We start from the raw sequence: 72,089 nt of genomic DNA, 5'->3' as shown, positions 1-72,089 counted from the left end.
CCGCGGGTACCGCCGGAGACATTGTACGCGCCCGAACGATTCCGTCGTCCTCTCGCTGCGCCCTCTGCACCTAGAGCATCGCCAGGACAAAGCCTACAAGATGCCGTCCTTCATTTGCCCCTTCGATCGCTAGAAGCACCGCGCCATGGACGCTCCTCCACAGCACACCACGGCCACCTCCGCCCGCTATAAATAGAGGAGCTCCGGGCACCATTTCTTCACAACATCTCCTCCCCTCTCACCACTGGTTCTCCTCGCAACAATAGCTAGTCTGATTACCCCTCCACCGCCGGAATTTCAAGATCGGAGCCGCCGGAGGCCGCAGCTCACCGTCGACGATAGACGCCACCCCGAGCCTCGCCACTGCTACCAGACGCTTCCTCACCGTCGACAACATCACCTCGCCACCACCAGAACCCCGCGGGAACGCCGGTAAGGCCGTCGACCCCCTAGGATCGCCGCCAGATCGTCGGCTTCTCGCCGGAGACGACGACCGTCGTGAGCCATCGATCGCCCATCTAATCTGACGCTCCACGTTCGCCATACCATTTTGCCGTTTAAAAGTCACTGACGGGTGGAGCCCGCACCGTCAGGCGGCCCGCGTGTGCTAGTCACACTGCTGGGCCGGCCCAAGTCTTTTCGCCCGTTTAGCCCATTTTGCGTTCCCGCCAAGCCCACTAAATTCAAAAAAATCGAATTTCTGTTAATTCCAATTTCCCTGCTGATGCTGAATTTAAATTTGAATAGTTTAAAATATACTACACCAAATTTGACAAATTTTATATATTTGGAAAGCCCATGAAATTGTCTAAATAATGCCACTGGCCTCATGTACAAATTCGTAATTAAATTCAAATGATAAAAATAACAAGGCAGGGCCTTTTCTAACTTCAAATAAATATTAAAAATTATCTATAAATGATTTTGAGTTGATTCCAACTCTAATAAACCACATTTGACATAATATAATTGTTTATGCAAAAATATAGCATAGTTGTTTTGCATGATCATGGACTAGATCCAAATAATGACTATGGAGCCATTTCTAGTACATTTAACACATACCCATAAACTTATTTAAATAGTATGGGAGCTTCTCTCTCATTTAAAATTGTGATCCTAAGTAATTCAAATAGAAGTGCTGACCTTGGTCTAATAAGCCTCATGCTTGGTTACTTAGAGACATTAAATCATTTCCATGCTAGTATTAAAATGCATGAGGTATAGCACCTCCTTTAAATTTCCACTCTCAAATAATAAATATGAGTGTTGACCTTGGTCAACCTATACTCATATCTTATTATTAGTTGAAGAGATTAAATCCTAATAAGATTCAATGAGAGGAAATTATTTCCTCCAAAGCATTAAAGAGCTACACCAATAAATAATTATAATGAAAGGAAATTATTTTTCTTTAAAATAGAACAAAGTAAATCACCATGCTAATAAGATATGATGCTAGCATAGGCTTGTGTGAATCTCTCGGTGTGTTTAGTCTAGCATGCAAGTTTTGTGTGGTGATTGTATCCTCGTATTCGTTTATAGACGCTAGTACCGAAGGCTACGAAGGGGACGACGAAAACAGCTACGGAGAAGAAGGAGGAACATTTTGATCAATACACCAACCAAGGCAAGCTAATATTCTTGCTAAGTGCAAAGCTCTACCAGAGCAAGGCACCAACACATTTTACTTTAGGCTTATTGATCCCATTCCAAGTTTTACTTTACAAGCTTTACTTGATTTTATTTATCAAAGTTACTTTTTGACTCATGATTCACCTAGTTTAAGTTATGGAGTAGTGCAAGAGTATCAAACTTAGCCTAGAGCAATCCAAGATACTTAGCATCCCTCATAAGTAGTTGCGAGTGCTAAACTAAAATTGACTACTAGAGATGGGAACTTGTGAAAACCAATGACTTTGAAAACCTTGGAATGATGATTCATTCTATTGAAAGATTTTGATGGTGAATATGACTTGTGAATGACATGGTGAACTTTACAAAAACTGATGGTTGGGTTCGGATGCGATACCATTCCAATTTACAAGTACCCCCACAATACCTGATTATGGGTAGGGCTTAACCGGAAGTTTATGTGTCTTAGTATGGGTTCCCTCTAAACAAGCGTCATCGGGGTTATGCCAAAAGCTGCCTCCACAACACAAAAGAAACGACGTTAAAGATGAGGTGAATGTCCGGCCCAAGCCTCGTGCGGTTCCCAGTGACAGTCTGTCTTCACTGGGAGGCCAAGCTCATGGGGAGAGGTGCCCATACTAGGATATGTAAGTGAAAGGTTATGGTTGATGATCCGCGTACTGAGTTACGATTATTCAGGGTTACCCCTGACGGATGTAATCAAAAGTTGTGGCACAAAGTGTACAACCTCTGCAGAGTGTAAACCTATTCGAATAGCCGCGTCCACGGTTAAGGACGGTTGGAAAGGTCATACTGTTCCGTCATCAGACCATTTTCAAAAATGTGACATATGACTTGTGTTTTAAATTTGGAAAGGTGAATGGTGAATTGGAATTAAAACACAACCGTGTTGTAGGAATGACACTAATGTTCCCACTTGAGTTAGTCTAGTGACTCAAGCATCTTTACTAAATGTTTATGAAATAAACTTGGCTTTATGCAAATAAACCTAGAGCTTAGTATCCCCTTACTAGAATTGATAGTTCTTACACTAGTATTAGTTTGCGAGTACTTTAAAGTACTCATGGTTTTGTCCCTGGCTATTCAAATGGCCAGACTTTGAAGGAGAACAACACTACGAGGAAGATGGACAACAGGACGTCTACGACAACTAGGACTGCTCCTGACGTCAAGCGTTGGCCTGTGGATTAGATAGCCACTACTACTTCGCTTCCACTATTTGTGATGTTCGTTGATCAATAGATCAACTACTATTGTAATATTGGATCATGAGATCTACCCTTGTAAGACGATTATGTGTTGTAATAAATGATGACTCTATGATATTCAACTATTATGTCTCGCAACAACAATATTCCTGGGATTGCGATGTAGGGCATAATAGGCATCTGGACTTAAAAATCCGGATGTTGACACCTTGCTGGCTTTGCCATTTTGGAGCGCAACAAGAAGGCTGAAATCCCTCTATCGAAGTATCCGATATGTCCCTCTTAGCGAGCTCGTACTTGTCTCTTATTTGGAGTAATAATTTTGTTGTTGCGCTACTCATAATATTGTAGTAGAGTTTGAGAATACCATGAAGGTGAATCAACATATTGTTGTTAGCTAGATGTACTGCATTACAATTCGATTAAATTTAAGTAAACCTAAGAAGTTCTATGAAGCTAAGGTGTGTGACAAGCAATGACAGAACTTCAAGAAACCCAATGAGTTCAATCTGGTCGAGGACGGCAGAAGACCTACTATTGGTGGCATCAAGGACGTGATGATGGGGACACAAGAATGATCTCCACTTTGTTGATCACGGTCTCTTTGTTGTGGTCGTAGGTCTGTGCTACATATCATGCCCTAGCTTCAAGAGCTATGTGCGATCCTAGCTTTGTATTTCTCGGTGGAACATATGAAGATAGACTTGCAGTCTACCTCGTGTGTGGGACCTAATTTGTATCCATCATGGGAGTAGTTGGATTACCTTAAGTGGTTTTCGACCAATCCACCCCCGTCAGCACATAATCCGAACGATCTCTTCGCAAAAGAGGTTTGAGACTTGCTGAACAGTTAGAAGGCAACTAGGCCGTGGATCGGCAAGGGTGTATGCTTGCCTCCTAAGAGAAAAGACAATTATGGGGAAATCAATAAGGTGGGTGATTTCCCCGGGCCAACATCCCGAAGAAAATGATTAGTCATGTGCAAAGACAGAAAGAGGGGTGCCATAGGAAAGGCACTTCAGCTTGATGGATGATCCTCAGTCTCTCGGCTCGTCCTCACAGTTTAGGCAGTTTATTTGGTTTTTGCGTTGCCCATTTCATTTTGTTGAGGTGTTCACATTGAGAGTCTTGTTGCATTGTATAAGTGCGAGGGGTAGTGATTGTTGTATGTCGGAAGGTATGTCAGGATACCTATGCGATCGTATAGGATTCGATGCTTTATGATTAGTGAGCTTATGGTTTGTTTATATCAGTATTTGCCCGGTTATTCATAAACTAACTAGGTATTTTTCGTTTTCTTAATTGATGAGGGCAAAATATTTTCCCCATTTCTGAAAGCATTGCTCATTTGCGCTATTTTTTGTCTATTCAATTGAATGCATAGACTGATAAAATAGATAATTCTAAAGTACCTATTGTTGTGGAAGGAGGAAAGTAATTAAACCCTCCGAAGATTCGTCAATAGGTTTGCCCCCCAAAAAAGATCGTCCAACTTTTGTGCGATTTTAAACCCCCTAAAACACCGTATTACTATTTATGTGTGAATGTATACACTATAGGAAATGAACAAGGGCCCGATGGCCATATCCTGTGCCGACGGCTTTTTGTCAGGGCCATCGGCACAGGACTCGTTCCTCGCAGGCCACTGGAACGGCCATCGGCACACGATTGTCGTCGGCATAGGGATTCTTGTGCCGTCTGCCACCGTCGGCATAGATTAGCCATTGGCACAACCAGGGATGTGTGGAACCTGGTGTTTTTGTCGTGAAGGCGAGCAAACATCGTCTTCTCTGCAGCTTAGCCATCGGCACAACTTTTTTTTTCTTTTTTGCTCCAGGCACCCCTTGGGAATGGCCTTTTTTAGTTTTTGAAAAATATAATTTTTTTAATTTTTTTTGAAAAATAAAATCTTTTGAGATGACCGTCAAAATGTTGAAAATATAAAATCCTTCTCAAAAAAGGAAAATTAACGAACATCAATTTTGATATATTATGCAAAATGGTGTCATGTTTCGGTAAAATTAATTTTCTGGTTGCATACGATTTCCGATGAAAACATTTTTATATGAAAATGTATCTACAGAAAAAGTTACACCCGATTTCAATGGCCGAACGCGGTTTACAGATTTTAAGATTCCTCAAAATGAAAAAGGAAATAGTACTTGTTTCAGGTTTTAGGTTTTGATCAGAGAATTAAAAATTAAAATTTAATTTATTGTTTCAAGATTTATTATTAATAAACAATACTCCCATTAACAAATAATTGTTTAAAATTCAAATAATAAAGATGTGTGATTTCATGGCCCATGAGTTAATAGGATTGATAGGGTACTATTATTAACAAAGAAAAACTTTTCTCCCGAAAACTCATCTAGAAGAACGAAGAAGTTAAACGTGCTAGGATGGGAACAGTTTCACATTGAATGACAGCGTGAAAAGTTTAACTATTAATAAGTAATTCGACCTAATATTGTCATGTTTCGAGATTAAAATTGTTAAACAATTTAAAAATTTACTTTGAAAAATAATTTTTTTAAAAAGTTGAAAATTGATCCAGCCTGGACCATTAGGCCCACCTAGAGGCTGTGCTCATGGCGAAATGGTATGTGCCAAGAGAAAATGCCGACCACATTTCTAGTTGTGCTAACGGAATCATCGGGGGCCCTTCACTAGTTCCGGTAGTGATATACCTCGATATATTCGAATCACAAATAAAAAGTACCCGAAAGAGGCAGAACTAGGTTTATGCGAAAGCAAAAAAGATAGCCGCCGCCGTCTCCACTTTAGCCTCCTCCATAGATCGGTTCCCCCTCCTTCGATCAGCTTCGTCGGCGTCAGGAGGAGTGGGGAACTTGATCTATGCATGGAGTTTCCAATAAAAGTAGCGTTTTCAGTAGATTATGTTAGGATTCTGGTAGTCTTCTTCTTGTTGGTTTCTTCTCAATGGAGATGGCATCGTCTACAATAAGTGATCTTCGAACTTTCGTTCGACGATGAGATCTCCTTCCCGACGTTAATGGTGGTGTTGAAAGATTACAATCAGCTAGGTATGGACCTTCAGATCTTGCTTCGCCAGATCGATTTTGGATCTTTTGTCATTGTTGCCGCGAGGAGGATTATTCTCGCAGTTTTTGTCCTAGCTGCTACGTCCTCGACAATGGTGATTCGTACTCTCGGCTCTCCATCGGCGACGACAAAACTAGTCGGTTGTTATTCCCGGACATACTGGTGTTGGTACTCTTGCCGATGTTGAATGACTGCTTTAATGGTTGCGTCATTGCGTGCGTGCATGCAGCCTTGGTATTGTGGCTCAGAAAATTATGGGACAACTTTCGTCGGTATTTACATGTTTATGGTTCGTTATCTATCTTTGGATGCCTTCAGAAGAGTACAAGATTGGATTTTGGAAGAAGAAAGAATTTAAAGACCTCGATTTTTTTTACTATTTTTTAGACTTTATTTTGTAATCGTTGGAGTCACTTCATGTATCTCTACCATGTACTATTTGTTGCTATGAATTCATAGCAACAAATAGTACATGGTAGAGATACATGAAGTGACTCCAACGATTACAAAATAAAGTCTAAAAGATAGTAACAAATCTTCGAGGTCTTCAATTTCTTTCTTCTTCCATAACACAATCTTGTACTCTTCTAAAGGCAACCAAAGATAGATAATGAACCATAGACCTGTAGATACCGACGAAAGTTCTCCCATAATTTTTTGAGCCGCAATACCAAGGCTACGTGCACGCACGCAACCATTAAAGTAGTCATACAACATCGGCAAGAGTACCAACACCAGTATGTCAGAGAATAATAACCAACTAGTTTTATCATCGTCGATGGAGAGCCGAGAGTACGAATCACCATTGTCGACGACGTAGCAGCCGGGACAAAAACCGCGAGGATAATTCTCCTCGCGGCAACAACGACAAAAGATCCAAAATCGATCTAGCGAAGCAAGATCGGAAGATCCATACCTAAAAAATTGTGATTGTTCAACACCACCATTGGCGCCGGGAAGATCTTGTCACCGAACGAAAGGCCGAAGATCACTTATTGCAGACGATCATCTCCATTGATGAGGGGAAACCAATAAGAAAGCGGCTACCAAAATCCTAACATAATCTAATGAAAACAATACTTTTATTCGAAATTCAACGCATAGACCGGGTTTCCCACTCCTCCCGACGCTGGCGAAGCCGATCGGAGGAGGATGAATCAATCTATAGAGGAGAATGAATTGGAGATGGCTAGGATTGAGGCGGCGGCTGAGAGGACAGGCGGCGGCTAGCTACTGTTAATATATGTGGTATTGATTAAAAAAAAGTATCTGAATGTGTGGCATGCAGCTCTATCCAGTGCGGTGCAATCAAGGCTCTAAATTTCTAGCTAGTGTCAAGGAGCACATGCGTAGCAGTGAATTGAGGAGGCCCGCAAGGTCAGAAAGAAGACTATAAAAAAGGAACGCGAACTCGCTATTTCAACGCCTAGAAGTTCTGGAAAGATAAGAAGAAGTGATCTGGCACATACACGCATGCTCGGACCTATACGTGTCGAAGTTTGGGCCTGGCCGGTGACTTTCGTGCCCAGCATTTTCTTTCAGCTTTGCATTTTCCTTCCATTTTATTATGTTTGCTCTGCTCATTCGTTGTCTACCCGTAGGATGATAGGAAAGAATCCCGATATGCGGAAATCCCCATCATAGACCGAGCTACATGTAGCTGGGTTTCTAAAAATTTCAAAATTAACAGTTTAAAGTTGTAAAAACATCTGAAAATAAATCTAGATGCTTACAATGTTGTGTTCTACAACTTTGTAAAATTTCAACTCAGAATACCCTATAGTTGGGGCTATGCAAAAATGAAAAAATCTTTTTTTTTTAGAAAATTCTACCGATTAGTAGTACAAACTGACCCAAAAGTAATAAAAATTATAAGTAGGTCTTTCGATCACCTAGCGACGACTACAAACAATGACTTGAGCCGAGGGCACGTCGCTGTCCTCGCCCCTCCATCACCGGAGACGGACAAAGCTTGTCGTAGTAGAGCTTGTTGTAGTAGACAAACGAGAAGTCGTCGTGCTAAGATTCCAAAGGACCAGCGCACCAGAGCAGCAACCGTCGCCAAAGATGACAACTGTAGATCGGAAGAGACTGACCTGAAACCACACCAACGAACACGAAAACCGATCGGATCCCGCGAGATCTGCCGGGCACATGACTCCACGCAACCTCCGCCGATGCTAGACGCACCACCAGAGCGAAGATAGAGTGGGGAGGACCTTATTCTGATATCAAGATGGAGCCGCCGCCTCACCATCCCGAAGAAGACACTGAAAATAACCTAACAAAGAACGAAAATCCTCCCGCCGGTGAGAGGCCGTGGTCCGCCACACTGATACGTCCAATTTGCATCACTATTTTATATCATAATTTGCTGTTATTCATTGATATATTTCATATTGGGACACAATACTTATGTTATTTCATCTATTTTGCATGTTTCATGATTATTTGGAGATCGCGCACCGGAGCCAGGATTCTGCTGGAAAAAGCACCGTCAGGATGCAATATTTCGGAAGATCAACTGTGGAAGGAAATTTCACCAAAAATCCTATTTTTCCAGATGACGGAGAAGGCCAGAAGGGGGAGCTGAGAGGACCCAAGGTGGGGCCAGACCACAGGCCGGCGCGGCCCATGGCCTGGCCGCGCCACCTTGTGGTGTGGGGGCCCCACAGCCCCTTTCGCATCCTTTTCTTCGTGAAACCCTTCGTCCCGAAGACCTAAGCCACAGAGGGATCCCCACGAAGGGTTACAGCCGCCTCTGCGGGGCGGAGAACACCAGAGAGAAAAGAGCTCTCCGGCGGGCAGGAATCCGCCGGGGAAATTCCCTCCCGGAGGGGGAAATCGACGCCATCGTCACCGCCATCGAGCTGGACATCATCTCCATCACCATCATCATCATCTCCACCATCATCACCGCCATCTCCACCGCTGGACATCGTCACCGCCGTAGCAATTTGGGTTTGATCTTGATTGTTTGATAGGGGAAACTCTCCCGGTATTGATTTCTACTTGTTATTGATGCTATTGAGTGAAACCATTGAACCAAGGTTTATGTTCAGATTGTTATTCACCATCATATCACCTCTGATCATGTTCCATATGATGTCTCGTGAGTAGTTCGTTTAGTTCTTGAGGACATGGGTGAAGTCTAAATGTTAGTAGTGAATTATGGTTGAGTAATATTCAATGTTATGATATTCAAGTTGTGGTGTCATTCTTCTAGTGGTGTCGTGTGAACGTCGACTACACGATACTTCACCATTTATGGGCCTAGGGGAATGCATCTTGTACTCGTTTGCCAATTGCGGGGTTGCCGGAGTGACAGAAACCTAAGCCCCCGTTGGTATATCGATGCAGGAGGGATCGCAGGATCTCAGAGTTTAAGGTTGTGGTTAGATTTACTTAATTACTTTCTTGTAGTTGCGGATGCTTGCAAGGGGTATAATCACAAGTATGTATTAGTCCTAGAAAGGGCGAGACATTAGCATAGGTTCACCCACACAACACTTATCAAAACAATGAAGATTAATCAGCTGTATGTAGCGAAAGCACTGGACTAAAATCCCGTGTGTCCTCGAGAACGTTTGGTCATTATAAGTAAACAAACCGGCTTGTCCTTTGTGCTAAAAAGGATTGGGCCACTCGCTGCAATTATTTCTCTCGCATTTTACTTACTCGTACTTTATTCATCTGTTACATCAAAACCCCCCTGAATACTTGTCTGTGAGCATTTGCAATCCTTCATCGAAACTGCTTGTCAACACCTTCTGCTCCTCGTTGGGATCGACATTCTTACTTATCGAAGATACTACGATACACCCCCTATACTTGTGGGTCATCACACACCTCCAAGGCCCTAAGGCCACCGGAGGCGGAACGGACCAGCAGCGTCACCGGCGAGGGGATGGAACCCTAGATGGGTTTTTTCAACCGCCTCCCGCTTCTCCTGGGAGTCCCGATGTACCGTTTCAATTTGCCAAAAATGACAAAATCTGACATCCATAATAGTGAGCAGTGCTAGATTTCAAAATATCAAGATCTGCTAGATCTTGTCACTTTTGAGCGGCTTTGAATATTAGGCATTTCGAGTTAAAATTTTGCACGTAAATAGATCACAACATTGTCTACATCAAAATTGTTTTTTCAGATATTTTGGAACCTTAAAATGTCGTTTTCGATTTTTTTCAAAAAAAATGAGCTATGTGTAGCTCGTGCTACAAAAATCCACACTCATATGCGTAAATCCCGATATGTTCTTTGTTGACTATGTAGCCAAAGAACTGAGTAGATAAGAGCATCCCCTGATGTCTTCCTTTGTAATCGGTCGATTGGAGAACGCTGCCACATGGTCTTGTCTTTGGGTGTGTTTGTTTTCCCGCCTCTTCACCCTTTGCTTCGCTGCATTGCCACCAATGTGGTTGGAACTTCCCTGCAACATCCTTTACCCGTGCTCGCCTTAGGTGGTACTGTTCTTTGCAGACAGCAGCCACATCGCGTGTCCGAGCGTTTAGTTCGAGGATTCTCTGCTGCTCGGTCGCCATGAGGAGGCGTCCAACCTCCTCTATTGGTGTGTGCTCGACGGAGATCCTGGTGATGAGGAGAGGGATCGCCTCGCTGACCTCCTCTCGGTTACGGGTGGCGTCCCTAAGCTGCCGCGGCTTCTGGTACGACACAAGGATGACCACCTGCTCCAGTTTATCGGCTCCCACCCGTCGTCCCACTGTGCCTACTCCTCCGATGCCTCGCGCTCCGAATCCACCATGAACGCCCCGCCCATCTCGGTGAACTCGTCGGAGTCATCGTCTGAAGGGACGGGCTGGAGTTGTGACGACATAGGCTAGGGTTGTGAAGTCTTTGGCTAGAAGATGGGAGGAGGGTGTGAGGTTCTTCGTGCGGCGGCGTGGCTTTTTATAGCCATAGACTATACGGGAAACGACGGGAGGAGGAGAAAGGTCGAGAAGGACGGTATCCATCATTGGGAAGGCACAACGCCAGGGAGACGTATCCCATGCATCCGCATAGGAAACCGTCACCGTCATTATAAAAAGCTACCCCTATGTGGTTGTGTGTATGACCGAGATAGCCCGCCACTCGTTACATTGTCATCGCGTTTCGTCCGGTGTACCCGCAAGGAGTCCTGTGAGCGGGATGGCCTCGGGGCACCGCATGGTATTGAGCCGCGCAAGATAAAAAAACTTTTAAGACATGCAACTTGACGCGGTTTTCTATCTGGCACACCTCAGATGTATTTGACGGTATAGACCTGAGATGCTCTAACATCCTGTCCTATGGAGAAGAAAAGGAACCCACTTTGAAGAAAAATACCTCTCTTTATCACAATGTTGCCATCGAGAATAACATAGCGTGAAACGTAGGTTGTTTTTTTTTTTGAACTTAAACCATTTCATTAAGCAAACAGCAGGCCGCCTCATTAAAAACCTTCCAGTCCCCTTAGGTACCCTGGAAGGAAAAGAGTGCGTCTGAAACCCGCTGCCGCAATCAAAGTATCGTTACATCATCTAACAGAGGTTGGAGGAGGAAGCTAGGGGGTTCATCGACCCAAGTACAATCAGATTTAACATCAAAACAAAACCTAGCTAGTGAATGCGCAACCTCATTAGATTCTCTAGGGCAATGAGTAAAGCTAATAGAATCAAGGTTGATAGCAGCATCAACACAGTCGGCAAAGATCGTTTTGGTTGTTAGGGCATCTCCAACCGCGCGACCCAAACGGACGCGCTGAGCCGTCCGTTTTGGGCCGTTTGGGTCGCCGCCCGGACACGCGGACAGCGCCCCGCGTCCGCGTGTCCGTTTGGGTCGCGCGCTGCGCCCAACGCGCGGACGCATCGCATATTTGGAGAAACACGAAAACAAAATGAAAATGGCAAATTTAAACGCTATTTGATTAAACATATGCCCTATTTTGGGCAAATTTGTACATAGCCCTATTTTGGGCAAATAACTAACAAAAGAAGCCCCTATATGGGCTTTTAAATATAAACTAAAAACTCTCTATTAGGGTTTGGTCGGCGGCGCGGTGGCCGCCGGTGCGCCGCCTAGCTCCTGTGGGCGTCGTCGGCGACGTTGTCGTCGTGGACGACGTCCCCGGGCGGCGAGGCGCTGTTGTGGCTCGACCGCGCCGGGGACTCCGGCCACGGAGACCACAGGGCCTCCTCCCACGGCGAGTGGGGGTCCGGAGCCACCCGAGGCTGCGGCGGCGCACGGAGCGGCGCCTCCTCCACGAGGCGCCGCCGCCTCTCCGCCGAGCGCGGCGCTCGGCCTCCCGGCGCCGCCGCTCGCGCCGCGCGGCGCTCGGCCTCCGCCGCCGCCGCTCCTCGCGGCGCTCCTCGTCGGCGCGGCGCCCGGCCTCCTCCGGCCGCGCCGCCTCCTCCTCCTCCCGTCGCGCCCGGCGGGCCCGGGCGTAGAGCTCCCAGCCCTCCGCCTCCTCGACCTCCCCGCCGGGCCGCCTCTTCCATCTCGGAGGTGCGAATGGCCGCATGGAGGTGCGGCCATTTCGCCTCCTCCTCCGCCGCCGAGATCATCGGCGCGGCGCGGAGGTCCGGGTCCTCCTCCGAGGACTCGGGCTTCGGCTTCGAGCGGGAGAGGCGGCGGTTGCGGCAATGCCGCACCGCCGCGGGCGGCCTCTCCGATGTGGAGGCCGCCTCGGTTTCTTCCGCGGCGCCGGCGGGCGACGGCGGCTGCTGCTCGCCTCGTCGTCGTTGGCGGAAGCGAACCGTCGCTTGGCCATGGCGACGGTTTCGCTGCGGGGAGTGGAGTGGAGGGCCAGATCCCCTCCAGTCCCCATTTAATAGACTCCCTGGTCACCGACAGGTGGGCCCCAGGGAGACGAGGCGACCAGCCCCCGGACGCGAGCGGACGACGCGTGCCATCCGCGGCCACGCAAACCTAGCCCAGATTTGGGCCGGGTTTGCGTCGTTCCGGACGCCGCAGCCGTCCGCTTTTGCGGTGCGTCCCCGCGCTGGACCGCGTTTTTGTCCGGCTCGACCAAACGGACGCGCGGGCGCGGTTTGGGTCGCGTGGTTGGAGATGCCCTTAACCCTTGCGAGTTTGCGGAAAACGAACGTGCTGTCGGCGGACGTGCCAGACCAGACGATGCAGGACGCCTACAGCCCTGCTCCTTCCGGTCGCGTGCCCCGTCCAAGCTTCCACCGCATCGCCTGTCCCTGCACAATAATATCGGCGACGAGTCGTGTCCTCCCCCAATATCGGGCCAGCCCAATCTCCTCCGCTATAAATCCCGACCCGGATCCATGGAGGTTTCGAAATATCGAGTCCTGGGATCGGTTGCTGCCCTGCTCTTACTGCTCGCCATCGTCTTACCGTTTACTCAGACCCAGACCGAGGAGGCGGGCATGGCTGACGGGGCGCTGGTCGGCGGCATCAAGGACTCGCCGGCGGGGCAGGACAACGACCTCCACATCGTCGACCTCGCCCGCTACGCCGTCAACGAGCACAACAACAAGGCCGTAAGCCCCCTCGAACCCTCCTGCTGGACCTTCTCCCCTCTCCTCTCTCTAGTGAACTGAATCTGTGTTCAACAGCCTGATGCCTCGATCGACACATCTTTGGTCAACGATCCTCTCTAGCTTTGCAAGTAACACATCAATCTAAGTTAATTTTGGTGTTGGAGATCAAAGTTAGTATACTATTAAATTCGACTTTCCCTTTTGCGAAGAACATCAATTTTTAGTTCTTTAAATCACACGAATCTGTCCAATTAGATGTGTAACCGTGACCATATAGCGTAGCAATCAAAGTCGCTCCTCCTAGATTTACCGGATTGGTACTTTTCCCCATGTCAACGGAGCATTTTAGTTGAACTAATTATCTTGGTGGCGCTGCCCTGTGCAGAATGCTCTGCTGGAGTTCGAGAATGTGGTGAAGGTTAAGCAGCAGGTTGTTGCTGGCACGATGTATCACATTACGGTTCAGGTCAACGAAGGAGGGGCCAAGAAGCTCTATGAGGCTAAGGTGTGGGAGAAGCAATGGGAGAACTTTAAGGAGCTTAAGGAGTTCAAGCCTGTCGAGGGCGGTGCAGGCGCCTAAGGTAAAGACTGCCCTCTGTTTGATTTTGTATATATACCATCCAATGAAATAGACTGTCCTCTGTTAGACGTTGAATCCCATCAATCAAAATTAATATCTCTTTCAATTAGAAAGATGTTATAAGTTTTTCTAAATTAATGAATTTAGATGTATCTAGACAATTTTAGTGTATAGATACGTCCGAATTTAGATAAATCTCCGACATCCTTTTATGGACGAAGAAAGTATGCGTGTTCCGCTTACCGGAGCATTAAGATTGTGCCTTGTTTCGAAAGAACATACCATGTGCGATGTTTTCGATCATTAACAACCTTGTGATGTAGACACACAAAGATGCTCACCACTCCCTTGGTCCCCCCAGTTCTTGCACAACTAATTTTGTTATCAGTTAGATGATGTTATCCAAGTTTAGTTGTAACTAATGTTGCAACTCATGGTTACATGCAAATTGAATGGTGTAAGACTTGATTGAGCACGAAATTAGTTCTCAGCTAGCTGAGAACTAGCAAATTCCTAATTAGATAATTGTTCATCGTGCATTTCTTGAGACTGGACAAATGTTCTTCACAGCCTTGTTTCGTCATTTGTTTGTAGGGAGCTGATAAATTTCAATCTGCTAATTTCAGGGACGTCCCAACTGTGCAAGCTTATGCAGATATGGTGTGGATATTGCTGACAGTCGGACATGCTTCCACTTGTTCTGTTGAGTATATTATCAAGAATAAATCTGCTTCTTGCAAGTTGTTCTAAATACAGCTCTGAATAAAATTATCTGAATCGTACTAGTATTGTGCAAGGCCTTCTGTTTGACTCATTTTACCTTTCGATAGCAACGCTTTTAGGCATATATTTTTACATAAACCTGCCAGCGTTGGCTTGAGCCTATATGAAAAATAGTTTGGATGCACCTGATCGATCTTTTTGTAAATTATTGGCCCAATATGTCAAGGTTGGTTAACTGTTCTGTCTTACAACTACATCACCCAGCCCCACTTGGAACGGATGTAAAATTAGTGTGCCCATTGGTATTTAGTTTGAACTTTCAGCTAAATACCCGTGGGCACACCAATTTCAGTCCCTAAGTGTTTCTTGTTTGTTATATGCTGCGCATAAAATCCTAAACCCTAAACCTGAATTTCTTGAACCCGATCCTGAATTTCCCAAACATGAAAAACCCAAGTATCGCATCGTGAAGCACTTCTGAATACCTGAATTTAATTCAGGTAATTCGGGTTAGAAGTCCGAACTAAACACGAGAGCCCAATAAATGTCTCGCAGAAACCTGTGGCCCAGCCCAATATATCCCCGCAAAGTGCAAACTCTACCGTGTGTGTGTGCCCCACTCTCGTCCTGACCCATCTCCTCGCTCCTGGTCTTACAGCATCTCCAGCCGCGTCCCCAAAGCGTCCCCCAAAAAACCGTTTCAGCCGCGTCCTCCAAAACCCATTTTTGTCCGGCGCGCTCCGATACGGTGTCCGGCGTCCCGAGCCCGTCCCCGTCCCACAGGGGACGCACCGGGGACGCCGGACACACCGAAAAGCGAGGCGGGGAGTGGCGGGGCCGACTCGTCAGCGGCTCAATAAATTTTAACCTAACCGTCGCCTACCTCACGACGGAAGTTATTGGCGCGCAGCGACGGTGCAGTTCCCGCAGAGCCGCAGCGACGCGTCCCGTCGCGCCTAGCTCTGCGTGCCGTTGTTAATGAGCGCCACCGCTCCTCCGCCTCCCTCCGGCCTATAAAAGGGACGCCTCTCATCGTCCCTCTCACACACAAACCCTAGCGCCTTTCTCCCAAATCCTAGCCGCCACCATCTCAAAAAGACTCGACGCTATGTCTGGTAGAGGCGGAGGCCGACCTCGCGGCCGTGGTCGTGGTCGTGGTCGTGGCCGCGGCAGAGGTGAATGCTCGCCGTTGCCTCCCACGCCGTCGTCTTCATCGTCGGAGATGGACGTGGAGCCGGACGTGCTGTTCGAGTTCGTCCTCGTCCTCAAGGGCGATCTGCGCGGCATCCAGAGGCTGCCGGACTCCTTCGCCGACTACGTCGCCGGCGACGACCGCCCGCGCACGATGCATCTGCGGGAGGCTGCGTGCGGCTACTACCGGTGGATCGTCGACGTGATCTACGACGCTCGCGGCAAGATGTACCTCAACATCGGCTGGGAGAAGTTCGCGCGGCACCACAGCCTCGAAGCCGGCTTCATCCTCCTGTTCTCCTACTTCGGCGACAGGGACATGAGCGTCAAGGTCTTTGACGAGACGCGCTGCCGCTGGAACTACCACGGCGATAGCACCGACGAGGAGGACGACTGAGTGTTGTTTCTTCGCAGCGAACACGTGCACGGAAGTTTCTGGATGTTCGCCTCATCGGTAGAACCAACAAGGGTACCATCCTCCCGCTGGATTTTCCAGTTTAGGTGACTGAGTGTGCCCTCGAGTGTTCTTTCTTAGCAGCGAACAAAGGAAACCTTCGATGCACGGCCTAGTTAGGTTTAGTTTCTTTACAAAATTTTATATTTGTGTCCATGACAGTTCAAACTATGTATTAGTTTGTGGAAAACCATGTTCCAAACTGTGTATTCGTGTAAACCACGTTCCAAATTATGTATTAGTTTGTGGAAATTGAAATAAAAATATCAAAAAAAGTATTTTAAATGTTTGGGGGAGGCGTTTGGGGGACACGGCTGGGGAGCGACGTCCCCCAAAGGCGGCACGAACAAAACACGTCCCTCAAACGATCAATTCGGCGCGGTTCGGGGACGCTTTGGGGAACGCGGCTGGAGATGCTCTTAGTGGCCCTCGCTCCCAGTCTCAGTTGCCACTGCCCCACAACACCACGGCCGCATCGATCCATCGCCGTCTGATGCGGCTACCGATCGCTGTTGAGGCCGCCGGCTCTCCCACCCTCCCCTCCCAGGCCCCATCGCATCGTCGTGCTGCCGTCCTTACCTTCTGCCTCATGGCCTGCAACAGGTCGCTGCTCATCTTCTCGACGCGATGAGACGACATCTCTAACTTCCCTAATGTCGCGTCTCCTGAAATGGTTGCACTAGAATGATCGTGGAGGGGCAAGCTGCAATTCCGGTTGACCGTGGAGGGGGCAAGCTGCGGTGCCTTTTGCTGGCAATTTTTTTCTCGGTTCTTTGTAATTCGGGCATTTTGGGATTACCTGAAGCTAAACCCGAATTTCCGAGTACCCGAATTGCCGGGTAGCAAATTTTCTACACAAATTCCAGGTGTCAAATTTGGAAACTCAAAATTATTTTATCCCAAATTACCTGATCCAAAATTTTGGAAAACCTAGAACGCCAAGCCTGATTGAGTGTATTCTTTAGGTGCGACCAGGACATCCTTGTTACCAATACTCCTAATATATCCCCTTTTACATGCAAAAAATTATTTTGGTTGTTTCATTTAACTTTACCACTTTAGTTCGTGCACTGGAGGCAAAACAGAAACAAGCGCCTCTAAACCTGTGCGGGCACGTCGGGACGCATCGGGCAGCCACCTCCTCCTCTCCTCTAGTCCACACACGCACGCCACGGTTGCCGCGAACACCGCCAGGCAAAGCCCTAGTGGCGCGGTGACGACGGTTCTTCCTTGGCCAAGATCTGGATAGAGACAGCGGCGTCCATCCGTTCTTCTTCAACGACGGTGCTACGGGCTGGCACGTTTCATTGAGCTGCAGTGGTGGGTGGTGCAGGTGGCCAGCTGCTAGCGATGGAGGTGCGAGCCGGCCTGTGTTGATCCTAGATGGGTTTGGACAGACCAAACCCTAAACTCTGATGTCCCCTGCAACAACTTGTTGTCTCCGACGTCAGCACACATAGATGATATGGGTTCATCCCCATAACATGAGGAAGGCTTGAGCGTCGGCCCCGGGCATGGTGGTGGCGGCCTGCTCCTCCGCCAGAGGTGGTCGGCCAACTGAACAAAAGCGGCGGTCCTATGATTCCTCTTGCGCCAAGACAAAGATTTGCTTGATGGTTGTTCGCATTAACCTGGCCAAATTATCGAGTTCCGAAAGGCTCTGCCGGTGAACTCGACTGGCAACTCATGCCTGCAAATTGTCGGATCGGATGGGATTCGGTCACGCGCAACCGTGTTTTCGGACCATTTGGTTTCAGAGGGACCGATGTGAAGCTCTGCAACTTGTTACTATCTATGACATGTCTTTAGTTCCATGGTGAAGTCAGTGCTAGAGAATGACATGAACGCAAAATCTGAGGACTAGTAATGGTGGTTCTAGCCCTTGTGGCAATGAGGAATTGGCTTGGTAATTTTCGATTTGGAGCGCGGCATTGGCAAGTGGAGGCGACAACACATGAGAAGTTCACAGTCTAATCTTCAGGGTGAAAATCCAAGGTGTGACTTAATTGGTTGCGCCTGATAATAGCCTAGTTGAAGGCATTGTTTTTGAGAGTGTGGACTTTCTCCTGGGTGAAAACCTATGATCACTAATTAGGGCGACGACAATGCTTATGCACCGTTTCCTTATTAGAGGCATTGATTTCGAAGATGATGGATTTCTAGTGATGTCTTGGTGGTGTTTGGCGTACTGCTACATGAAATAGATTGCTGCAGCGAAACTTTTATTTTTTATAATTCTTCTTTATTTTTTGGCAATGTGCTTCTATATTGTCATTAGGGCATTGCGTCATCGTAGAGGCTTGGTGTAATTAATATCTTCATGATATTAATATATTTTTCTTATCAAAAAATCTCTTTCTTTGGCCTGGCATATTATATCATCCCGTTTGATCTTGAATTATATAGAAAATCGACCTAGTCATGGCAGATTTGCAGCTGAAGATTGAACCATGGGAGTAACAACTTAGAACCTTCCTTAATCCTTATCAAGTGGGTCGTGTGTGAAAAACTGATTTTCTGTGTCTATGTACCGATATCCTTAATAAATTTGGCCAACATTATATTGGGATTTGCTAGAACTAAGTTCGTGCTCAGTCAAGTCCTACACCGTTTGATTCGTGCATATGAGTTACAAGTTTAGTTGCAATTGAGCTTTTTTAGTGGCAAGTGGAGTTGCAAATGCTCTAGACCGCTAGATTTTCTTCGTGATCCGTGCTAGTCATCAGTTGCAACTGAGATTTGATCATGTGAGTGAGAATGGAGTTATTTCTCAGTCAACTGACAAATACTCACCTCCAATAAAAAAATTGGGCTTGGCAACACTGTAGAGCTCTTGCCAAATTTAACTCTGATGCCAAATTTTGCTATGTTTCAGATTTGGCATCTTGGGCACCCACAATGCGTAACCAAATGTTACAAATTGACTATTTAACTTTTGGAACTAACTCCCAATTTGTCAGGGGAAATTCCAAATGGCCAATACTGGAAACCGGGGCAACATCTTGCTTCGATGCCAAATTTGTAATTTTATCTTTTATTCTGAAATATAATATGCGAGGGTAGTTCATACATTGTTGCCTGAGGTAGGGAAAGATATGATCCTTTTTGTCATATTTTAGTCGGTGTGGCACACAATACAGAAATTTGGCCTTGGCGATATTGTAGAGCTTTTGCCAAATTTAACTCGGATTCCAAATTATGCTATGCTTCAGATTTGGCAGTGGCAACATTGTGAAGCTCTTGCCGAATTATCAAAAAAAGAAGTCCCTTGATAGATTGATACTTATTCGTTCAATAAGAGTAAGTAGCATTTTTATTTGCTGGTATTCTTGTTGATCCTTCATTTACTCATATGATTTACTCGTATCCTTCATTAGTAATTTGATTTGATTTGGTACTGTATTAGTACATTCCAGCAAACAAACGGAATTGATATAGTGTAATTAAGGAGGATCGTATATCAGAAGGATTTTCTCGATCCCGTGTAGCGTCCATATACATGTGAGTTGCCCTGCGCTAGCTGCACCAACATAAGAAGCGCAAAACTGCATACCAGCACCATGGCGAGGGCAGCGACGATGTCCGTGGCTATGGTTCTCGTCGTGCTCGCCGCCGTGTTCACCGCCCACGCTGACCCTGGCTTCATCTCCAGCACATGCAAGAAGACCAAAAACCCATCCCAATGCGTGGCCGTGCTGAGAGCCGACCCACGGAGCGCCAAGGCATCCACCGAGCACGACCTCGCCAGCATCGCGCTGCAGATCGCCACCGACACCGCCGAGCACAACGGCGAGGTCATCGCGGAAGCGGCCAAGAATAGCCGGGGTACTCCCGTGGGAGATGCGCTGCTCGGCGTCTGCCTCGGGGCCTACGAGAAAGCCGCCAGTGACCTTGCCATCGACGCTCGCCCATGGTTCGACTCTGGGGCCTACACCGGCGCGTGGAAGCTCATCTCGGGCGCTAAGGATGCCGGCGATGTGTGCGAGAATGCATTCAAGGGGATCAGCAAAAGGTCCCCCGTCACCGATATCGATCGCCAGATGACGGAGCGTTGCGATGTCGCCTGCGATCTCGTCCGCCTGCTTATCCCCAAGTAATCTTGCGCGTGTCCTTCTTTGTTAGGGTAATTTTTTTTGAGGTTGTGCATATTGCTCTCAATAATTATAGTTACTCGGTTGTCTTGTAACATTTCAAAGCCGTATATGAATCAACCAGTTACTTCGATACGCCGCGCTTGTGTTGTTATTACTTTTTGCATGTATAGTAGTTTAGTTGCCTTTGAATGTATAACTGATGATCTGAAGAGCGCTGAGTTAAGCCCGTATCGGTAATCAGCGTAAGTACCAGATGTGGTTCTCTTTTCTGGGCGCCACTTTGATGCTCATTGCATATCAGTAGTCCTGCAAAAGGTCGGAACAACAATAATCAGTTCATGATCTGTTGGTACCTATTCTATTCTGACATCTGCTGCATGTCAGCCGCCTTGTATAAAACAGAAGCAACAACAGTCTAGTTTATCACATAGAAAAACTGCAGTGGTGTATTCAATTATTTTACAACACGCGTAACAGGATATACAGGTAGTGGTACTATATATGTTATTTGGCGACTGAACTTAGTGGATTAAAAGTTCCGCGCAAGATGTCTATTTCGTTTGCTTAGCTTCTCCCTTGTCTTCTGTTCTCAAGTTAGGGAGGCACCCTCGGAGGGAGAAAAACGGTTGCTGGCCTTCCATGTATCCTCGCACACGATCTGCAGTGACCCCGTTCTGGGCAGATCCGATGGAAGCAAGCTCATTCATCTTCCACCCCTGGATGATGAACACCACATGTCACTGCAGCTTCATGTTATTTTCCGCTGACACCGCTTCTGTTTTTATGATCTGCATACAGAGGAGAGGGAGACATGGGGGAGAAGCAACTTAATGGTTTGTTACCGGGAGGGGACAGGTCTTGCCCGATCTAGTCAGCGCAGTCGCGGTGGGAGGAACAAGTGAAAGTTTGCATCAACCATCTAGAAGCCCTTTTTATTAGCAAAGGAAAAGAAGTGTGAGAATGCTTAGTGAAACAGAGACAATAGAATATAATATTTCTTCAAGGCAGTCTGAAGAGCGATATCTTAAAGAAAAGTAGTATAAGATTTTGCATAAAGAATATATCAACTATACTCCATTGTGAATTTAATTGCACAATAGCCCCCAAGAAGTAAAGGAATTGTGTCCACTATGAAACATAAATATACAGCGGGCCAAAGATTAGAGCAGATCATCTCCAATGTTTCTCCATAAATTAGCAGCTAATAAATAACAGAAATCCCTCACAAATATTGTTCTTGGTATTGAACCATTGTTCATAATGCATCTATATTGGAAAATAGAAACCTATGTCATCTAATCATGTTTAAACATGTAGGTTTCAAGAAGTTTTAATCTTTGAATTGGCACCAATTACCTATTTGAGGGGATGCAAATCGCTTATAATTTTGTATGCACAGACTGTGATATCCTAGTTGGCTCAACAGGATTGATAGGATATTCATATCAACAAGTGCAACTTTTTCCCCAGAAGCTCATCTCCAAATAACTCTAGATTAAGTGTGCTTGGTCCGGAGCGATTTGAGGAAAGGTGATCGACCGGAAAGTCCTTTCGGGCTGTGCATAAGTGAGCATAAAGGGCGCAGAAAAAACATGTGTTGGTCTGTGAGGCTAGTCTAGAGAATTGCCAGGAGAAACAGGCCTGGCCGGGGAGGGGAGGGGGGGGGGTGGGTGGGTGGCCGGGGTGTTACACGAAATGGTCATGGTTGTATGCTAGCTATTGTGTATCTAAAAAAACGTGAAGCAACAACAAGAGCTCAAGATAAATAATCAGCATGTATGACCTTGTAACGAAGTTTACAAATTATCTGACCAGTTATATCATATCACAGCATGTACATTGTCTACAGTTCTAGAGTTTTCCTAATCAATCAATGTATAAAAGAGCACATATCTTAGCTTAACGAAGTTTGCAAATTGTCTAAACAACTAGATCACATCAGAGCATCTACATGACCTACAGTTCCAGATTTTTCCTAATCAATGTATAAAAGAGCATAAATCTTAGATGTATAAAAGGAACCGACTATATGAAGTCTATCTCAAAGGTCCGAGTTCAAATTGTTTATCTAGCTGGACAGAAAGGCATCAATGTCACACTGAAAAGAAAAAAAAACTATGCAGCATGGGCACACACAGGAATTACATTGCTAAGGTCAAACTAAATAGTAGACGACACAAAAGATGATATGTCAAATTAAGAGATATATCAAGAATCGAGCGCAAGATCATAAGACCAGGGAGTCTAGTCAACGTTTTCTGAAAGTGATCATTAAAATAAAACAGGAAGGCAGACATGCACTATCATCCAAAATATCAGTGATACTATTATGTCCTATATTGACCAAATTACATCCCACTCTTAATACTAAGAGTCAACGAAGAAACTTATTGTTGCAGACAAAACCAGCAAAAAGATTTTATCATCTAAAAGAATACCATCAACACATTTGAAGGTAAAATTGTTACTGCCATGAAGTTGTTCTTTGCAACTATCTGATGGACACAGGATGGGTAGTGAACACACCTGAAAAAACGCAATATCTACAACTTTCAGTGATGCAGCATATATAAACTAAGTTGCACATATCGAACTCCGCTAAGGAATCTTGACTTTACCTTCAGTGAAAGTTATTATGAGAGAGGAAAATATGGTTGTAGAAATTTTCATGTTACTAAAACACCTCTCTTTTTGCTGAAAATCTTGAAGCTGCACTTGTTTTATCTTTCTATGCTTGTTGCATTATGCTTCATGAATTTGTTTATTTACAAGATTCCTATGCATAGGAAGCATGTTAGACTTAAATTTGTTTTGAATTTGCTTCTTGATGCTCTCTTTTGCTTCAACTACTATTTCTTGCGAGTGCATCATTAAAACTGCTGAGCCCATCTTAATGGCTATAAAGAAAGAATTTCTTGGGAGATAACCCATGTGTTTATTTTGCTACAGTACCTCTATTTTATATTTGTGTCTTGGAAGTTGTTACTACTGTAGCAACCTCTCTCTGGGAATGGTGTTTTGGAACATGGGAGCATATGCTCCCTATATTTTGAAATGCATCTTACACATATTTTAAATTTCAAAAAATTGAAACAAAAAATTTGCACGTACATCTTCACGTGCTAAGCGCTCACAAAGTTGTTTCATAAAAACTAAACTTATCATGTGACGTGTGTAAAAAAGACAAAATTCAGTGCTAAAAACAATGCTTTTCACAGGATAAGTTTTCTCTTTTTTACATAGACCACAAAAAATATTATTTTTTCATGAAACTTGACGCACACACATATATTATGAACATGTAAATGTAGAATTTTTTGTCAAAATTTTTCCACACTTCAAAATATGTTTTCTTGGTAGAGGGAGCATACGCACCCGGGAGCCGAATTGAATTTCCACCTCTCCTTATCTTATTTTATTGCATTGTTGTGCCAAGTAAAGTCTTTGATAGTAAGGTTCATACTAGATTTGAATTACTGCGCAGAAACAGATTTCTTTGCTGTCACGAATCTGGGCCTAATTCTCTGTAGGTAACTCAGAAAATTATGACAATTTACGTGAGTGATCCTCAGATATGTACGCAACTTTCATTCAATTTGAGCATTTTCATCTGAGCAAGTCTGGTGCCTCAATAAAATTCGTCTTTACGGACTGTTCTGTTTTGACAGATTCTGCATTTTATTTCGCATTGCCTCTTTTGCTATGTTGGATGAATTTCTTTGATCCATTAATGTCCAGTAGCTTTATGCAATGTCCAGAAGTGTTAAGAATGATTGTGTCACCTCTGAACATGTTAATTTTTATTGTCCACTAACCCTCTAATGAGTTGTTTCGAGTTTGGTGTGGAGGAAGTTTTCAAGGATCAAGAGAGGAGTATGATACAATATGATCAAGGAGAGTGAAAGCTCTAAGCTTGGGGATGCCCCGTGGTTCATTCCTGCATATTTTAAGAAGACCCAAGCATCTAAGCTTGGGGATGCCCAAGGCATCCCCTTCTTCATCGACAACTTATCAGGTTCCTTCTCTTGAAACTATATTTTTATTCGGTCACATCTTATGTACTTTACTTGGAGCGTACTGTTTGTTTTTGTTTTTGTTTTTGTTTGAATAAATGCTTGTGTGGGAGAGAGACACGCTCCGCTGGTTCATATGAACACATGTGTTCTTAGCTTTTAATGTTCATGGCGAAGGTTGAAACTCGCTTCGTTAATTGTTATATGGTTGGAATCGGGAAATGCTACATGTAGTAATTCTAAAATGTCTTGAATAATTTGATACTTGGCAATTGTTGTGCTCATGTTTAAGCTCTTGCATCATATACTTTGCACCTATTAATGAAGAAACACCTAGAGCTTGCTAAATTTGGTTTGCATATTTGGTCTCTCTAAAGTCTAGATAATTTCTAGTATTGAGTTTGAACAACAAGGAAGACGGTGTAGAGTCTTATAATGTTTACAATATGTCTTTTATGTGAGTTTTGCTGCACCGGTTCATCCTTGTGTTTGTTTCAAATAACCTTGCTAGCCTAAACCTTGTATCGAGAGGGAATACTTCTCATGCATCCAAATCCTTGAGCCAACCACTATGCCATTTGTGTCCACCATACCTACCTACTACATGGTATTTCTCCGCCATTCCAAAGTAAATTGCTTGAGTGCTACCTTTAAATAATTCAAAATTTATCACCTCTTATTTGTGTCAATGTTTTATAGCTCATGAGGAAGTATGTGGTGTTTTATCTTTCAATCTTGTCATTTACTTTTGACAGACTTTCACAATGGACTAGTGGCACATCCGCTTATCCAATAATTTTGCAAAAAGAGCTGGCAATGGGGTTCCCAGCCCCAATTAATTAACTTTCATTAATAATTCTCTTCACATGTTTTGCTCTGATTCATCAGTAAGCAACTTAATTTTGCAAATAGACACTCCTTCATGGTATGTGATTGTTGGAAAGCACCCGAGGATTCGGTTAGCGATGGCTTGTGTAAGCAAAAGGTTGGGAGGAGTGTCATCCATAAATAATGAAACTAAAGTACATGTGTAAACAAAAGAGAAGAGGGATGATCTACCTCGCTGGTAGAGATAACGTCCTTCATGGGAGCCGCTCTTGAAAGTCTGGTTGATAAGGTAGTTAGAGTGCCCACTACCATTCGTTGACAACAACAAACACCTCTCAAAACTTTACTTTTATGCTCTCTTTATGTTTCAAAACCAAAGCTCTAGCACAAATATAGCAATCGATGCTTTCCTCTTTGAAGGACCTTTCTTTTACTTTTATGTTGAGTCAGTTCACCTATCTCTCTCCACCTCAAGAAGCAAACACTTGTGTGAACTGTGCATTGATTCCTACATACTTGCATATTGCACTTGTTATATTACTCTATGTTGACAATATCCATGAGATATACATGTTACAAGTTGAAAGCAACCGCTAAAACTTAATCTTCCTTTGTGTTGCTTCAATACCTTTACTTTGATTTATTGCTTTATGAGTTAACTCTTATGCAAGACTTATTGATGCTTGTCTTGAAGTGCTATTCATGAAAAGTCTTTGCTTTATGATTCATTTGTTTACTCATGTCATTACCATTGTTTTGATCGCTGCATTCATTACATGTGTTTACAATAGTATGATCAAGGTTATGATGGCATGTCACTCCAGAAATTATCTTTGTTATCGTTTACCTGCTCGGGACGAGCAGGAACTAAGCTTGGGGATGCTGATACGTCTCCGACGTATCGATAATTTCTTATGTTCCATGCCACATTATTAATGATATCTACATGTTTTATGCATACTTTATGTCATATTTATGCGTTTTCCGGAACTAACCTATTGACGAGATGCCGAAGGGCCGCTTCGTTGTTCTACGCTGTTTTTGGTTTCAGAAATCCTAGTAAGGAAATATTCTCGGAATCGGACGAAATCAACGCCCAGGCATCCTATTTTTCCACGAAGCTTCCGGAACACCCGAGAGCCACCGGAGGGAGCCCCGGTGGGCCCGGATGATAGGGCGGCGCGGCCGGGGCCTCGGGTCGCGCCCCCTATTGTGTCACCGCCTCGTCGCCCCTCCGACTCCGCCTCTTCGCCTATTTAAAGGTCCCCGACCTAAAACCTCGAGACGGAAAAGCCACGGTACGAGAAACCTTCCGGAGCCGCCGCCATCGCGAAGCCAAGATCTGGGGGACAAGAGTCTCTATTCCGGCACGCCGCCGGGACGGGGAAGTGCCCAGAAGGCTCCTCCATCGACACCACCGCCATCTTCATCAACGCTGCTGTCTCCCATGAGGAGGGAGTAGTTCTCCATCGAGGCTCGGGGCTGTACCGGTAGCTATGTGGTTAATCTCTCTCCTATGTGCTTCAATACAATAATCTCATGAGCTGCCTTACATGATTGAGATTCATATGATGATGCTTGTAATCTAGATGTCATTATGCTAGTCAAGTGGGTTTTACTTATGTGATCTCCGGAGACTCCTTGTCCCACGTGTGTAAAGGTGACGAGTGTGTGCACCGTGTGGGTCTCTTAGGCTATATTTCACGGAATACTTATTCACTGTTATGAATGGCATAGTGAAGTGCTTATTTATATCTCTTTATGATTGCAATGTGTTTTGTATCACAATTTATCTATGTGCTACTCTAGTGATGTTATTAAAGTAGTTTTATTCCTCCCGCACGGTGTAATGGTGACAAGTGTGTGCATCCGTGTTAGTACTTGGCGTAGGCTATGATTGTGATCTCTTGTAGATTATGAAGTTAACTATTGCTATGATGGTATTGATGTGATCTATTCCTCCTACATAGTGTGAAGGTGACAGTGTGCATGCTATGTTAGTACTTGGTTTAGTTGTGTTGATCTGTCATGCACTCTAAGGTTATTTAAATATGAACATTGAATATTGTGGAGCTTGTTAACTCCGGCATTGAGGGTTCGTGTAATCCTACGCAATTAGTGGTGTTCATCATCCAACAAGAGAGTGTAGAGTATGCATTTATCTATTCCGTTATGTGATCAAAGTTGAGAGTGTCCACTAGTGAAAGTATAATCCCTAGGCCTTGTTCCTAAATATCGCTATCGCTGCTTGTTTACTCGTTTCTACCGCGTTACTACTGCTGCGTTACTACTGCTTGTTTACTCGTCCCGGGCAAAACACTTTTCCGGTGCCGTTGCCACTGCTCATACTTATTTATACCACCTGTATTTCACTATCTCTTCGCCGAACTAGTGCACTTATTAGGTGTGTTGGGGACACAAGAGACTTCTTGCTTTGTGGTTGCAGGGTTGCTTAAGAGGGATATCTTTGACCTCTTCCTCCCTGAGATCGATAAACCTTGGGTGATCCACTTAAGGGAAACTTGCTGCTGTTCTACAAACCTCTGCTCTTGGAGGCCCAACACTGTCTACAAGAATAGAAGCTCCCGTAGACATCATAGGTTCACCGCCGAGATACGCGCCGGTGGCTTCCGCCTCACCCTCGGCACGTACAACACGCCGGAGCTGGCGGCGCGCGCTTACGACGCGGCGGCGTGGCGCTTTCGGCTGCCAGGGCGCGACATGAACTTCCCGGATGTTGAATCGCTAGAGGAGGCGGAGTTCCTCGCGCCACCGCCGTGCCTCGTCGACGACGAGGACCGTCGCCGGCACCGCCGGTTGCAGCGCAGGAGCGCCATCGCCGAGCGCGACGAGCGGTTGATGCGCCGGTGGAGGGCGCAGCTTCCCCAACGATGTCGACAACACCGACGCGTTCTTTGCTAACCTTAGGGCACAACGCAGGTCCAACAGGCGCCACCATCGGGCCGTCGCCGCCTTCGAGCTCGAGAATCGGAATACAACTTGGACCGAAAACGACCCTCGGTGGGATGACATTTGGACGGAGACAACCTCCGACGACGAGTAGAGACTAGACTAGTAATTTATCTATTTTATTGTAATTTCAATAAAGTCGTTGTCGGTTCTATCAGTTTAAATTTAGTTTATAAAGTTGTTGTCGGTTGTTTTTGTTCAATAAAGTGGTTCCGTCTTTCCGGCGCGGATACATGGCCGGATTCGAAGGAGGAGGCTCTGTCTTCCGGCGCCGGCCCCCTCTTTCCGCCTCTGTCTTTCCGTCGGCCCCTCTTCCCGCCTCTGTCTTTCAGCCGGCCCCCTCTTCCCGCCTCTGTCTTTCCGCCGACCCGCTCTTCCCGCCAATTTCTTCCCGCCTCCTGTCTTCCCGCCTCTTTCTTCCCGCCACTTTCTTCCCGCCTCCTGTCTTCCCGCTCCCATTTTTCCCGCCTCTTTCTTCCCGCCACTTTCTTCCCGCCTCCTGTCTTCCCGCCTCTTTCTTCCCGCCACTTTCTTCCCGCCTCCTGTCTTCCCGCTCCCATTTTTCCCGCCTCTTTTTTCCCGCCACTTTCTTCCCGCCTCCTGTCTTCCCGCCTCTTTCTTCCCGCCACTTTCTTCCCGCCTCCTGTCTTCCCGCTCCCATTTTTCCCGCCATTTGTCACTACATATATGTAGCCCGGCTTGGCCAGCATTATCACATCTCTACAATCTCTCATCACTCTCTCATGGCTTCCACCGCACCCACTCTAACCTACCGGCGAGTGGAGGAGCTTTGCGCCTCGAACTACCCTTGCCCACCGGGCTACCGCGTCCCCGCGCGGCTGGAGCCTAGCGCCGGCGGCGTGCCGGTCCCTCCCTCCCTCGGAGTGCTGCGCGCCGGGCGGCCATCACGAACCACTACTACCTCGACCTCACGCCGGAGCAGCGGATGAATCCCCGCCGGCATCCCGATAACCAGCATACTTGGGACGCCTTCTTCATCAATCGGCGTGAGAGGGCGCTCGCCGGAGTATGAGGAGGACGGTCTGCCTCCCGGGAACTTCCACGAGGCCGGCCGTCGGCTATGGTGGTACGGCCGGACTCGCGGAGCGTCATGGACTACATCACGGCCGGCGATATCCCCGCCTGCGCTACCCTCGGTTCGAGCCACGAGCGCCGCCCGACGACGGCGACGACAGCGGCGACGACGACGGCGGCAACTTAGAAGGCGACGACTACCAGGTACAACGGCGGCGACTATGAAGACTACGAGTATGCATATTATACGCCTAGGCAGGAGTATGACTAAATCACTCCAAATTTCATGTATCATCGGTGCTATCTCGAATCAATCGAATCATTCGAAAATGGACACCGGAACACATCACGGATAATATAATTCACATGATCCATTCAACAAAGTTTGGTACAATAAATTATTACACATCATTTCTTCCCTTGTGTCCCTGCTTGCTTACGATTGGACCGTATCCATGGAGCATCCTCATCATTTAACTTAATGCTTGGGTCGGTGTTCACTTTGAAGGGCGGAATTTCACCAAACATATTATAATCTTCTGACATGTCTGTCTTGTCCTCCACTCCCACGATGTTTCTTTTCCCTGAAAGAACAATGTGGCGCTTTGGATCATCGCATGATGTACTGATCGTTTTCTTATCTTTCCGTTTCCTCGGTTTGCTACTCATATCCTTCACATAGAAAACCTGAGCGACATCTTTCGCTAGGACGAATGGTTCGTCAAGGTAACCAAGATTGTTGAAATCCACCATTGTCATTCCGTATTGCTGGTCCACCTTTACCCCACCTCCTGTTAGCTTGAACCATTTGCACTGGAACAAAGGGACCTTAAAGGAGGGTCCATAGTCAAGTTCCCATATCTCCTCTATGTAACCATAATATGTGACCTTTTGCCCATTCTCGGTGGCTGCATCAAAGCGGACACCGCTGTTTTGGTTGGTGCTCTTTTTATCTTGGGCGATCGTGTAAAATGTATTCCCATTTATCTCGTACCCTTGGAAAGTCGTTATAGTCGAAGATGGTGTCTTGGCCAACATGTACAGCTGATCTACAACCTTATTGTCATTCATTAAATGTTTTCTCAACCAACCGTCGAAAGTCTCCATGTGGGCCTTCCTAATCCGAGATTCGGGCTTCCCGGGTTGTCCGAGCGTAAAATATTCTTGTGTTTCTCAAAGTACGGAGCCACCAAGCTGGAATTGGTCGGAGCTGTGTGGTGTGCTTCGGTCGAGAGAATGGCCGTCCATACATATCGTTGATTTCCTTCCGATCGTGCCTTTTCCACTTAGTCTCCCCTCGTGCCGCGATCGAGGAAGACCAATCGGCTTAAGGTCGGGAACAAAGTCAACACAAAACTCAATTACCTCCTCATTTCCATAGCCCTTGGCGATGCTTCCTTACGGCCTAGCACGGTTACGAACATATTTCTTTAATACTCCCATGAACCTCTCGAAGGGGAACATATTGTGTAGAAATACGGGACCGAGAATGGAAATCTCTTCGACTAGGTGAACCGGGAGGTGCGTCATAATGTTGAAGAAGGATGGCGGGAACACCAACTCGAAGCCGACAAGACATTGGACCACATCGTTCCGTAACCGTGGTAGAACTTCGGATTGATTACCTTCGAGAGATTGCATTGAGGAATGCACATAGCTTCACAATGGCTACTCGAACATTTTCCGGCAGGACCCCCTCAAAGCAATCGGAAGCAATTGCGTCATAATCACGTGGCAGTCGTGAGACTTCGGGTTTTGGAACTTTTTCTCCGCCATGTTTATTATTCCCTTTATATTGGACGAGAATCCAGACGGGACCTTCATACTGCTCAGGCATTCAAAAAAGATGACCTTCTCTTCTTTGGTCAGAGCGTAGCTGGCACGACCTTGAAACCATTCCGGATGCCGGTTATCAGGGTCTTTCAAACGTTGCTGGTCCTGCCGTGCTTCCTTTGTATCATTTGTCTTCCCATACACGCCCAAGAAGCTTAGGAGGTTCACGCAAATATTCTTCGTAACGTGCATCACGTCGATTGCAGAGCGGACTTCTAGGACTTTCCAATATTCTAGCTCTCAGAATATAGATTTCTTCTTCCACATGGCTGCGTGCCCGTCAGCTCCCTTCGGAACCGATTGTCCGCCAGGACCCTTTCCAATGATGACTTTCAAATCCTTGACCATATCAAATACCTCAGCACCGAGTACGTTCCGCGAGGCTTCGGCCGGTGATGCTGCCTTGCTTGTTGTAATGCTTGCCTTTCTTTCTTACTTGGATGAATTTTCGGAAGAAATCGACGATGCCCAAGGTACACGTTCTTCTTACAATTTGGCAAATGTACACTTTCGGTCTCATGTAAGCAGTGCGTGCATGCATTGTATCCCTTATTTGACGAGTCCGGAAAGGTTACTAAGAGCGAGGCCAATCGTTGATGATTACGAAAAGCAACGCTCGTAGGTCAAATTCCTCTTCTTTGTGCTCATCCCACACACGGACACCGGGTCTGCCCCACAGCTGTAAAAGTTCATCAACTAATGGCCTTAGGTACACATCGATGTCGTTGCCGGGTTGCTTCGGACCTTGGATGAGCACCGGCATCATAATGAACTTCCGCTTCATGCACAACCAAGGAGGAAGGTTGTAGATGCATAGAGTCACGGGCCAGGTGCTATGGCTGGAGCTACGCTCGCCAAAAGGATTCATGCCATCCGTACTTAGACCAAATCTTATGTTCCTTGCGTCAGCTGAAAAATCTTTGAACTCTCCGTCGATCTTTCTCCATTGCGTTCCATCCGCGGGGTGTCTCAACTCCCCGTCGGACTTACGGTCCTCTTTGTGCCATCGCAACAACTTGGCATGCTCTTTGTTCTCGAACGGACGTTTCAACCGTGGTATTATAGGAGCATACCACATCACCTTGGCGGGAACCCTCTTCCTGGGTTTCGGCCCTCAACATCGCCACCGGGGTCATCGCCTCGATCTTATAATGCAATGCGGTGCATACCGGGCATTCATTCAAATTCTCGTATTCACCGCGGTAGAGGATGCGATCGTTGATGCATGCATGTATCTTGAGAACCTCTAAACGTAGAGGGCGGACAACCTTCTTTGCTTCGTACGTACTGGCGGGCAACTCGTTATTCTTTGGAAACATATTCTTCAACATTTTCAGCAAGTTTTCAAATGCCGAGTCAGCTACACCTGCCTGTGCCTTCCATTTCAGCAAATCCAGTGTGCGGCCCAGCTTTTTCAGACCATCATCGCATCCGAGGTACGGCGCCTTTCTGTGATCCTCTAACATGCGATCCAAATTCTCCCTCTCCTTTTCAGTTTCGCAGCGTCTCCGTGCATCAGCAATGGTCCGACCAAGATCATCAATGGGCTCATCACGTGCCTCTTCTTCACCTTCCCCTTCACCTTCCCCTTCACCTTCGAGCATCCTCCATGAAAGTATCACCGAAATGAGCAAGATAGCTTTCATCGATGAAATCATCCCCTTCTTCATCTTCTTCCATTATAACCCCTCTTTCTCCATGCTTGGTCCAACAATTATAGCTTGGCATGAAACCGTGCCGAAGCAGGTGCATGTGAACATCTCTTGAGGAAGAGTAACCCTTCTGATTCTTACAGTTAACACATGGACAGATAACAAAACCCCCCTGCTTGTTCGTATTAGCCGCTACGAGGAAATCTTTCAAACCCGTAGTGAACTCGCCGGTGAGTCGGTTACCGTATATCCATTGCCGATTCATCTGCATTATTATAATATAAAATATATAATTAACCATCATGCATTTGTTAAACTAACTAGCTACAAACAATATAAATTAAACAATGAACTACACACATGCGCATATTTTATCAATGACACATGAAAAGGTTCAAGTTGCTAACCGCGATCGAGGAGGAAAAAATAAATAAGGAAGCTCAAGTGTGGCTCCAACACTTCATATCATGTTTGTTTCATGCTCTTGGGGCATTTTTATCAAACACCTTGTGTGCATAAGAGGAACCAAAAGCAAACCTACACCCCCTTGTGAAGCTTGTGAAGAGAAGTGGCACCAAATGGCTAAGAGCTGTGAGCTGAGGCCCTTTTATAGGGATGGGCCTTTAGTCTCGGTTGGCCTGGCCAACCGCGACTAAAGGCCTTCGGGGACTTTTAGTCGCGGTTGGCCTGACAAACCGCGACTAAAGCCCCTCCCGTCCACCAGCTGGCCAACGAGCGCGCTGGGCCCAGCTCTTTAGTCGCGGTTCGCCACCCGAACCGCGACTAAAGACCCCATTAGTCGCGGTTCCTATATTTTGGCGACTAATGGGGCTTCCCGGAAGGCCATTTTTCTACCAGTGAAATGAGCCATAACTGAAAGTATTAGAGAGAAAAACTACGCAAGCAATGTGTAGAAATAGCAATCATTAAACAATGAGTACTGCCAATGAACAACTTGATGTTTCCAATTAAAGTTCTAAAAAATGACCCAAGCCATAACGAATTCCTGAGGGATGAAAAGTTCAAGTCAGAAATTAATGAGCATAAGCATGCGAAGATGGTCAGTTCCCAACAACATGAGGCAAAACATGATCGACCATTCAAGCCACTCAATAGAAAATCATCAGAAAACACAAATACACACACAATTGTAAGAATGCTAAGCACCAATATGTGCTAGTTCGGGGTTCAGTTCTTGCTGGCTCTACAATAGGTCAATCTCCATTTACTGTTTTAATAAACAAAGTATCACAAATACATGGTTCCACCAACAACTGTAAAAATAACTTAACTAATATCACAAATTCCTCACCCTAACTCTACTTCATTTCACTTGTTGGGCATATCCTGACTAGAACCTTCAACATTTGTTGTTGGTTCAACTAATATAACAATCCAATAGAGATAAACCAAGACTGGCCTTTGGCTAAGTCTGCTCCATGGGACCTAATAATCATTGATGGAGTCATCCTTTAGCATTTTCAATTATGCCGCAGAAAATCACAACATAGTAGATTCAGGCAAAATATCTCTAACCGAAACAACTATTGCAGACCTTGAGCTCCACTGAACCAAGGAAACCAGCTTTAACTTGTACAAGAAACTTCAAGGAATTAGCTTTAACTTTCACATGAAACTTAAAGGAATTGGGCGCCTACGGCTACGACTGCATGTTTGTGAGTTCTGCATCACCTGAAATAATATTACAGAAAACATATAACAGTAAGATGCAGATTCCAATATGATTCGTAAAACATGAACCATACCTAGCGGAAGGAAAACAACCTAGCCCCTCATGTGAGCCAACCTACGCTCAACAACAACCTCGATGGGCAGCCTTCTCCTGTGAGGAAACCGACCGCGTCATCTACATGATCCATATATAATCCGCTACCGAAGCCGCATAGCAGAAATCACAAGCGAGAGGTGTCAGCATCCTATAAAGAGAGGCATAAATTGGCAATCGTAAACAAAAAATCATCCAATCTATAGAAAATTAGGACAACCCACATCAAACAGTATAAGAATAGAAACATCAAGCAGCAAGCTGTATACAAAAATATCAAAGGAGAAAACAGTAAACCTAGGATTCGCCAGGAAACTCATGTGCCTCGCATCCGTATGCTAGCCCACATCAGCACCCATGTTATGCGCCCTAACATGGACAGGGTGTTGCATCGGATGCACCGATGGCAACGTCAGGGAAGGCGCTAAGTCATCCCACTCCATCGGTGAGGTTGATGCAACCTCACGTGAGGGATATGAGGGAGCTGATGGCCTCCTACGCGCTGCCACCCGCCTCGGGAGGGGATGGATTGCGGCACCGATGGATGCTTCAGTAGAGGCCACGACGGCCAGACGGTAGAGGGTGGCCCACGCCCCGAGGAGCCATCCAAGTAGAATCTTGGACCTCCAGATTGGCGGAACATATCGTTGTATCCATCGAGACAGGCAAGGGAGCTATGGTGGCGGCTGACTGGGTTGATGACACAAGCGGCACGAGACCTGGGAGATAACTGAAGAGGCCGGCGCTACTGTCGGGTCCTGGGCAGTATAAGGTAGACACGGAGGGGGCAGAATGACCGCGCGGGAGGCCACAGTGGTGCAGGTCGTAGAGGAGAAATGGCCATAGCAGTGGAGGGTGGTAGGACCTGGAGAGGCGGAGGAAGAAGAGAAGAGGCGGAGACCGGAATTTTGAGGGGAGACATCGAGAATGACGTCGACGCGTGAAAAGATGAGAAGGCGATAGGCTCGAAAATACCTGATACAGCGGTGCCCACACTAAGAGCATCTCCAGTCGCGTCCCCCAAAGCTATTTGGGGCGCGCCGGACAAAAAAACCGTTCCAGCCGCGTCCCCCAAACCCGTTTTTTGTCCGGCGCCCCCCGATACGGTGTCCGGCGCCCCGAGCCCGTCCCCGCCCCACAGGGGACGCACCGGGGACGCCGGGCACAACGAAAAGCGAGGCGAAGCGACGCGGGACCGACGCGTCAGCGGCACAATAAATTTTAACCTAACCGTCGCCTACCTCGCGATGGAAGTTATTGGCGCGCAGCGACGGTGCAGTTCCCGCAGAGGCACAACGACGGTGCAGTTCCCGCAGAGGCGCAGCGACGCGTCTCGTCGCACCTAGCTCTGCGTGCCGGCGTTAATGAGCACCACCGCTCCCCGCCTCCCTCCGGCCTATAAAAAGGGCCACCTCTCACCGTCCCTCTCACACACAAACCCTAGCGCCTCTCTCCCCAACCCTAGCCGTCACCATCTCAACAAGAGTCAACACCATGGCTGGGAGAGGCGGAGGCCGAGCTCGCGGTCGTGGTCGTGGTCGTGGCCGCGGCAGAGCTGCACGCTCGCCGTCGCCTGCCACACCGTCGTCTTCATCGTCGGAGATGGACGTGGAGCCGGGCGTGCTGTTCGAGTTCGTCCTCGTCCTCAAGGGCGACCCACGCGGCATCCACAGGCTATCAGACTCCTTCGCCGAGTACGTCGCCGGCGGCGACCGCCCAGGCACGATGCATCTGCGGGAGGCTTCGTGCAGCTACTACCGGTGGATCGTCGACGTAATCTACGACGCGCGCGGCAAGATGTACCTCCACATCAGCTGGGAGAAGTTCGCGCGCCACCACAGCCTCGAAGCCGGCTTCATCCTCCTATTTTCCTACTTTGGCGACAGGGACATGAGCGTCAAGGTCTTCGACGAGACGCGCTGCCGCCGGGACTACCACGGCGACAACACCGACGAGGAGGACGACTGATGAAGAGTGTTGTTTCTTCGCAGCGAATACATGCACGGAGGTTTCTTGATGTTCGTCATCGGTAGAACCAACAATGGCACCATCTCCCGCTGGATTTTCCAGTTTGGGTGACTAGGTGTGCCCTCGAGTGTTCTTTCTTAGCAGCGAACACAGGAAACCTTCGATGCACGACCTAGTTAGGTTTAGTTTTTTTGCAAAATTTTATATTTGTGTCCACCATGGTTCAAACTATGTATTAGTTTGTGGAAAACCATGTTCCAAATTGTGTCTTCGTGTAAACCACGTTCCCAATTATGTATTAGTTTGTGAAATATTACTTCTCTTTATTGAAATAAAAATGCAAAAAAAATAAAAAAAAAGTTTTTTAATGTTTGGGGGCGGCGTTTGGGGGACGCGGCTGGGAAGCGACGTCCCCCAAACACGGTTCGAACGAAACACGTCCCATAAACGTTCAATTCGGCGCGGTTTAGGGGACGCTTTGGATGACGCGACTGGAGATACTCTAAGAAATCAGAAGACCGGGTAGGAGAAGAGTAACCTCATTGAGCGGTCGAGAACAACAGGAAGCAACAACAGGAGGCCACTGGCAGGCAATCGGTAATTAGGGAATTAACGTGCAAAGAAAAAGGTAACAAAAATGATCTGCGGTACCAAACGGCCATCTACAGTGCTAAAAAACTTACGTGGAATTACATAGGTAATAATCTGTTCTTGGAAGTTAGCCCCATCCCCATCCATGAATAGAAGCCGGTGGTGGTCATAATTTTAATCACGTGCAAATTTAGGAGTACCGTAGAGTGGAAAATTTAGTAGCTACTCCTAAGTCCCAAACCTGCATGCTTGTTTGTATATACGCAGATTCCAGTATACCACCACATATGGGGCTGCTCTAAGATTTCAGATTCATCTCTTCTAGACCCAATCTCCCCATGGTCGACCCCATGAATAGACACCAGTGTTGGTCGAGTTTGGTCCCTTGCAATAAAGTCGTAATGTTACTCACTTCATTTAAAAAAGTCGTAATATTGCTCACGTGTAAATGTCCACGTTCTCTACGTTCTCTCCGCAATCATCGTTCGTCGATCTCCGGTTTTGGTTTATCTGAATGCAGTTGAAGCGTCATCTTCTGAAGAGATACACGCAGTCCAATTTTCTTGAATCATATCATCTCGAAACTTCCACGAAAAAATACACAAGAAAGCAAACAATGTAATTTTACCATTGATCTACAAACCAGAGGAATGGACACGCAAACTTTTCTCGAACAGATAAAGGAATTTAGAGGACGCCAGACACTTAACATCTCCCGGTCACGCGCTCCAAAGGTCACTTCGGACGTGCCCCAAATACTGTTCGGCGTTCCTAGCTCATCCCATGTGTATAGAGGCTGTATCAGGGACACCAAACACGATTTTTACACTTGTTTTTCTTGTTTGGAGGTCACGTTTGGGGGACGCGGCTAGTAACGGGAGCCCCTCAAAGCGGCACCACGTCACGGCGTCCCCCAAACAACCAATCCGGTGCTTTTGCCGGACGTCGTTTGGGCCTTTGGGGGATGCGACTGGAGATGCTCTACTACTGAGTACATTGAAACACACTGACACAATGATCGACTATTAAGAACGAAATTTATTAGAACAACCCGATATCCCTATGAGAGGAGCTTGTATAACCGGCAACCTATCTTTCGCTTAAAGAGGTCATCTATCAGTTTTATTTTTATTAATCAACCTAGCATTCACACCTATAAACGCGCACATATCCTATCTCTATAAACATCTTCGAGAGACTAGTCTAAAAAAATAATCTGGCGGGTCTTCAGATTAGCGAAGTTATCATAGGGAATCTCGTGATCGCCGGGAATGGTGTCTACCATTGAAAAAAATCATCTTTTATGAGACACCAAATTATTAAACCCGAGGTATTTTTGGTGGGCTATGGATGTCACTGCCCTTCTAAGTATTTAGTTTGACTAAAGTGGAACATTTCATTTTTTATAAAGTTAATTGTAACGCCGGATAACTGTTCGAGATGCATAGGCTTAATTTCGTATTTACAGCTTTCTCCGAGTTGGTATCATCCTTTCTTGGAGGAAGCTGTTGCATCTCTGGTTACTAGTTGCTAGTTGTAACTATGTGTTACTTCCTCGTTGTTTCATTTATCTTCACATCTTCGGTACTCTTCGAATGGAAAGCCGCAAGGAGAAAAGAACACGACTTTGCTGCTTGCTTGATATATACAGAAGCGCGCTCTGTTTTGCCTTCAGTGACAGACAATGACACAAGCAAGAGAGACAAATACAACCCATATTTCTTACTCTTTCCTTTGGCTGACATAACATATCAGCTCGTTTGGTCTCCAATTATACAGAACATAATCGATCAAATTAGTCATGGTAGATTTTCAGCTGAAGAATGGACCTAGCCCCGTGAAGATCGGTTTCATTTTAGTTTCATGTCGCATGTATATAGGTGGGTTTTTTGAAAAGCAATTACATCCAGCCTCTGTATAACCAAGATGCACACAGCCGTTTTAAGTGTCTCAAATTAAAAGATAGAAAAAACTAGGCAAAATACATATCGAAGCGATGAATCATATGACGCCTAAGGTGTAGGTGGAGCTTCAGTCCGTAGACTATGCTGCTACCCATGTGGAGAAAACGTATCCCTCGTCGTAGCCTCCAACCGTGTACAGACCTCCGTAAATAGATCTCGGTTCTCCACTCGCTGAAGAGGTAACCACAAACGAAGAATACCTATACATCTATAGATGACCTGCAACAAAGAATAATTTTTATCGTTAAAAATCTTGACATTTCTACTTAGCCAAAGCGCCCAGATAACTGCTAGAGTCCCCACCCTAAGAAGCAAATTGAACCTTAAATCGATACCATGAAGCCAATTGCCAAAGATATTGGCCACACTAGTCGGAGGATACATGGTAGATGCTACTTGGATGACTGACCATATAGATCTCGCAAATTGGCACCGGAAGAAAAGGTGTTTAATGGTTTCATCATGATGACAGATCACACACTGTGTACTTCCGTGCCAATTCCGCTTAATAATATTGTCTTTGGTGAGAATAACTCCTCGACGAAGATACCATCCAAAATTTTTATTTTTAATGGTATCTTCATCTTCCAAATTTTCTTATTATTATCAATTGGTATATCAGAATGAAGAATCGCATTGTATAATGATTTGACCGAGAAGGTGTCATCTACATGAAGATTCCATCTAAATTCGCCCGGTTTAGGTGATAAGTGAATATCTCCCAGCCGTTGAAGTAGTGAATTCCATGCTAATAGCCTTTGTCCAAGTAAAACCCGTCTGAACGTCACATTCGGAGGTGAGGTAGCCATTACTGTAGCAATGGTATCACCTTTGCGACGAACAATACTATACAAAGCAGGATACTGTTCACTTAAGGGTGCATTGTCTAACCAAACATCTTCCCAGAACCGTATTTGTGCTCCATTCTTAATCGAGAAAGTACCATAGCGAAAAAAGACATTTTTTTCGCCATGAGACCAGCCCAGAAGTGTGAATCCCCAGGTTTCCAAACCACTTGGGATAACGTCTTCCAGCCGATATATTTTCTCCGAAAAATACATTGTCAAATCCCATCTTCGGTAAGAAGCTTAAATAGCCATTTACCTAGCAGAGCTGAATTCTTGACCTCCAGGTCATGAACTCCAAGCCCGTCTTGATCTTTGGGACTACAAATTATACTCCATTTAACCAGTCGATATTTCTTTTTCTCGCTGTCCCCTTGCCAAAAGAATCTGGATCGATAATAATCGAGTTTATGCAGAATTCCTTTCGGTATTAGGAAGAATGATAACATATACAGTACCATATTTGTCAGTACCGAATTAATTAGTACCAATCTTCCGTCCAGGGACAGCAATTTATGTTTCCAACTACTAAGACGCTTTTGTAATCTTTCTTTCACTATTTTCCATTCAGCGATTGTAAGTCTCCGATAATGAATCGAAATACCCAAATAGCGAATAGGAAATTGGCTTTGCCCACAACCAAACAAGTATACAGAGTTCTATCATTTTGGGCATCACCGTAAAAGAACAATTCACTTTTATGGAAATTGATTTTTAATTCCGACAACTGCTCGAAAGCCGCCAAAATTAATTTCAGATTGCGAGCTTTTTCGAGATCGTGATCCATAAACATAATTGTATCATAGGCATATTGAAGAAAAGATAAACCACCATCAACCAAATGTGGGATCACAACTTCAATCTGACCATCAGACATGGCCCGCTCTATGAGTATAGCCAGCATATCCGCTACAATGTTGAACAACATTGGTGATAACGGATCCCCTTGGTGTAACCCTTTTCGTGTTTGGAAATAGTGGCCCGTGTCATCATTAACCCGGATTGCCGCACTACCTCCATACACAAAATCATTTATTAAAGCACGTCATTCAGGAGAAAAACCTTTCATCCTGAGCGTTTGTTGCAAGAAAGACCACTTGACCTTATCATAAGCCTTTTCAAAATCCTTTCTGCCTCATTAACTTTCGTTAACAAAATTACTTCACCAAAATTTAGACGAAATAATTCTAGTTGTCCTGTGTGCAGAGCACTGAACAAATCTAGAAGGTCCGGTTTAATAGTATCCCAGAAGGTTTAATAAAACTTCGCTGGAAAATCATCCGGACCCGGTGCTTTGTTGCATTCCATTTGGAAAATTACCTTCTGCCTCTTCCTCAGAATAAGGTGCGGTTAGTAAGCCATTTTCTTCCATAGAAACTTGGGATATGTCATCCGTTAAGTCCTCGTTAAGAGAAAATGAACTTTTCTTCGGAGGACCAAACAGACCTTTATAATAATTAGTAATGTAGGGGTGTGTGTCTAATATGCTTCAATGATCAATTGCCACGTAAAGGAAGAGATTTATCGTAAGATACAAACAGGCACATATTCTCCAATCATCTGAACCTGATAAAGAAAAACAATGCAGATAAAAAGTTATGCTTAGGTAGTTTTAGCCTTCCGAAATATGCTCTAATCATGCATTGCAGATAAGTGGAAGAGATATCTCCTCTGAATAATACATCGCGAGATACACGCAGCCCAATTTTCTTGAATAATCTATCAACTTGAAACTTCCACGGAAAAATACAAAAGAAAGCAAATGTAATGTAATTTTACGACCTACAAAACAGGGGAATGGAGACGCAACCCTTTTTCCGACAGACAATGCAGTAAAGTCTTGAACGTGGAGCCACGGTGGCTCACATGTCGACCGGCACCCGCTTGTAGAGCTCCTCCTTGTCGAGGCGCGGCTTGGCGACGACCTGCAGCGGCGTGCCCATGAAGGTGATGAGCCCGGGGGACTCCATCATGCTGATGTCCTCCGGCCGTGTCCCCTCCGGCGGCGACCAGGTGAAGTGGTGCAGGAGGTGGCCGATCATGGACGCGACGAGGTTGATCCCGAGCTGCGCGCCGGGGCACACCCGCCTGCCGGCGCCGAACGGCAGCACGCGGTAGTCGCAGCCCTTGATGTCGATGTTCTCCTCCACGAAGCGCTCTGGCCGGAACTCGAGCGGGCTGTCCCAGACCTTGGGGTCGCGCGCCAGCGCCCAGGCGTTGACCGTGACGCTGGCCCCCTTGGGGATGTCGTAGCCGGCGATCTTGACGGCGGCGCTGGCCTTGTGCGGGAGCATGAGCGGCGTGGGCGGGTGCAGGCGGAGCGACTCCTTGACGACGGCGTTGAGGTAGGGCAGGTTGGGGAAGTCCGTCTCCGACATGACCCGGTCGCGGCCGACCACCCGGTCCAGCTCCTCCTGCAGCTTCTCCTGCACCTTGGGGTTCTTCACCAGCTCCCCTATCGCCCACTCCACGGTTATCACCGTCGTGTCGGTGCCGGCGGTGATCATGTCCTGCTCGTCGTTCGTGTCAGTGTTAAGTTAAGTCACGAAATGATTTCTATCAGTAGGAGTAATTGATGCGGAATACTACAGTACGTACCCAGAGGAGGCCGATAACGGTGTCGTCGCTGAGGTCGTACTTCTCCCGGAGGGTAAGGAGCGCGTCGACGAAATGCTGCTTGGAGGTGCCGCTGATCTTGAGCGCCTTGGCGTGCTCCTCCATGATCTTGACGGTGAGGCGGTCCCGGCGGTCGTTGTGCGCCTTGTAGATGTCCTCGTCGACAGGGGCCAGCCATCGGAGCCAGCGGATGTACTCGGCGATGGAGAGGGACGCGCCGATCTTGATCCCGTTGGTGACGATCCCCTTGAACTCCCGGCCCTGCTCGTCCAGCTCGCCGTCGGCGCCCACGAAGCGCTTCCCGAAGGCGAGGCGCGTGATGTTGTTGAACCCCACCATGCCGAGGAACTCCCGCACCGCCACGGGCTTCCCGCCCTTACCGGCCTTGTGCAGGGACTCGACCATGTCCGTGACCTCGTCCTCGCGGATGGGGCGGAGCGCCTCGAGGCGGCGCGGGGTGAAGAGCTCGAGGTTGCAGAACTTGCGCACCTTGATGTAGTGCGCGCCGTAGTCGGCCCAGATGAGGTCCATGCCGCCGCGGCTGAAGCGCTCCGTGGAGCGGTTCCGGGGCCGGTCGGCGAGCTGCTGGTCGTGGGTCTTGAGCACCTCCTGCGCCAGCTCCGAGGTGGACACCACCACCATCGGCGACGACCCGAACCACACCGTCATGATGGGCCCGTACCGGCCCGCCCACTCCGCGAAGCAGCGGCACCGCACGGGCTGGATTTGGAACAGGTTGCCCAGCACCGGCCATGGCCGCGGACCGGGCGGGAGCTTGCCGAAGCGGAGCCGGTTGAGGAGGAGCGCCGTGATGGGGATGGCCAGCAGCGCCAGCGCCACGGGGAGCAAGGTCGCCGTCTCCATGGCTGCTACGGACTGGAGTAAGCTAGCGAGCTAACCGCGCGCGCGTGGGTAGCGTGGGAACTTTCCTACTTACTCCTGATCTGGATGCTGTTGTTAATATATACACGTAGTCACAAGCGACATTTTAGGCGGGGTGGTAGGTAGGAGCTTCGTCTCGCCTGCAAATTTTGCACTTGTCGTCTCGGCCCCATGAATTGACACGGGCTATGGTCACTCGTAATGTAGCTCACGTGTACGCACGAGATCCATATCGAAGAGTCATCGGTCGAAGATTCGCCACGTTTGTTTACTCAATCGTCGTGGATCTCCGGTTCAGTTGTTTGTTTGCATCGGGAAGAGGAGTGTAAGAGCATCTCCAGTCGCGTCCCCTAAACTGTCCTCCAAAGGAATTTAGGGCGCGCCGGACAAAAAAAGCGTTCCAGCCGCGTCTCCCAAAGCCCTTTTTTGTCCGGCGCACCCCGATACGGTGTCCGGCGTCCCGAGCCCGTCCCCGTCCCACAGGGGACGCACCGGGCACGCCGGACACAACGAAATGAGAGGCGAGGAGGCGCGGGGCCGACCCGTCACGGCGGCTCGGACGCTCAACCGCCACATACGTAGCGACGGTGCGGTTGACGAGAAGCGGAACCGTCGCATTGGCAAGCGCGTCGACGACGCGCCAACCCCGCCGGAATGGAGCGCCGACTCCTCGGAAGAGCAACCGCTGCTCTCTTCGACCTCTGCGCCGCCGTTCATCCGCGCTCAATAAGACCCGTACGTACGCCGTCATTCATCCAAGCTTCCATCCGACACCTCCGGCGACGATGAGCTACATCTCCCGAGCTCCGTCCGACACCTCCGGCGAGGGAAAGCCCGTCGGCCGGCGCCATTGGTGGGACAAAGCCGGGGACGCCGAGCGGCCGGCGACGATTCCCCGCCGCCAGTTGACAGCGAGGAGGAATGGCTGGGCGGGGAGGAGGAGGAAGAAGAGAGCGAGGCCGCGGCGGCGGCGGTGGCCCGTGCGAAGGCGAAGGCGGCCAAGGCGAAGGCTTCCAAGGCGAAGGCCGCCAAGGCCAAGGCCACCAAGGCCAAGGCCAAGGCGCAGCCGACGAGCACCGGCGACGACGACGCGTCGAGCGCCGACACCGCCTCTTCGGAAGAGGTGACGAGCAGGAAGCGCCACCGCGATGACGACGACGAGGCGGGGCCATCAGCGAAGAAGAAGAAGTAGATAGTTTATATGTATTTAATTATATTTTTTCGAAGTTTTATATATAATTTGTTTATGTTCAACCGATTTGAATATTATTAAATAGTTTCTTTCTAGCAAAAAAAAATACTTTTAATATTTGGGGGCGGCGTTTGGGGGACGCGGCTGGGGAGCGACGTCCCCCAAACGCGGCACGAACAAAACACGTCCCCCAAACGCTCAATCCGGCGCGGTTTGGGGGACGGTTTGGGGGACGCGGCTGGAGATGCTCTAAGAGTGCCGGTGAAGCGTCATGTTCTGCAGAGAGGAGCTATTTTGTATGTTCCTCTGCAGTGGATCCCATGGTCCTCGCCTACATGTGTGTTGTGTGGCCGTCGGTGCCTCGCTGCAGAGCGAGATCTATGAACAACTAGCCTCCGCACACTACCTACTACGCAGCAAATTCGATATATAACGCAGCAACTGGTGTGGAGATCTGTGCGGAGGTTCCTGACTCAGATTTGACCTTTTTGTTTGAGAGGGGTTTGATTTTTCCTACCATGCAATTATTGCCATGAGGTAAAATGAGTTAAAAGTATAAGGTTTCGTTTGATTCACATGATTTTAGAATCATGAAAACTTACGGAATGCAAATATGATTTTTATGTGACTTTACAAAACTTTGTTGATTTTTTTCAAAGAAGATTTAAAGGGTTACAAGAGCAAAATGGGCATTTTTTTTAAACGGGCAAAAAAAAACAAAAACAAAAAAAAAGAGGTGGGGAAACCCCCCCCCCCCCCCCCCCACACCCAGAAAGGAAAGAGGAAATCAGTCTACAAGCTCCGCCAGGTTCTTAGCGCCGGCGAGGATCCATTCCTTCCTTTCTTCCTTGATCTTATGCAAGACGACCGAAGGTAAAGAGGACTTGTTGTTGAAAACTCGCTCATTCCTTTCCTTCCAAATCTCCCAGGTGATAAGTGTGATAGCTGTTCGCAAACCTCTGGGGGGAAGAGGTGGTGGCCTTGGTGATGGCGTGCCAATAGTCAAGCACCTTATGCCTACCTACCCCTAGGCTGCTGATAAGATCCGGACAAGAAAGCCAAGAGGCCGCGGCCGTCAGATCCTCTTGGAAAAACGACATCCGAAGAGGATGCGACGCGCCGTCTCAGGGGTACATTTGCACAGCTGGCAGGTAGGTTAATGTGGCCATCCACGTTTCGCAAGGCGGTCAGCGGTCCAGAGACGATTTTGGACGGCGAGCTAGGCGAAAAAAGGCACTTTGGGGGTGCCCAGGTCTTCCAGACGATGCTGCCAAACTGGCATGGTAGAGAGGCGAGGAACTAGGCTTTGTAGGCAGAGCTGGCCGAATAGCATCCATTAGGGGTCAAGGACCAAGTTATGGTGTCCTCCGAGTCGAGGGGGAACTGGACATCTGAGACAAGATCCCAAAGGCGAACGTTTGCTCCATATGCTCAACAGTGAAAACATCGACCGCAATGTCAGACACCCAGTTATGGTCATGGAGTGCATCCCGAATTGTCTGATTCTTTCTCTTGGAGGCCTTGCAAATTAGGGGGGCAAGGTCCTTTGGTGGCGCGCTATGAAGCCAAGATTCTGGAAGCTTGACTAGACCTTTCCAGAGCAGCAAGGCATCTAACCCAACGTTTAAGATCGGCTCGGAGACGTCTTTCGTCCTGAGAGAGCGCGTGGGACTCTTGGGCAATATCTAGCTGCAGGATGACATCTAAGGCCATGAGGAGCTGAAGCTTGCAGTCAGAGAAAAGGCCTTTACTCTAAGATTTGAGGCCAAGCGCCATCGACTTCAACTTGTGGTTGATGATGTGAACCGGCTGGGTGTGCGTTGAAGGCACGGTCCAAGCCTGTTGAACAGCCTCTTTGAACCTCGGCATTTTGGTCCAGAAGGACTCAAAGCGAAAAATCGGGGGTTTTCGCAAACCACTTTGGTTGGAGAGGAGAAGGGGACAGTGATCCGAGAGGGAGAAGTTCCTATGAAAATCTTTGAAATTACAAAAACATGATTCTTACCACTTGGAATCATGAAAGTTGTAAAATTCATTAAAAATTATTAAAATAAATTTTAAATGAAATATTAAAACCCTAAAATAGAGTTGGTATATATAACTTAAGGGTAAAACACACAAAGAAGGGGAAAAACATAAACCAACTAAGCATATCATTAACATGCTTAGTAGCATGAAATTGCTTTTTAAAACATTGTCTTATGAGACAATGATGATTCTTTTCAAAATGTGAGGTCCAAGGCCAAGCCAAACCATTGAACTGCATTATCTCGGAGTCTCAAGGCAATTTTAACGCTTGAACATGTCATTGATTATTTCATATCTAAGTCTTTAAAAATTATTATTCGTATCATTCCATATTTATAAGCAAAGTATTAGTTTCCTATAAGTATGAATGTGACTATATGGTGGACGGTGGAACCATTGTTTGAGTTTATGGTGGAGGTTCTATTGTACTTGGGTATGTTCAAATATGTCATCGGGTGTTTATAGCGCCCTGTATAACACCTTAACCATGAAATCTGGAGTGTTATGGGGAAGTCGGTTGGATCTTCTTCATTTTACACAACTTTAGAGTATTCTTAGGGACTTGTTCAAACGGTCTATCTATAGTGTAAAGGTGTGGACTAAACATCAATGATCTGCCTAGAAATTAGGGTGATTTAGTAAACAGCAATGCCTCAATACCTTGGCATGATCTTCCTAGGAATTAGGGTGTGGCGCGTGGCCGCGCGGGACGATGTAAGTCGACATATAAGAGAGATCTCATGCGGACGAACAGGAGAATATAATCCAGTACTCCTTTCGGCTCAAATTAATTGATTCAATTTTATCTATATACGGATGTATCTAGATAATTTTGTTGATTAGATATATTTGTATCAAGGTAAAGTTGAGTCAATTAATATAAATCCAAGGGAGTAGTTGAGATAGTGTAGTGCTGGACTGCTGGGAAATCGAATCGACCTGGCCGCGGCGTTGCCGGCTAGGTGAGGAATGGATCGCACCGAAGGCAGGGACGAAGCGGCTGGCCGCGGTGTTGCTGGCGGAGGTGAGGAAGGAAACCTTAGGGTTTTAGGGTGTGGTGTGGTGGCCGACAACATAGGGTTCTGGTGGTGGTGCGGGGACCTCGCCGGAGCCGAGGAAGATGGGGGGATTTAGAGGAAAGCTCAGGGAGGCGGTGGACCGACGGTGGGGGCAGTTCGAGGAGGGTTGTGCAGCGAGACGACGCGGGACCGGCCAGCGGCAGCATCGGGTGGTTGACAAGGAGGGATGATGCGAGGGACGAGTGGGGGCTGATGAACAGAAGGAAGAAGATAACGATGATGTGGAGAATGACATGTTTTGGATCTGGTAGCGTTTCCACGTTCGCCGACGCTAAACACAGTTAAATAGGACTACCCTAGTTTTGCCTAGGCCCTGTGCTAATACCTGCGTGGCATTGCTTTGGGCTGGGCTGGATTAGAAATTTAGGATTATGTCTTGGGCTAATGGCCAGAGTATTAAGACTAAAAAAAGTAATAGTACCTCCGTTATTAAGGAATAAGGCGCATGCATATTGTAAGACGAATTTCAAAATAAAAATTGAGCAATGAAATCTTGATAATATTATAGGTAATTAGTATAGTTGGATTTATATTGAAAAACACTTTTTAATAATATTAATATCATATAAACAATCTTTATATATTTGAAGTAATTTTTAATAAACAAAAACACGTAAAACGATGACGCCTTATTTGTTGAAACAGATGTAGCATATGCCACATTACGTTTGGGGGGTTGGGGGGTGGGGGGGAGGGGCGAAGCATACGCCTGGCCACCGCCCGTTCCTCGTTAACTAGAACTCGTCCACCCAATAGTTCCCAGAAGAGAAAATGGCGACCCGCGTTTCCCACGCGCACGGCGACAGTGACGTTCCGTATACATTTTGGAGCACGGGCAATTGGGCGCTGCTTCAGGCGGAAATATCAAGGACGGCATCAACGGCAACGGTCGTGGCCGTGGAGCGGGCCGCCGGTGGCAAATTCTGGCCAGGCCGCACCGGCCATTTTTGCTCGTGGCCTCTTTCTTGTTCCGTTTGCCCGGTTTCCCGGCCCTCGCGTACCGACGAATGGTGCTAGAATGTCAGCCAGATCACCATCGCACGCACCATGCAGCAATGATCTCACCCACGCCTCATCCCGCACATCAGGATGTGGCAGCGGCAAACCGCGTGCCCACATACGCCGCCCGCCAATTTTAGACCAAATGGCGTACATGGCTTGCCACGAAATATATGCGGCGTTTGTGGTCAAAACCACGAAAGCCACGATTCCCAGCGGCTGACCACTTCTTCGTTTGCCTTCGAAAGAAAAAAAAACGATATCTCCAATCCCCTTGGGTATCCGCCCGCGATCTGGACGCTGCGCCGCCTCCGCGCGCTCGACCTCTCCGGCAACCGCCTGCACGGCGAGATCCCACCGTCCCTCGCCTGCGCCGCGCTGCAGACCCTCGACCTCGCCCTCAACTGGTCCCTGCCCGCGGCCCTCGGCGCGCTCCCGGGGCTGCGCCGCCTCTCGCTCGCCATCCCCGACGCGCTGCGGTTCCTCAACCTCTCCGGGAACCTCCTCGTCGGCGGCATCCGCCGGAGCCTCGGCAACTGCAGCGAGCTCCAGGCGCTCCTGCTCTCCTCCAACCTGCTGGACGACGTCATCCCGCCGGAGATCGGGCGTCTAGCTAACCTGCGTGCTTTCGACGTGCCCTGTACCGCCCGAGCTTGGCGATTGCGCGCTGCTCTCTGTGCTAGTGCTGTCCAATCCTTACGTGCTGGTGGATAGTCAAATAGTAGCTTGAAGCCTTGAAGTAGCAGCTCGTGGCGTCGACGTACAAAAGCAGCCAGCAGCACGGCCGGCGGCAACCACGAAATCCGCGTAATCCCATTGAAATAATTTGTGGCTGCCACAAAATCCCGTAAAAAAATTTGCGGCTGAAGCGGACGTGACCGCAACATCCAGCGACTTGTCCACTGACATCCTGACCCGCACAAGACCGGCCTAGCAGCGTCCCGTTGTTTTTCCTCGTTTGTTTTTTTTCTTTTATTGTTTTTTGAGTAAAGTCTGAGAAAAACCTTAAAGTTGTAGACGTTGTTGGAATCGAACCCCAAACTCCTAATCCCTGAAATCAGCACCCTAAACACACTGATCCCGGTCAATCTAAACCCTATACCCGTTTGGTACAATAGGAAGAAAAACAATCCCAACTGGAGTCACTCAGCCCTCTCATTGACATCTCTGGCCCATATGTCAGATCCATCTATCATCTTCCACTTTTTAGACACCGTTTTCCCTTTTCTGTTAATTTATTTTATTGTGCTTATTCCACTTTTAATATTTTATGTTCCTGCTCCCTTTCAATTTATTCTCGGTCTAATTATTTAATTTATCATTTTTCGTAAATGCAAGATTTGTCTTCTATGATAGGCAAACTTTTCTTTATTTTTCTTTGTATTTATCAAACTTATTTTTAGTTCAGCTTTTTTTCCTTAGTAAATACTCGAATTTTTATTATGATATACACAGAACTTTTTCTAACATGTGAGCATTTCTCTTCTAAACATGGACATCTATTCATAAACGAAAACAAAATTTCATACACAAAGAATTAGTATTAAACAAAATGCGTGAGCTAATTTTTTTATTATATAAAGCCATTTATTCTAAACTCTCTCTGTATTATTAAGTGGGCTCACACCTAGACTCTGACTTCGATGGTGGGAACGACCTCGCTAGGGGTAAAGCCATGGCGACGTGTATCTAATGGAGACATCACGGATGCACAAAGACCAGAAAAAAAGGAAAATGGCTCCGCTAAAACGATCAGTGTCTCGCATCAGCAAAAACCATTGTTGCAATGCACTTATAGAAAGCTCATAGTCTTCGTGTGTACGGTTTGATGTAAAAATCGCCACACAAACAAAACCATATTCACACAAACGATGTGACATCTTCAACCCCACATCCACTGTGATCTTATGCATGTAAAATACATACATGAACTTTGTCCTTTATTAGTATGAATACCCACATAATTGCAACATATATGGTGATAATACCATATTTTACATTGATTTATGGGAATTTACCAATGATCCCTTTTATTTGGTTTATAACACTGCAGAACAGTAATTCTCTGTTTTGTGTATTTTTCACTTTGAGAGAACTATACGGATTCAAATTGAACTAGGATTTTTGGAGCATCATTTTTTTAACGAATGAAGTACCCTGAGCCCTAGAAGCACAACTGGAGGGGCTTGAGGCCCAAAAGAGCCCAGGTGGCGCGCCCAGTCTTGTAGGGCGTGCCACCTGCCCTCTCTCAGCTGTCGATCATCCAAATTGTTTGATTCTTTCGGCCACCAACGTATTTTGACCTAATAATCACTATATATATTACACCGAAGAGTTATCGGGAGGAGAGCGCCACAGAAATATAGAAACACAAAAACAGAGTCTGCAATAGCGAAGATTGGAGGGGGAACTCCACCAGGATCACCGTCGGAGGGATCTCCACCTTCTGCAACGTCTTCCTCATCATCACCATGATCAAGGGGGAGTAGTCCACCTCTGGACTACGGGTTTGTGGCAGTAGCTTGATCTATTTCTATCATTTCTTCATAGTTCTTAGTACCATATGAGCTTCCCAGCATGATTATGGTCATATTTATAATACCTATGTGGTGGATCTTTATTCTATGATATAATACTATGAGATTTTGCTATACTTTGTGTAAGATGTATTGATAGTTGCATACTATGTACCTCGTTTTTAAGTATTGGTTCTGATCCAACTTGTATGCAAGACCGTGTGTGGGGTGATGTGTGTGTCAGATGGAATCACATGGTTTAGTGATTGAATAGTGACAACAAATTCATGATCTATTATGGCTTTTCCTTTTATTTTGCTATCTCACTAGGGATAAAGTGAATGCATGCGCTATGTTTATTACGTGACAAAATTAATGATCTTGTTTGTTCAAGGTAGCATATTTGATATTCAAACATCATGTCGAAGTTCTTATAGCTATGCTCTGTTAATTCTTAATACAAGATTGCTTGAAATTTATTCCTATCTGGTGGAGTGTAAGAGAGATGTGTTGCATCATCTCTATGTTAGGACATGATGCCCATATGAATTCTTATCTTATATATGTTGAAGTTATTGTATTCATATCTCATCGATGAATTGCTATTGTCCACTACAACTCAAAAGAGAGAATATTCAAGTGAACCCATGAACCCCAGTCCAATTTTAATCATAAGAAACACCTTTATATTACTTTATATTACTTTTTGTTGGAAGCAATAGTTTAAACAAAAAATACAAAAATACTTTTATTTCTTATTTGCACTCAAAACCCCAAAACAAACAAACCTTTATCGCTTTTACTTAGTTTATTTTAGCTGCTTAGTTTACTTTACTTTAGTTACTACATTGTTTACTTTTACTTACACGAAACCTTGTGCTTGAAAAACACACGGTGGAGTTGGGGACACAATACTTTATTTTATTTTGCAGGGTTGCTAGAAGAAGGGAGGGAGAGACAACTCTTTACGCCATTCCCCAAGAGTTCGATATAAACTCTCGAGTCACCCTTGTGGGTAAAATACTTTGCTGACACACCACTCTGCACTTGGAGTCCCAACATCATCACGATATCACACCCAGGAGCCAGCAGCTTCCTCACATGGCCCTGACCCATCGAAAGACTAGAGCCAAGCCGCTATGGAGCATTATTAGATTTGCAAGATACGATCTTCATGGACATCAAGCAACCCCAATGCATGCATCAAAACAACCGTGATCTTCCACACATGCATCCATTAATCTGCCCTCAAATTGTGGTTCATACATCACATGCCTCACTGGAGATCTCATGCTCATCATGGCTCGGTTGGTACTCCACGCCGGTGGCCGTTGTTTGCTTCCATTACCTTCCTCGAATGGTGTCCAAGTACCACAATCCGAGGCCAGACCATCAGCCTTCGAGCTAGCCCTTAGCGGTTGCGACGGATCCTACAAGGCGCATGTCGCAACTTACTACATGGTAGGCAAGGAGCCCCTGCATCTGGATGGATGACGTGGTCACATCGCACCACAAGGTCAGCCAAGGTGACCTAGGCTGATACACATGTTGTGGCCATGGTCGGGACCGGTGATTACCCATCTGGCCGACTATGGATAACTGGGGATTGGAGGCAGCACAAGATAGACAAGAAGCCAATGGGGAGGACAAAGAGACTTTGGCAGCGGCGAGGTGGATGGATAGGCGGGGAGAGCTCTTGCAGCGACGACATTGATGGCCCCCTGAGTCCTGGGGCGGCTCGCGAGGCCATAGGGGTTCCACATTATGCATACTTGACTAGGTTGAGAAGAGAGAGAGACGTTGGGTCAATGATTTTGAACAGCCGCCCTACCTCAGTGTCTATCCATACGACACCATTGTCATTCAAATTTTGCCATTGGCTAGTACCCACGGACCATTACCACCCTTATGCAAATCAATGTTTTCTTTTTTCCGAAATGGGAGCCATGCCATGACCTCTGCATCGAAATGATGTGCGCAACCTTGTTTGTATCGCATAGTCATAAGATTATTTTGAGTATTACATCTCAATGGGCACTCAAAGTAAATGCATAGATCAACCATCTAATTAAAGAAAGGGCATGTAACATGAGGACTACTATGCATGTTGGAGGCACCTAGAACGCAGCCATCCACCCTGGTTGAATATACCCCGTACAACCGCCATCAAACGATTGCATCTAGTATCCATAGGTTCCCGCTACTTCACATGAAGGAGGTAAGATCGCATGTGTATCGATAAAGCAGCCATGTGTATAACCTGCAAGAAATTAGAGTTGGCACATCTGTTAAAAACTACATCATGTTGACAATTTCCAATTGTCCAAACTAAAGCGCACCCCCCTCCAACGAATCTGGGCTTTAATTTTGTTGCCTATCCCGTTTAACCAATAACCAAAGAGATCAGTTATATTAGTTGCTGGAGGTATATTATAAGTGAAATGGATCACTCTCCAAACTAAACGGGAGAAAAGACAAGAGATGAATAAATGACCAATTGTTTCCTGTTAGCCAGAAAAGCACATTTTGTATAACCCGTCCGATTCTTTTTTTGTAAGGTTATCCTTAGTTAAAAACACCTTCTTATGTACGAAGCACATAAATATTATAATTTTGAGCGGTACCTTAATTTTTCACAAGTATTTTTCAAGAAAGAATGTGTGCACATTCATATAGTCTGCATACATCGACTTAACCGGAAAAAGACATGTAGTAGGTAGTGACATTTAAAACTATATGGTTCATCATTCAACATGTATGATACCAACCTCTTGCTTAGTGACTAGCTTCCAAATCCCAAAAAAGATACTATCTCAATCTTCACGGAGCCAATAATCATAATCTAGGCTCCAAATATGCTCCTATACCAAAATAATGTATTATGTAGCTGACAAATACAACAAGAACCCATGCTGATAACAACAATTTTCAAAGAGAGAAGATAGGGTACCCTGTAGCAAACAAGCGGGCGGAGCTACACATGGGAAAAATCGTGCATGGCCTGTCGAGGATTTGTGGAAAGGCCTATGTATTAGTAGTCCAGCTTCCTATGAATACTGGGCTAGCATCACTTCTTTCAGCCCGGCCTGCCCATGTAATTCTGTGTAGCTCCGCTAAATGGACATCAATTGGGCCGAGGTGTTGGAGAATTGGTAGAACAAGCAAATGCGTCGTGATTTCTGCACCACTAGAGCAAAATAAGCTTGTGTGAGTTGTCTCCACTAGCATATTAGCACTAGACTTCAAGTTTATATGCTTGTGATCAACTAAGAGTTCAAGACTTCTGACGTTACTATTTGTACTCCATCCTTTTCAAAATAGATATAGCGGATTTATCTAAATTTAAACATATCTACATTCTTTTTGAGACAAAGGGAGTAGTATGTTTGGACGTTCTATGTTTGATCGCTCCACAATGCCTGATCTTGCTAACTAGTTACCTTGGATGGTGAAAAGCCGAAATACAATATCCAAATTAACATTCTCTTATATAATGATCATAATGACATCGTGGCTCTAAGCTGATCACACGAGTAGTAACAATAAACTCTACAACAGTTCACAATCTGTCATTGGATGCAATGGTTGTGGTAAGCACGCGAAATTTTTGACCACTTGGTCGTGTGTTCGAGCCTCAGATGCGGATATTATTTTCTTATTCTTTCTACACCTCTCACATGTGCTAAAGAAAAATATTTAGGGACATTTCTGCAAAGAAACCATCTACACGTGTCAGTTTTTAATCAGCTTGGACTAGTTTTACACGGCAAGACAAGTTGTGGGACTAGGATACCTCATTTTACAATAAGTGGGACTAGTTTGCACATCTCATGCAAGTTGTGGGACTAGAGATGTATATAGCTCGTATATTACCATGCATGCAGGCTCGAATCAGGAAGCTATTTCTGGTTAACATTCAGTGCTACTCACTCCCCGTGTAGAACGTTTTGGCAAGTTCGAGAGCGAAGGAGTAGGTAATTAATTTTTTTGATAAAGAAAAATAATAATATTACGTAAATACCAATTACACTCAGATCCTATTACTGTGTCGTCATCCAGTAGCCCGGAAATAGAAGACCTGAGTAACCACCAGCAGCGGGTTGCATCCAGTACCCATATTCTTGCGCTGGTCAATTAAAAATGATATCATTTCTAGTTCTCCAAATTATCCAGCATATAGCAGATAGCCCAATCAGAATTTTATTCTCATCTTTCTTTAGAACTCCATTCCAAACATATTTTTGATATTTGCAGGTGACTGAATGTTATAAGCAAAATAAATCATCCTCCAAATAATCTTAACAAATAGACATGCAAGGAACAAATGATGGACAATTTCATTAGCATCACAAAAACAACACTTTTTAGACCCCATCCACCTACGCTTTGCCAAATTATCCTTAGTAAGTAAGACCTTGTTATTAAGGGACCACATAAAGATTTTAATCTTCAAAGGGATTTTCAGTTCCACAAATACTTACGCAAAAATCTAGTATGATCATTCATATAATCGAGATACATAGAATTAACTGTAAATAAACCGGAATCTGTAAGCTTCCATACAAATTTATCAGGCTCCATATTAAGGTTAATAGTAATGAGTCTTTGACATTTAAGCTCCGTCTAAAAGTAATATTTAGCGGTGTTTACACCGTGGAAACCAAGATATTCTTATGCTGAACAATGTTGTATAGAGAGGGATATCGTTGCGATAGACCATGGAAAAAGCTAAGCTCTCAAATCAGTATATTCAGCAAGAACATTGGTAGAAACAATCAATGAAGGTCAGACCTTAGGCTCCCACTTGCCACCGTTATTCCTGAAAGTTATCAAATACCATACTCACGGTACCGTGTCTAGAGTGGGCAGGAAAGCCCTGCAAGCCAAATCTGAGCAACAGTCTATGAAGCAAAGCCTCCATCACTTCCAAGGCCCCATCCGCCATTACTGGTCAGCCAATCTCAGCTAGCAAGACCTTCTCCACCGATGTCTAAACCATGAAAATTGAGATACCGACATGACCCATAGTGTTAACAAACTGCGGAGCTCCACGATGCGCCCTCATGAATCCACGTAGGCCGATATGGACGCGCACGATCCGGTTGTATCCGATCCATATATCCAGGGGCGTTGTGCCAATTCATGAAGACCTCCGGCAGTAGTTCCGGAACATGGCGGCGGCTAGATCGAGGAGGACCGACCAGACAAATCGTTGTCGTGATGCGAGAAGGGCACTAGAACCGCCACCTTTATTAGGAAGATCGGCATGGTCCCACGCCGGTGCCCGTCGGCGCCCAATGACAGGCCACAGATCTCAGCGGCATCGCCACCATGCAACATGCTGAGATGAGGAGCTGTGCCACACTGATCCCCTCAATCTAGCCATCGTGCCACCCTCACGGCAACAACAGCCGCGAAGTTTCCTAGGAAGTCTACGCCGCCCCAGTGTCCATCTCCATCGGAAGAGCCACGCCATCCAAGGCCGCCGCGAAGCTCCGGTCGAAGATAGTGGCGTCCTTTCGCGGCGGCAACGGGGGGAGGGGGCAAGGGACTATCAATTAAGGGTGTTTTTTCCAGATTGTCTGCTTGGCCATCGTTTTTCTAGTTTGTTATGGATTTCGTCATGGCCTCCTTCCCCGGAGTCCTTGCGGTCATGAATGGAGCTAGAGCAGAACAAATCGGGGTGCCCAGAGCTGCAAGCGCCGCAACGGCTGGCGGATTGGAGTCGGACTAGTACAAAATATGTAAATGTAGAATGAAGGCATATAGGCATCTACCTAGTTTCTACTGGTGGTTAAGATTTGCGGGATAAGTGGGATCCTGCTTTTAGAACCCTAACTGCTCCTGCCTAACCTGGAATTGTATATAAGCCACATGGATGGACTAATCAGTGTCTAGAGGGCTGCACACATTGATTTCTTTTCTACCCGGATGTATCACCCTGCTATCTTCAAGTAGCTCGGCTCCTGCTTGTCAATGCCAACTACGAGCAGCCAAGCATGCAAAACCGGGGGAGGCCAGACGAAACTGTCAACTGGTTAATGAACTAGTAGGTTTCTGCTTTACATGCAACTGATTCAGCCTCCCTAACCCTCCCGCACCCCAGCTTCCCAGCCCTAACCGCCGCCGCCGCCGCCGGTAGTGCCGCCGGGGCAAAGACCCACGGTGCGTGGCGGCGGCGGGGGCCCTTCCTCGTCGACGCATGGTGGACGGCGGCCGGATCTCCCCTGCTCGAGCATGGAGGACGCGCGGATGGGATGGGCGGCGGCGGCCTGCGCTGCGCCCCCTTTTCCCGCCGGCTCTCCCCTGGTGGATCGGCCGGCACGGTTGGGATCGGCGGCGGCGGCCTGCCTGCGCTCCCTCCTCCCGTCGGCTCTCCGCAGCACACCGGCAGGGGCTGGTGGTGGGCGGCGGCCAGGCCCATGGCCTGCGCCAATTTCCCCCCGCCTCTCGCCGGTGAGTGGAGGCGATCTCGGGCTTCACCCGCGACACGGGGTCGCCCGGGGCAGCAGCCTTGGGTACGACGGTGGAGGTGGCCCTCTTCTTCGCCGGAGAGGGTCGGCTTGCGGTTGGTGGTGGTGGATCTATCGATCTATAACCGCGTTCCGGCGGCGAGATGGAGATGCATGGAAGCCGGCGACGGAGTCGCCGGTGGAGGGTAGGAGTGGCCAGCTCGGGATGGTCGCCGACGTGGGGGTCTGACCTGAATAAAGGCGGTGGTCCTAGGGTCTCTCTTACGTGAAGAGGAAGACCTACCGGAGGCCTGGACTCGTGATCTAGCCGGAGTGTTGAGTTCCGGAAGGCTCCGCCGGCGAATGTAATAGTGCTTTTTTGCTTGGAGTGTGCTGGATCGGTGGTATTCGGTCGTGCGCACCCATGCTTTTATTCCGACCGATTGGTTCTGGAGGGAGAGGTGCGAAGCTCTTTTTCTGTGTTGACATCAAGTGACTATGGATCCATGATGAAAGTCGGAAGAAGAGAAGTTCATGAAGGCCGGAGGGGAGGACTAGCTAAGGGAGGTTCAAGTCTCCGCGCTGTTGAGGGACTTGCTTGGTGTTCCGGGCTTCACAACAGCGGTATGAAAGTGGGGGCGACAACACAGGTGAAATTCAGAGTCCTACCTTTCAGGGTGAAAACCCAAGGTCTGGCCTTAACTGGTTGTGCCTGGCAATGACCTTGTTGGAGGCATTGTTTTGAGAGCGGGGACTATCTTCAGGGTGAAAACCTAAGATCGTTGATCGGGCGGCGACGGTGTTAGAGCATTGTTCCCTTCTTGGAGGCGTCGTTTTTGGAGAGTCTGTATTTCAGGTGTTGTCTTGGCGGTGGATGTATTGTTGTTGTTAGGCCCGAGATACTGTAGCGGGACTTTTGTTTCTTAGTTTTCTTTTCCTTTTTTTTGGCTGTGTGCATCCGTAGTGCCATTAGGATGGTGCGTTGTTGCAGAGGCTGGGTGTAATTGGTATCTTTTTGATATTAATATATTCTCTTTATCGAAAAAAATGCAACTGATTCAGCTTATGATACACTTCGTTGGGCAATAATGTGGAGATTGATCAACTAACTTATTGCTTATAAAGATGAAGTCGACATGAACTTTGCCATCAGGCAATGTGTGTAGTACCAGCAATTTGTTTGTATCAGGCTGTAAAATTCAGTAACCGACCTATCGTACTTTATAAGATGATATTAACAACTGAATTGCATCGAAAAGTGCCCCCACCACTTCTGAAAGTAAATGTATTATGCATATGTTATATGGCCAAGTTCAAGAGTTGGTTAAAGTTGACAAAGAAACTATTACACACATTGGAGAAACTCGGAAAAAATAACACACAAACAAAGTTTGCCTTGGGGTGTCTAGCTTCCAATGAAATTGATAGCTTGGTCCCATTAAGCATGGAGGTTGATTATGACAATCCAGCATCTTCAACTAGGTCTTCTTTCCCTAGACTTTGGCCTATTTTCCTGGCTTATAACCACATATTAGAAAATAATCCCAACATAACATAATCTAGCAACCGCAAACTGAGGCTAAGAATATTTATGATTGTTTAACTAGATCACAGTTAAGCTAAAGTTCGTTCATGTCCTCAAACCGTTGGATCTGCGTCGACGTGATTCATAAAGTTCGTTCATGTCCTCAAACCGCTGGATCTGCGTCGATGTGATTCATATTAGTCTGGGAGTTGCAAGTGAGTTTGGTTTGCAATTGATTTTTTTTCCAGTTGCGATGGGTTGCACTTGAGAAAAAAGAGGTGGACATTAATTTAGAGCTCCGTCAAGAACTTGGCCATTCAATTTGTTAGCGATTTGTACTGGGTGAAAAATGCACCTTTACATAGGAAATATATATTAATACCAGGAAGATATCAATTACGTTCAGTCTTTGCAACAACATAATGTCAAGACCTAGCCGAGGCATTAAGGATGTACATAGCCAAAGTCCAGGGAAAAAATAATATAAAATAAAACTAGCAGTAGTGGGCAATACCGCCAAAAATTACCAATCACCAGGCCCACAGTCGGGACGTGCATAGTTTAGACGGGACATCACCACGCAACTGAATCCGTGTTCGCACAACATGTTGTGAGGTATCTTCTTCTTCTGATCCATTGCTTACACCTGAAGGTGCTCGTGTGCACGGTCCTGACGTGAATATTCTCACGTGGCCAGGAAAACCGCGACGAAGCAAAGCACACTGTCAGGCTATCTTCTTCATCCCCCACTTCTATAGTCACTTAGTGGTTTTGAACTCAACATAAACCATTGAGATATTTCTCTAGCTGAAAAATATACATGAGTTGCAGCTGAGACTTCTTCAGTCCCATATGGGTTAAAACTGCTGTCAACTGAGGCACTGAGCATGATAAAATTTAGCGCCCGTAAACCCGAGGAAACGATGTATACAATTGAGACCTTTGATATTTTCTTGATTTATGATTGATGTTACGGAATCGACACTAAGCACCAGCTAGCCAGATATTCTACCATGCAAGTCCGGTGCTAGAACTTCAGCCTCTGAGACAAGTACCCCAACAAACGTCTGTGGATTCTTGGTTCCATCGCATCAATCAGTCACGAGATGTTACGCACAACAAGTCCCGTCAGGCCATTATGTAGCCCATTGAGATCTCGCAAAGTTGAGGATCATTTCTCGCGTAAGACATATAGAATCATAAAATGGTTGCTTTTTGTTGGGACTTGCCACGGTGTAGTGGTGCACTTGCTAGTGGAATCTGAATCCAAGTCCATGAGCCATGCATATCGATTGATCTGGCTGACGCCGAACTTGCCTAGAGACGTTGAAAGAGACATTATTGTTCAATGAGTGGAATGCTGTTCTGTACTGCTTACCCTTTTTTTTTTCTTGGACAGGGCTGTATTGCTTACTAATATAAGCAGTAAACTTATACGATGTTTGTTTGATTCAAACATATCATGCAGTACGTGTTTACCCGGCTGCATGCAGGCTCTTTTTTCTTCACGAAATTAGCAAGATTTGTGCTTTTGTACTAGAGTTGAGCAGAGAACAAAAGGGGCATCTATAGCTCATTCGATTGACAATTAGCTTAATTCTCACTCAAGTAACGTCACTTGTCTGTCTTCTGTCGCTTGGCAATAACTGACGGTTGCATGTTTGGCGTTTGTGATCTCCTGCGAGTCTGGTTTGTGGCTCAAAGTTTTCCTCTTGCTGGTGTTAGGGTGAGAGGTCAGATGTTATTGGATGCAATTTCCTTTTTCTCTTTTATTGCTAGAGTTTGTATATATAGAGACAACATAGTTTCTTTAATGGAAATTCTTGGAAATCCTATCCTTTTCAAAAGAAAAGTGTAACTGTTAAAAACTGAGTTCCAACCCACATTAATCCATATGTTACTGGAAATATTTGAGTTGCAACTCATGTGCAATCCATGTGCAATCGAAAGAACTAAGTTGCAACTCATATACAAATCTATGTGTAACTAGGAAAATCCGAGTTGCAACTCTTGTGCAACTCATATGTAACTGGAAAATATCAATTGCAATCCATGTGCAACTCACCACGAATCATGATGCAAATTCCGGCGGTGGTAGAGTTGAACTAGCTCTAAATTAATTCTCACTCGAATGGGAGTGTCTCGTGAGAAAACGATAATACATTCATTAATCATGCCAAAGACAAAATATTTATCTCGAAATTAAGTAGGATCACAAAAACACTCAAAATTATTGTACATGAACACGATTGACATTCTTTCTCCCCCCGGAAAAAAAAGCAGAAGAAAAATACAAGGCGTACTCGAGTACTAGTCGATCGTTGGTCGAGGAAATTACACAAAGATCAGGACAAAAATAAAAGGCACGGAGCAAAATTATTCCACTCTTCCCTGCATGCCGCTCAAGAAGGCCCTAAAGCATGCAACGTCAATGAGGCGACGTTTCAGACGCGCCCGTGCATGCAGACGCAGTTAGCACTTGGAAACAGTTGGAAACCTGTCGCAGCGTCGATCGATCAGACAACATTAGCTCCGTGTCCGTTGGAGGATGACCGGACTGACCCGTTGGCTTTCTCGCACTCCGGATCGTGTCCCTGTACTGCTGCGTCGACCTCCTTGGCGTCCCCGTTAGAGCTGGGGGCCATGGCCATGGGCAGCTCCTCCCGCAGAGCCGCCGACTCCTCCTGGGTCTCCTTGTGCTTTCCCCAGAGCACGGAGTAGAGGCCGATGACGATGAGGACGGAGCCGAGGACGCCTCCGAGGAATATCTTCTCGGCGAGGATGAAGGAGCCCATCACGGCCACCACGATCATCATCAGCGGGCTGAACGCCGACGCGAACACCGGCCCTGTCTTCTGGATCACCAGGCCTTGCACGTAGTACGCTATGCTCGACGTCACGATTCCCTGCACATCATGCAAACGTACATTAGATCGATCACTTCGAGTGCGAGATTTCACGATAAGGAGTAGTAGATCAGAGTTGCTACTCACGGCGTATGCGGCGGCGAGGAGGTTCATGTCGAAGCCGATGGTCCAAACAGAGGGGCGGTGCTCCATGGCGAAGGTGACGACGATGGCCTGGAGGGTGCCGACGAAGCAGATGAGCGTGGTGAGCGAGAGCGGCGCGGAGTACTGCTTCAGGGTGTGCGCCTGGAGGATGAAGAGCGAGGCCCAGGCGAGGGTGGCGATGATGACGAAGAGGGAGCCCAGGAACCACTCCCTGCCCGTGGGGTCGACGGCGGCCACCGGGGCCTCGCCGCCGTGGCCGTGAGCGTGGCCCGTCATCAGCGGGCCCTTGTAGAGCGTCATCAGCATCGCGCCGGCCACCGTCACCACCGTCCCGGCTATCTTCGCCTGGCACCTCACCTTCCTCAGGTCCACCTTCTCCATCCTGTTTATTCGTTGGACACCAAGCAATGTCAAATCTTTGCTCCAAAACCGATCACAAAATGACGCCTTGTCCAAATTTTCAGAGGAGAAGTACTATACCTGAAGATACAGGCCATCACGAAGGTCATGGCAGGAAGGATGTTGCTCATGGCGCATGCGAAGGTCGGGCCGGTGTACTTTAGCCCGACATAGTAGAAATTCTGGTCGATCACAGGCCTGTAATTAATACCAGGGACATCCATTAGGTTAGTTACACACGTCGGTATATTTCAGGAAAGCTTACATTAGTGGAGTACTTGCTAGAAGTAAAATACATCTGGCAGACAACCCTTTCTTGACAAAAGAGTCGAGTCTCCATATTGGGGTCTCCACTTATGTGTTTTTTCCCTCATTCTTAAATCTAGTACACAAGATGACAGGAGAACTAACCCGAGGAGTGCCAGTACGAAGATCTGGAGGAAGGACGACCACGTCATCTTCGGCCTCACCTTCCTACCATTTTAAATCAAGTTCATCGTATCAGCTTCAGGCCAGTGAGCCATGCGAATTACAACAACACAGACAAAAATAAAATGCACCGTTTCGTTCACGGATCTCTTGCGTGCATATATATACCTCTCGAGAAGCAGGGCAAATGGCGCTATGGAGACGGTGGCGAAGGCGTGGCGGTAGACGACGAGCACGTAGTGGCTCATGCCACCGTTGAGTGAGACCTTGGTGATCACGTTCATGCCAGCGTAGCCGAACTGCAGGCAGATCATGGCGATGTAAGGCTTGGCCTTCTCGAAGCCACCCATGGTGATGATATATATGTATGGTACTTCTTGCTAGCTGCAAAGCCAAGGGCTAGAAGCTTCTAGCTAGGGTATTGATGGATTTGCTAGCTAGGGAACTCAAGGAGCAAGAGACAAAGACCTTGAGTTGAAGGAAATGTGCAGGGCTGGCAGCCCTATTTATACGCACGTAGGGGCATTCTAGGCATTATATTTATTCTGAGGTTCTTGGCATTATATTTATTCTGAGGTTATTGGCCACGCTATTTCTCTTCTCTTCCCAGTAAGGCTGGCCCATTCGGTACCAGTGCGCAGACGTATGCCAACTCCGAGACCGAGTGGCTTCGCCGTTGGCATGGTGGGACTCATTAGTGAGCCTCTGCCATGTTCATCTGGTGATATCCAGCTGATGGGTTTCTCGAAGCAAATGAAGACCACCTGGTGAACAGGGAGATCTCAAACAGCTTCCCTGGTTGGGCTAGTGGTGCAGCATCACACGTCATCCGTCGCAAAACCATCAAATCTGGTTATATTTCACATGAGGACAAGCAAGCAGTGTTTCAGATTGGAAGGCAAATGAATCATCAGTTGTCTCCCCAATGTCATAAAGAACAGTGCGCTGCAGCCCTTGATTTTGTACCTAAGCCGACATGCTTGTTTGATTGCCACCATTGTAATACCACCTAGTGGATTCTGCCAAACATACATTCATCATGCAGACTGCTGGCCGGTGAATGCTTACCGTCTTGGATAGATGCAAAAAAGGCGCAGTTGAGACTCGGCTGTGAGGCGGATGATACATAACCTAGCTACATGCGGGAGCATCATTTCCAGGTGACTTAGATAGCGTTTGATTATTGTACTGCTTATGAGATGTAGCTTTTTAACCAGATTTTTCTATTTTATTGTTTAGCTAATTATATAAAAATATGTCTGTTTTTTCCGTCTAAGATTCTAAGATAAGATAATCATAACAAAATTCATTTTTGGCACCCTTGAGATTGCCTCCCCCTTTCTCTCTCCTCTCCTCCCCTCCACACACACACCCCCCCCCCCTCAGACTGATAACTACAATACTAGGCAAAAAAAATTTTGACAATATACTCTTGCAAAAGTTCACCTTGCACCTTTAACTCTAAAGCGTGATGTTTTCATGAGAGTGGATTTGCTACCCACGGGGTAGCTACGCACGCGTCCATCCTCGTCTGATCTGTGTGGAGATTCGTACCACGTTGGCTTGCTCTTTGACCATATCCCACGCCCTGTACAGTAATCTGAGTTGGTGTCCAGCGATTAAAATCTACTAATACGCATCGCTTTCGCCTCCGATTGAAATCTACTAATACGGACGCGCCCATGAAAAACGGAGCGGAGCCCAATCCAGGGCTATGGCGTTGCGGGAGGCAGCTGGGCCAGGGCGCTCGAGCTGCGCTACTGGTTGCTGCTCGCGCGGGACGGAGGGGAAAGTCAAAACTGCCGCCGCGCCGGCACATCCATTGCGCCGGCACCTCAAATCGATTCAATGGGCGGCAGAGGGCTGGAGCTTGACGCGGAATCCACACACGCACAGTGGAGGGCTGGAACTCGACGAAGCTCACGCTCTTCTTAAGACAGAAGCTTGCGGGCTTGGGCGACCCGAGGAGCGCAGGGGGTGGGGCGGCGGGGGGACGGGGGCGGCGCCGGGGCCATGGTGGACGCGGAAGTGGCAGGCGGTTGGCGCGGGTCTGGGGTTCGTCTACGGAAGACGCTCCTGGAGCCCATTGACTCGATTTGGGATATGGGTGTCGACGAGCTCCGCCCCTTCTCTCCATGGCAAAGACGCTCGATGGACATCGAACTCACCTCCTCTCCTAAATCGAACGAGGTCCTCGTGAAATCTGTCGCCTGCTGATTCCCAAATCGAACTCGCCAAGGAGGTCGAGCGGTGCTTCCCCTCAATCAAACTCGCCTCCTCTCCAAAATCGAACATGAGCATGCGGTCAATTTTGGGGAGGGCGGCGTACGGGGTAGATGGCTTGTGGCGTTCGTTTTTGGGGAGGGCGACTCGCAGAAGACGGCCACGACACCTCCTCTCGATTTGGACGGACGCCGATGTATGTAGCTGCGGTGGCGTTCAAGGACAGGGTTGGAACTCGCTGGCGGCGGGAGACAGAGGTAGAAGACGAGGTGGGGAGACGACGCCAAGGGAGGGGCACGCTTGTGGTCGGAAGCGGAGTTGTTCGGATCTGGTTAGGTGGGGGATTTTCTATTAAGCTGCTACAGTAATAGGCGGGATGGGGGTAATGGGGTTTGACCAATAGGACAGGTGTCATACGCGGAAGGGGTGTGCAGCTACCCCTGTGGGTAGCGAGCTTCATCTGATGTTTTCATTACCTTATCATCCCTATCCTAGTAAAATATCCAGCAACATACATAACTTTTAAACACCCTTGGAATATAGATATGATGGAGAGGGTGATGTAGCATAATAACATGCCTTTTCATGACCTAAACATGAGTACATAAATTTAATTAGTTATGATTTAGTTGAAAAATTATGACTATTTAAGATCATATGAATTCAATTACTCCCTCTGTTTTTATATATATGGTCACAAATTCACATTCCGGATATAAAGAAAATACAACCAATAATAAATAGCGCAATTATTTATGTGGAAATAGTCTCGTAGTTTGGGCTAATCAAAAAAATTGGATGTGGTGGCTCTTTCTCTATGGCTGTATGCAACTTTTAAATTAATGAACACCATTCTAACATGTAGAAATGTAATAAATTTTACTCATTAGTGTTAGTGGCCTTACATATTGGAAAATATATTTTTGATAACGGCCTTACATATAAAAACAGAGGATATATTATTTATCATTTTAAACACATTTTGCTTATTTTTATTTTTTAGTTTTCTTTTTATTTTACATACTACTGACATCCAAAGTGATGATGGGTACAAATGATGGTAGTTTTCACCACAGGAACTGTTAAAGTGAATATATCATAGAATATGTCGAAGGGGGTAAAGTTAATAATTCAATAATTTGTTAGGAATATACCCTGGAGGCAATAATAATATTGTTATTGTCACATTTAATTGTCATGAAAAGCGTTTATTCTACATGCTAGAATTGTATTAAGCAGAAACATTACTACTTGTGTAGTTTGTAAATAATATTGTGTCCCTAGTAAGCCTCTACTAGACTAGTCCATTGGTTAATGATGGTTAAGGTTCCCTAACTATACACATGTGTTGTCAACTAACAACATGATCATGTCATTTGGAGAATGACATTATGGACAAGATCTAACTAAGAGAAGCAACTAGATCGAATCAATGTTTAAACTTCTATTGCTTTCCAATGTCAAATATACCAAATTTTAGACCATGAGATTATGCTACTCTACTACTGGAAGAATACTTTAAGGGTATCAACCATCACTTCGTAATTGGATCATCATAAAGATGTTATTTAGTATATCAAAAGTACTTGTTGGGTAGTATGTATCAAGAGTGAAATTTGTTCATACGTTTGATGGATATATATACTTAGGGCCCGCTAAGAAGTCACACATTCTGTATCACTTGTAAGCACATGACTAATGAGTTAGCCACAAGGAAATATTGTATTACAATACAAGTAGATATTACTTTCTATGAACAAGATTAAACTAGGTATGGTGATATGGACGACTGAATCTCGGGCAAGTAAAATATCGCAAAAACAATGGGAATGCAATATGAGATTGTTTGAATCATTGACATCATGGTTCAGGCGATAATGATTTTCGTGCAATGTGTGGGAATCATCATGGTCATTCAGGTCCCATTTTTTATTATTGATCGAAAAAGTGGTCTCGATTATGTACACATATTCCCAAACTCGTAGGGTCTTAATTCTCAAAATCGCTAGGATAGAAATGGAATATTAGTTATGGTGAGCTCGAAGATTGTTTAGAGTCTTGGATGGGATCCAGGACATCACGAGGAACTTCGAATGGTCCAAAGTTTAAGAGTCATATATGGAAAAGCCATTTTAGGGTTTCGGAAAAGTTAGGAACTTTTTCATTATCGTATCGGGCAAGTTCTAGAAGGTTCCGAAGGGTCCAACAGTGGGGCCCACTTTTCTCTAGGGGCCATATGGGACCAAAAGTGCATGGCGTGGCTTTAATGTGACAAGCACACCAGCCCAAAAAAGGCCCAGCCGGCTAGCCTTGAGGGAAACTCTAAAAGGGGGCCACCAATCCCTCTTCCCACTTGGTTGTCGCCCCTAGATCCTAGAGGAGGGTCCAAGGCGCCCTCCCTGCCCCTATATATGTAGATACCGGTGCAACGGGCAAGGGTACTCAATCCCTAGCCGCCTCTCCTTTCCTTTCATCATCCCTCTCCCTCCGCAATAGTTTTGCAAAGCCCTGACGGAATTCCACCATAGGCACTATTGTCGTCGCGCTGCTAGCCATTACATACCATCTAATTTTCCACCTATACTTTCTAGATCAAGAAGGAGGATACATTGTTGTGCTGCATGTGTTCATAACTTGAAGGTGTCGTTCGTTGCTGCGTTGATCCGATTGGATTGGGAGGAGGAAATCTACATTGACTGTGTTATTGACTCTTGCGCTTAACGATCTACAAGGGTATGTAGATCTCAATCTCTTTCTCGTTGCTCACATCTTTATAGATTGGATCTTGAATCTAGGTCCCTTTCTAGATTTGATGTTGAATTCATTCGCATATCGTAGTAATTATGTGTATTCTATGCTGCGAATTCTATCATAATTTGAAGCTAAAATTAACCGTCTATACAGGTGGAGGTTGACATAAAATTTTCACAATAAATTAATTTTTTAAGTGGAAAAATAATATAAAATTACATACAATATAAAGTCAAGAACGTACAAACTTATTTCTATGTACTTAGCGCTTCTAGTTTGACTAGGAGAATCTTGACCTATAACTATATTTTGAGCAATAGTTTGGTTATACATATATTTTATGGAATACTTTTCGAATCATTGTAGACCTCTTAAAACATTATGTACTCCCTCAATTTTATATTATTGTCGCATATTTTAATGTATATAGATACATCTAAATCAGCAACAACTAATATGAAACAAAGAGACTAACAAATTTAATTCGAAATCTAGTAGCCAAGCTCATAAATTTAAAGACGGTCACTAGTGCATAACATGTATTCACATACGGCTGAAATAGTCGCACGTGACAAAACTTATCATCAGTACGTGAGGGTGTGACATGTGCTTCTACTATGCACATGATTTATTAAATCATGTACGATGAGTTTAACTATCGCAAACGGTTTTGTATAACCAATCCTTTAAAATAGGATGCCCTTCGAAAACAACTTTTTGACATGACCCATTTGCGTTTAGTATGATCGCAAATGACCTTTTTTCTTTCTTTCCTTGTATGATGATTGTATACATTCCAAATGTTTTTTAGGCAGAACTGACTAGTTGTACTTGCAGAACCATGGTAGTAATACATGTATGACCAGCCACACACTCATGCAAATACAATACCATATCTTAATTATATTGCACATCCGTTACATCATATGTATAAATACATTTTGATGACCGATGCACAAATGAAGATAAAAAATACAAAAAAAAATAAAATTTGTAGCATCTCTTGGTTACATATTTGTCCCCATGAGGAAAATCATGTCTCCGCAAGGATATTAATGGAGAAGTTAAAGGTGTTCCTTATTATTATTATTTTGCAATTGTGTTCCTTCCATGCTGTTGCAACCATACACCGAGGCAAAGCGATTGCGAACACCACGTCGCTCACCTTCACTTCCCTTTATCATATGCATTGTTACCAAAATAAGATCCCTATGACCAAGGGTATAAAATAGAGATGGAGTTAGTTGTGGTTAAACATCAGAATATAAAAAGAATGAACACACACACACACATACAATTTGCCTTATATAGTTAGCAAGATGACTTTGTATGTACGGAGTTTTATGTAGAAGCGTAACTATTCAACAGAACTAGGTAGATGCAGTTCATCTCGTTAACATTTTAATCATCGGTATCATAAACCATTGACACGCACGAACCACATATAAGCTGAATGCCTTAACTATATTACCAATCACACATTAGTTCATCTCTACTAGAAAATAATGGATCTAGCTCATGAATAGAACATGCATCTAACTTACAATATAATCCAATCTTGCAACCAAAAACACCAGCGCTTAGAGTAGATTTGAGCTATACATAGAAGGTAAAAATGTAAAATCTAACAACGTAAACCTGCTGGAGGCAAGGGTGCAGTCTCGGACCGTCATGGCCACGGTGGAGGTCGAGGATGAGGTGGCATGACCTGATGTATCTATGGCCGATCCGGCCTCCGAACGCGCTTATCGGCGGGACTCCACGGCTTGTCACATGGGAGTTCATCGGCATTCCGGCGAGGAAGATCTCTGGCCAGGACCTAGCTTCCACCTCGTCATAGTTATTCTAAAAGGGGGTGGATGTGGTCTCTGGAGTGGAGTGATAGTAGATAAGGACGATGTTGGTCCTAATTTATACTAGAAAGAATAGTTGCAAGGATTTCATCGGTTCTGACTGGACAGGCCCACATATCACACACACGATTAGGCACGGGTAACCATTTGCGTCATGAGACGATTGAAAACGGTTGTGTTCTGGCAGGACCGTATGCGATGTAGCTTCTTTTGGCTACCTGACTTTGCGACGATGTACTCGCAGTCCAGCCCGACACACTTGATCCGACCTACGTCGAAGTACTTGTCCTTCACGAAGGGTGAATGACCTTCAGAATTGTGGAAGAGATCGTTCAAGAGGAGAGAGATGATGCGAATTGATACGGAATCAATGAACAATCTCGATTTGCGCCTTTTCTCGAAAGTTGACAAGTAAGATGGTTCCAATGCACGACATGGTTCGCGTGTACATCATCCCATACGTTTTATCCTTCGAGAAACCACATGCCTAATTTTCTGTCATATACGATTTTTACAAACAAATTGTTTGCGATACCTATCATCACATACGCTTTTACAATCCAAATTATTTGCCAGTTTAATACAAGATCTTAATTTATACTAAAAATAGTTGGGAGCGGTGCTTTCTCAACATTTATACATTAATAATCAGGCACACATGACATAGAATGTACAAATACACTAACCGTGTGATAAATTTTTATGTTGAGGGCCGGTGGAGGCTAGGAAGATGGACGGCTTTTTCAGGCGTCACTGTTCGACCACACATCACAGGAAAAAGACCTTATGTGTGCCATGGATGACCATAAAAGGCCCAATCTATACTAGTGTGTGGAGCTAATCAAATTGTGTGAAATATGTTAAACGGTTTGCACGCCAATTCTAATCATTCGTGAATGTCTATACACTTGGTTGGGAGAGTAGATGTCGACAGCGTGCCGAGGAATCAAACGTAGGGGCGTCTTCATCAGCGGATCGATTCCGATAGATGTGCATTTTAGATTTCTATTTTCTTTGTAGGTGTTTCGCCTGCATAAGTTTTTTATAACAGAATAAAATAAATGAATGTGTACTTAAGTAGCCTCTTTGCCAAATTGTAGTTCATCTTAGTTTTAGTTAAAGTCAAACTTTATAAAGTCTTTACTATTATATGTGAGTCCGTACGTCATTAAAAATGTTTGATGTTAAAGATTTGAGATATCTTGACGTCCAATCCTACTAAACGTCTCCCACTTGCCATCCAGCCATCCGTGCCCATAACATCTTCACTTCCAAAAAATATGACATAGTTACGAGATTGCATAGTCAGAGGAGCAATCATGAGATTGCCATATTCAGGTGATTGCATACTCAATATATGGAAACCAATCAAGTGATAAAGCAACGAGGAAGGTGAATCAATTAGGAAATTAAAACAATCAGCCACGGGATCTTGGAAGGGAGGTACATGGAAAACAATCAGCCACATGATAGCATGCACATATTTTCGGACGTGGCTTTGCATGTGCCCGTCGAATATATAATTTCATCTATGATTCCTTCCCTTCGCCTTCCACTTTTGCCGCTACACAGCGAGGCCGAGGCACCGGGTGATGGAGCGACGAGGACAACTTGGTGCATTTATTTGTTTGTAGTTTCTGAGCACAAACCTGGGTCAAAAAAATATAGTGAAGTGACATGTCATTCTATTTTCCCTCATGGCAGTAGGTCATCTTATTTTGACAATGTAACTTTCATATTTCTTGTTAAAGTTAACATCATATTTCTTGCTCAAGTTAGCATCATGTATTCTTGTTCAACTGCACGCTTGCATAGTTTATGTTGGTTCAGCGCTGCCAGCCCTGCCCCCTGTGCTAACAGGTTGGGTTGGTGCACTTCAACGGTCCATATCTGAATTTTCACATGGATGATGTTTGAATGATGAGAGTGTAAAAGAAGACATTTTAGATTTTACCCGTAGTGCGGTAGTCGGGTTATACGGTGGTATACTGCTATAGAAAAAAATCCGCTTGGATGTTTGTAGTAGGTGAAAGTTTATTATTTTCTATGTTCCACTACATGTGTACACAATATTGTACTTCGATTTATGGCAAGCTTGGTTGGGTTCCAATTCCATGTCCAAGTTCAGTCTACTGCATCTGCAAAGTTCATAATAGAACTTATTACAAAGTACTCCATGATAGAGTG

At 46.0% G+C, this 72,089-nt stretch overlaps 3 protein-coding genes across 3 annotated transcripts; 1 reads left to right on the top strand and 2 right to left on the bottom strand.

Annotated features, from left to right (window-relative positions):
- The first annotated feature begins 13,100 nt into the window (after positions 1-13,100).
- Positions 13,101-14,782, top strand: LOC124661365 (cysteine proteinase inhibitor-like). The gene is made up of 3 exons (XM_047199226.1): positions 13,101-13,420; positions 13,806-14,001; positions 14,627-14,782. The coding sequence occupies exons 1-2, from the start codon at positions 13,205-13,207 to the stop codon at positions 13,998-14,000; spliced, it is 411 nt and encodes a 136-aa protein (XP_047055182.1). The 5' UTR covers positions 13,101-13,204; the 3' UTR covers position 14,001; positions 14,627-14,782.
- Positions 14,783-41,573: 26,791 nt separating this feature from the next.
- Positions 41,574-43,450, bottom strand: LOC124662229 (cytochrome P450 98A1-like). Its single transcript, XM_047200089.1, has 2 exons — positions 42,546-43,450; positions 41,574-42,457 (listed from the first exon to the last, which is right to left on the bottom strand). The coding sequence occupies exons 1-2, from the start codon at positions 43,425-43,427 to the stop codon at positions 41,810-41,812; spliced, it is 1,530 nt and encodes a 509-aa protein (XP_047056045.1). The 5' UTR covers positions 43,428-43,450; the 3' UTR covers positions 41,574-41,809.
- An 18,302-nt stretch (positions 43,451-61,752) lies between these two features.
- On the bottom strand, positions 61,753-63,904 carry LOC124662908 (WAT1-related protein At5g07050-like). The gene is made up of 6 exons (XM_047200689.1): positions 63,779-63,904; positions 63,244-63,455; positions 63,058-63,120; positions 62,728-62,844; positions 62,230-62,629; positions 61,753-62,142 (listed from the first exon to the last, which is right to left on the bottom strand). The coding sequence occupies exons 1-6, from the start codon at positions 63,902-63,904 to the stop codon at positions 61,753-61,755; spliced, it is 1,308 nt and encodes a 435-aa protein (XP_047056645.1).
- Positions 63,905-72,089: the final 8,185 nt, after the last annotated feature.

The sequence above is a fragment of the Lolium rigidum genome, chromosome 6, assembly GCF_022539505.1.
Source record: "Lolium rigidum isolate FL_2022 chromosome 6, APGP_CSIRO_Lrig_0.1, whole genome shotgun sequence".
Classification (NCBI taxonomy): Eukaryota; Viridiplantae; Streptophyta; class Magnoliopsida; order Poales; family Poaceae; genus Lolium; species Lolium rigidum.
This window is presented reverse-complemented; position numbering and strand designations above follow the sequence as displayed.

Excerpts from the sequence above, each read along its gene's own strand:
- LOC124661365 (XM_047199226.1), top strand. The coding sequence starts at position 13,205 with ATGGAGGTTTCGAAATATCGAGTCCTGGGATCGGTTGCTGCCCTGCTC. Across the intron at positions 13,421-13,805 it reads ACGAGCACAACAACAAGGCC|AATGCTCTGCTGGAGTTCGA; the intron begins GTAAGCCCCCTC and ends TGCCCTGTGCAG.
- LOC124662229 (XM_047200089.1), bottom strand. The coding sequence starts at position 43,427 with ATGGAGACGGCGACCTTGCTCCCCGTGGCGCTGGCGCTGCTGGCCATC. Across the intron at positions 42,458-42,545 it reads CCGTTATCGGCCTCCTCTGG|GACATGATCACCGCCGGCAC; the intron begins GTACGTACTGTA and ends AACGACGAGCAG.
- LOC124662908 (XM_047200689.1), bottom strand. The coding sequence starts at position 63,904 with ATGACGTGTGATGCTGCACCACTAGCCCAACCAGGGAAGCTGTTTGAG. Across the intron at positions 63,456-63,778 it reads ACCAGATGAACATGGCAGAG|CAAGAAGTACCATACATATA; the intron begins GCTCACTAATGA and ends CTTTGCAGCTAG. Across the intron at positions 63,121-63,243 it reads TTTGCCCTGCTTCTCGAGAG|GAAGGTGAGGCCGAAGATGA; the intron begins GTATATATATGC and ends TTAAAATGGTAG.